The sequence below is a fragment of the Taurulus bubalis genome (assembly GCF_910589615.1).
Source record: "Taurulus bubalis genome assembly, chromosome: 10".
NCBI classification, from domain to species: domain Eukaryota; kingdom Metazoa; phylum Chordata; class Actinopteri; order Perciformes; family Cottidae; genus Taurulus; species Taurulus bubalis.
In genome coordinates this window covers 21,516,655-21,587,695 of record NC_136598.1, presented here as the reverse complement: position 1 = coordinate 21,587,695, position 71,041 = coordinate 21,516,655, and the positions used below count along the sequence as shown (strand labels likewise).

The 71,041-nt window shown below is 41.3% G+C and overlaps 7 protein-coding genes across 9 annotated transcripts in view; 5 read left to right on the top strand and 2 right to left on the bottom strand.

Moving 5' to 3' along the window:
* Positions 1–15,018, bottom strand: part of LOC306742735 (beta-galactosidase-1-like protein 2) — a gene marked incomplete at its 5' end in the record, with an annotated part of 20,763 nt that extends 5,745 nt beyond the window's left edge. Inside the window, 14 exons of the mRNA XM_079225146.1 lie at position 1; positions 378–524; positions 2,219–2,325; positions 4,183–4,263; positions 5,041–5,184; positions 8,692–8,776; positions 9,059–9,123; positions 11,754–11,835; positions 12,023–12,115; positions 12,498–12,606; positions 13,413–13,508; positions 13,929–13,997; positions 14,174–14,359; positions 14,915–15,018. The exon at position 1 is cut by the window's left edge and continues 71 nt beyond it. Of these exons, the coding sequence (XP_079081272.1) occupies position 1; positions 378–524; positions 2,219–2,325; positions 4,183–4,263; positions 5,041–5,184; positions 8,692–8,776; positions 9,059–9,123; positions 11,754–11,835; positions 12,023–12,115; positions 12,498–12,606; positions 13,413–13,508; positions 13,929–13,997; positions 14,174–14,359; positions 14,915–15,018 (1,369 nt within the window). The remainder of the gene's footprint in view (positions 2–377; positions 525–2,218; positions 2,326–4,182; positions 4,264–5,040; positions 5,185–8,691; positions 8,777–9,058; positions 9,124–11,753; positions 11,836–12,022; positions 12,116–12,497; positions 12,607–13,412; positions 13,509–13,928; positions 13,998–14,173; positions 14,360–14,914) is intronic.
* A 1,791-nt stretch (positions 15,019–16,809) lies between these two features.
* On the top strand, positions 16,810–22,317 carry LOC306742791 (beta-galactosidase-1-like protein 2; the record flags this gene model as incomplete). Its single annotated transcript, XM_079225222.1, has 18 exons — positions 16,810–16,973; positions 17,208–17,276; positions 17,386–17,481; positions 17,563–17,671; positions 17,749–17,841; positions 17,925–18,006; positions 18,195–18,259; positions 18,439–18,523; positions 18,779–18,916; positions 19,025–19,105; positions 19,264–19,370; positions 19,904–20,050; positions 20,174–20,245; positions 20,798–20,876; positions 21,144–21,231; positions 21,543–21,657; positions 21,972–22,088; positions 22,193–22,317. 18 exons carry the CDS (start codon positions 16,810–16,812, stop codon positions 22,301–22,303), a joined length of 1,818 nt encoding a protein of 605 aa, XP_079081348.1. The 3' UTR covers positions 22,304–22,317.
* Positions 22,318–23,644: 1,327 nt separating this feature from the next.
* Positions 23,645–29,597, top strand: ilvbl (ilvB (bacterial acetolactate synthase)-like; the record flags this gene model as incomplete). The annotated part of the gene is made up of 14 exons (XM_079224583.1): positions 23,645–23,758; positions 24,273–24,474; positions 24,624–24,751; positions 24,845–25,095; positions 25,481–25,580; positions 25,705–25,802; positions 25,992–26,128; positions 26,576–26,710; positions 26,959–27,073; positions 27,264–27,433; positions 27,695–27,765; positions 27,870–27,941; positions 28,073–28,178; positions 28,313–29,597. 14 exons carry the CDS (start codon positions 23,645–23,647, stop codon positions 28,489–28,491), a joined length of 1,878 nt encoding a protein of 625 aa, XP_079080709.1. The 3' UTR covers positions 28,492–29,597.
* Positions 29,598–31,282: 1,685 nt separating this feature from the next.
* fam118b (family with sequence similarity 118 member B) lies at positions 31,283–39,743 on the top strand. Its single transcript, XM_079225032.1, has 8 exons — positions 31,283–31,385; positions 31,881–31,970; positions 32,169–32,421; positions 37,169–37,396; positions 38,050–38,178; positions 38,306–38,603; positions 39,340–39,405; positions 39,700–39,743. The coding sequence occupies exons 2-8, from the start codon at positions 31,888–31,890 to the stop codon at positions 39,711–39,713; spliced, it is 1,071 nt and encodes a 356-aa protein (XP_079081158.1). The 5' UTR covers positions 31,283–31,385; positions 31,881–31,887; the 3' UTR covers positions 39,714–39,743.
* A 1,580-nt stretch (positions 39,744–41,323) lies between these two features.
* Positions 41,324–46,455, bottom strand: srpra (SRP receptor subunit alpha; the record flags this gene model as incomplete). The annotated part of the gene is made up of 14 exons (XM_079225492.1): positions 41,324–41,743; positions 41,835–41,933; positions 42,303–42,466; positions 42,610–42,823; positions 43,447–43,619; positions 43,965–44,051; positions 44,143–44,264; positions 44,400–44,521; positions 44,655–44,805; positions 45,088–45,241; positions 45,350–45,510; positions 45,664–45,827; positions 45,936–46,019; positions 46,333–46,455. 14 exons carry the CDS (start codon positions 46,453–46,455, stop codon positions 41,615–41,617), a joined length of 1,947 nt encoding a protein of 648 aa, XP_079081618.1. The 3' UTR covers positions 41,324–41,614.
* Positions 46,456–48,184: 1,729 nt separating this feature from the next.
* tirap (toll-interleukin 1 receptor (TIR) domain containing adaptor protein) lies at positions 48,185–49,276 on the top strand (the record flags this gene model as incomplete). Its single annotated transcript, XM_079224895.1, has 3 exons — positions 48,185–48,191; positions 48,372–48,980; positions 49,218–49,276. 3 exons carry the CDS (start codon positions 48,185–48,187, stop codon positions 49,274–49,276), a joined length of 675 nt encoding a protein of 224 aa, XP_079081021.1.
* Positions 49,277–61,300: 12,024 nt separating this feature from the next.
* st3gal4 (ST3 beta-galactoside alpha-2,3-sialyltransferase 4) overlaps positions 61,301–71,041 on the top strand; it is a 16,392-nt gene continuing 6,651 nt past the window's right edge. For 2 of the 3 annotated variants that reach the window (XM_079225232.1, XM_079225230.1), the window contains exons 1-7: positions 63,027–63,155; positions 66,168–66,249; positions 66,531–66,620; positions 68,154–68,251; positions 68,634–68,697; positions 69,137–69,232; positions 70,792–70,981. In XM_079225232.1, the coding sequence (XP_079081358.1) occupies positions 63,134–63,155; positions 66,168–66,249; positions 66,531–66,620; positions 68,154–68,251; positions 68,634–68,697; positions 69,137–69,232; positions 70,792–70,981 (642 nt within the window). In that variant the 5' untranslated portion in view covers positions 63,027–63,133. Of the gene's footprint in view, positions 61,327–63,026; positions 63,156–66,167; positions 66,250–66,530; positions 66,621–68,153; positions 68,252–68,633; positions 68,698–69,136; positions 69,233–70,791; positions 70,982–71,041 lie in introns of those variants that run through there. The other variant, XM_079225231.1, reaches the window with a different exon arrangement.

Genomic DNA, 71,041 nt, shown 5'->3' with positions numbered 1-71,041 from the left:
CCTACGAAGAAAAGGAAACATGAAACGGTAAGAAACTATTTAAAAGAAATTAAAATACACCAAATCAGCCACTGTTCTTACTATTTGTGTTGCTAATGTGATCATACAACAAGAAAAGGCTCGGCAGAGGCACCAAACCCTGCAGGGTCCCCAGTTTATGGATGCCACGCCTCAAGAGAAACCTTGAGAACTCGAGGCTCCAACGACCGTGTGACATCATTTAACACCAGAGCAACTGGTCGCAGCCTGAGCTTGTTAATTGTACTCCACAAGTACACTTATCAGGGGTGTAATATCAGATAACAAGTTGTTATATGCAAACGTTCTCACAGAGAAAAGTGTCAATGTGTGGTCGATGCCCGTCTTCCTGTGTTTACCAGTGCTCGGTCTCTGACGTTGTTCTTTGAGTTGAGGGTCCCCGCGCTGGTGATGGAGGTCTCATACAGCGTGTACCCGTAAGACTGACCATTGTTGTTGTTGACGGGGAGATTCTCCATGTTCACCGGCCTCTCGGACTTGAAAGGCTGAAAAAAAAAAAAAGATAAAAAAAAGGAAGCAAATTAAGAGTTTAAGACACACACACAAGGTTTGATACCTCTAAACCCCCGGGAGGTCTCAATGTGCTGCAGAAATTCATGTTTCTTTTCTTCTTCATTTTAAAAGGGAACTCACAATCTCAAAGCCACTCTCAATGCAGATGGGATCTTATGATTCCCGCTGCACAATTTCCCACTTGCAAGCTGGCTTCACCCAAAATGAGAATTTATCAAACCTAATGAAGCTTTCCTGTCTGCCTGTTCGGAGCAATTCTTTTATTCAGCGGCATTCTTTTGCATACCCTCGGGAGGTGCATTATGCACTCTTCACGAGACAATAAACACTTTCTGCTATGACACGATTAACCACGTACTTGCAGACACACAGATACAATATCAAACTCCGACATCCCACTCAGTCACTCCGAAGCCTCTGAAGAGAAAACGCTCTCTTTGAACAAGGGTGTGTGCGGCTGGTCAGGGGCAAAGTAATTGTCGTCTCCGAGGAGAAGCAAATTATTGCGACGGGGAGTGAATGATGAATGTTGTAAGCGGCTGCCAGACGTGCCACATCTGGTTTGAATTTAAATGCCCCTGAAGAGCATGGAGTAAATGGCTAAACTAGACCGGTGGTCATGAAAGCGAGCGGACACGGCGATACCCTCCAAACAGGTTTTTGAAACAATCTTTTAACAAAGTGGGAATGTTGTGCTGCATTCTTGTTTTATTTCCACAACAAGCTGCTTTACAGTCATAAAGCTGCACACCGTTGGTTACTGCCGGTCCCCGAGAAGGCCACTAGTGCAGTTAGGAGAGAGTGTCTTGCTCAGGGGCGCCGATTCAGCAGTTGTCCATTAAGGGAGGAGTGCTACTCATTTACTCCTCGTCCTTCCTCAATAGATCCTGGAGATACAGCTGCACGCTCACTTCTCTCAACAGCGGCCACGTCTGCACCTTACCGTGTCATTTTCAATCAGATTGTTCTATTTCTTTAAATCAAGAAGTAAAAATGATTCTGTAGGTGGTTTCTTTTATGTGTAAGAGGAACATTATACTGCTGTATATTGTATGATTTGCTTTGTTTGGATAGACCAAATAAAAGATGTGCAAAGAATATAAAAGTTACTTCACATGTTTTTATGAGAGCATACTATTTAAAAATCCGCTCAACTCAACAGAGATACGTTCCAACATGTTTGATGCAATGATTATCTATGTTATTGTAACCCAAACGTGGGGTTGTTTATGTTTGCTAATGTTGATTTAAGCCATACTTAAAATATGGCTAGCAAAGCCACTGTCAAATAATACAAAATAATAAATATGGGTGCGATAACAGGTGTGATGTGAAGCTCGGCTGCTGTAGCTGTCGGTGTGAATGCACCTGTCATGGGCCGAGGACAGTCTGAGGGAATCCCGCTTCTCATGTGCTATGCAAGGCTAAAATAAATCTTTTAAGACGTAAACAGACCACAGCAAGCTGCACAGCCACATAATTGACAGCAAATTCTCTTTGAGTTTATTGGATTGGCTTTTGTGTATTACTTATACACTAAATATTTCATGCATTACTGCAGTCTGACTGACAGCAACCTTCTGACTCTGTTTTGAGCAATGCTACATGGCTGTTGCTTATTATTTCTGTGCCTCCAATTTTGGCACTCTGTGCATGTGTAGCTTACCTTGTCAGTGAAGTGCAGACTGTCCCACAGAGACAGGTGTTGCTGGATGACAACAGGCTTGTACGCTCTCCTCTCCTGATGAGAGGGCAGTTCAGGGAGAGGCTGGGCTGGGAAAACAAAAAAGCATGGAAAATGAGGGTGGGGTATAGTTTGTCTGTACATTCATTCATTCATTCATTTATTAGCATTTCTTTTATCCTTTGTTTTCCCAGAGGATGCAAACTAGTCCACAATACATTATTACGACATGATACACACATTCAGCCAGAGAAGGGAGTAAAAGATGGATAATCCTGATCTTAAAAACAAATTTACCGAGGTAAACCCTTTGCATCCACTCATCTCTACATGTCATATCCCACCTGAGGAAAAGAAAGATGGAGCCAGGATTGAGTCATAAACCATGTTGCGTCCAAGCAACCTTTTGGGCACAGCTGGTACAAAGAAAAGGGGAGGATGATTTATTCGCTCTTGGCCAAGTTTAACCAGCAGAACAATTCACTAAAACACACAACCACTATTGGACCTTCTTCTAGGCTTGTAAAGCACTGCAGACCGTTCCATTCTGCCGTCTCTTGCAGGAGTCTTCATACTCTAAAGCCAATAAAGCAATCATAAAGGTGACCTTGGAAACTGCTTCTAGGGCTCCTTGGGTGAGCCATTTACCCTTCACAGCAGCATCCGGTTTGTGCTGCAAAACAGTCTCTTTACAACAATGAACACTGGTTTCCCCATGCCCACTCACCGCTTTTAAAAGTGTTCAGGCATGCAGGGACACCAGCGGTCCCTCCGGAAAAGGCTTGACAGCATTTCCTTATCACCAAGTGGTAACAGCTGGATCACTTAAGGAAACGGCAGGCACCTTTCTCCTAAATGGCTCTCAACAGCGCTCACACGTCAGGGCTTTTGTTAGTGTCGTGTATCATTTTTGAAATCTAAGAGGCGGAGACTTAGCTTTGAAAAGACATTTCTATGAAGCTACGTCCCAGATCTGGATATTTTTCAAATACAGTAGCGGCTGTGGAGGAGAAACATGCTGACGTTTGACCTTCCTCACAGAAGATGATTACAAGAATGAATACCTCAAATCATAAAAGTGGTGTCATCAATAGTGTTCAGACAGACGGTGGAGTGGAGCTGAATGTGCAGCTTGTGCAAGGTTATATACTGTATTACTGCAATTTTTTGACAGCATTGTGTAATAAGAAAGCCCCAAAGCATATGTGTCACAGGTCTATCTGAGGAGCCACATTGTTGTCAAAGATCAGTGTTAGACATTTGACAGATCAGCCTGAATCCATGCCAGGTTATGCAAAAACAAACCACAGGGCAAAGAGTAACTGACACATATGTACATGATTTGACAACCAAACAATAATAACATATCAAAATGATCTAATTAAAGAATTGGGTCATGTGTTTGTAGTTGCTGAGCAGAACAAAAAGCCTCCTCAGACTCACTCTCATATCCAGGCCACTGCTCATTGTTCAGCAAACAACAAAACATCAGGATGAATCATGCATAGGCAGTCTTTCAAACTATCTTCAATCACAACAAGTCTGGGCAAATTATTACTTTCTTTCGCAGGATTCGATCCCAGATGGCCAAACGCTACACTTTCGGTCTTGGTCACAAAACACTTGAGACGTTCAAACCCTTGTTCTTACAAATAGAGGAAACGGCATCAGCAATACACATGATACAAGACCTTGTGTGTCATTTCCCCAATGGGCAGTAATTGAGGGTGTTTGACTTGGGCAGAAATCTCACACACATGCACAAGTGCACACAAACACCCATATCTAATCCGTGCTTGTAATCACATGCAAAGTTATCCTAGTTTAGCCAACAGAGAGCAGGTTCTACAAGGAGAATTAACTTAAAGTGGGGAGATGAAAGCAGAGGGAGAGAAAAAGAAACAGAAGACATGGAGCCCGACTCAGCAACAACACACAGCACTCACCGTGGTAGCGGCTGAATACATTCCTCAGAAGATGGTACTTGGTGGTGTAATCCCCAGCCTCGGATAATGGAGCATCGTAATCTGAAAGATAATGCGCTATCAGAACAGCAGGCTCCGGCGCCGGAGAGAGGCAGGGATGCCTCTTACCGTGGCAGATGCTTTCAGTGTGCTCCCCTATCAAACATCTCGAGACAGCAGCGGGCCGAGACACATTTTAGGTTATCTTGACAGAAAATGGAGCCTTTTTTGAGGAGAAAAAAAAGGTAAAAGGCGTTCAGAGGAGTAAACACGGGGACGACGGCTGTTGAAGGTCAGAGGTGGTCCTCTTCAGAATTCTCCTCTTTTCTCAAGAACGAGGTCGTTACAATGTTAAGTACCCTAGAGGAGGATATAAAACCCATTGTACCAACCTTAATTTACATTTCACGTGCATTTTATTAGGTGATGAATTCATTAATGTGCACTGCATATTCAAATTTCAAACCAGCCGAAGGTCAGAGGCTCCGCCGTAGGGATAGCGCCATCTACAGACATTTCAAAAATGCCAATCATGTTTTTTTTTATTAAAAATGTGCTCAATCCAATCTGCTCAAAAGTACATACTGACTTTATTTCAAATAGAAAATTAGGGTTTGATGATCATGTGCAGTCTTTATACAGTAGATTTGTTTCAGCCTACATTGATGCAGAATCAGTGGCCTGAATCGGATAAAATTGGGTCTGGCTATTAAAATGCAGTTTTGTGTAGAACCATGAACCTAGTTCAACCCTGACCAATCAACCCTGTCTATGTATTTTCTTTTTTTCCCCATTCAAAAGTTACGAAATGCCGATCACAAACACATTCATCATACGTACCATAGCTTGTCACCATAGGTTTAGGTGCCGGCATCCCAACGGCAAACGCTCCGCTCATTAAGCCGAAATTTGTCCCTCCGTGGAACATGTAGAGGTTGATGGACATGTCTAGTTTAAGGATCTCCGTGACCACAGCTACCATGTCTGGCAAGAGAGTGAAATAAACAAAATCCCACTTAAAGTCTACAATTTAGCTTAATTCCTCTGAGTAAAATCTGAGAATAACAAAAGCTAAAAATTAAGATCCATGCCGAAAAAAAAAGGAGGAAATAAATCCATTTCATTTAACAAGGCACTGTTTCAATAATCCTATTGCCCTCAATTCCACTTAGATTGAAACACGAACAGACCTCAGCCTCACATCCAATTACAGGTTACTATAATTCATTGCGGGGCAATGCTCATGGCCATATCAAATTGCCCACCTCCCTGCACAAATTAGCTACCTGTATTTTGCAGCGAACATAGCAGGGCAGGTAATTAAGCATTCAAATTGGACTTCAGCAGTCAGATTGGACGGACGTTAATGATTTGAATCAAGGGCATGAGCCTCGGTGAATAACAATGGGGCAGGTTGAGTGACAAAGCATTTCGTGGTGGAGGCACTCGCTGTGACCAACTGCTGGGTGTGTTGCAGGCTGTAGAGTAGTGAACTGTCAAGGACATGAATCCCCTCCGAATGCCCCAGCGTTCATTTCACAGATGTGACACTTTCTGCATGGCAAGGGTCCCCCCCCCCACCGTATTGCCTTCTCACTAAGGAGAAAAAAAAAACCATAAGGAAGCCTTTAATTTTTTAGAACATGATTTGTTAAGATGTGGATGGCTGCTGAGAATGACAGAGTAAAATGGAAGCTCGAGGCTCTGCACTGTGTATTTTAAAGGATAGGTTTCTGAGAGCACTCAAGAGGATGAGAGCGTTAGTCTTTACAAATGTGAAATGTGTGTGTCACGCCTTTATATTACATCTAAGATCACTCTCCTGGCTACAGAGTATACTATACGACTTAGCTGCAGACTCTTTAACGTCAATATTGTCCTACTTTAAGGGACCATACAGACCGCCAGTGCATGGTAGTCAAACCTAAATAGCTCATGTCTTATGTGTTTGGTCTGTAAAAAAGTACAAGGGTTTGGTCCTTTTTCTGTTTTATATTATTCCAAATGAAATATGTTTGGATTATGGACTGTTAGTTGAAACAAAATCATCTGGAGTTCTGGGATATTGCGACTTTCTTATTATTGTTTGGGCAATTTAGAGCATAATTAATGAATCACACAATATTAATTGACAATATAAATAAGTAATAATTCAGCCCGAGTTTTTGACTACTAGCACTATGGAGAACATTTTTTCAGAGTTGGTCCACCTGTTGTTAGCACATCCACAATGATGCATTATGCATGTAAAAAGTTAGTACATTAACTTTCTAATTGTACACTACCATTGTATAGTACTATAATACTGGATACTTCTACTCCACTACATATCAGACATACATATTATACTTTTTACTACACTAAATATATTTAAAAGATGCATTGGTTTTCTGCTAAATCTCTTTCTCATCAAGTCTTTTTATGATTTAGTCCATATTCAGTCCTAGCCCCTTATTATCTCAAAACGTGATACAAATATTCCAGCCTGTTTTCAATGCAGATTGATTTGTATATTCTGCATTATTATTTTCAGTAAAATCTGAAATGAAGTTTGATATTTTCCTTTCACAGTATACACCACTATGAAATGGACCTTCAGTACTTTTGCTTTCGATACTTTTGCAGAAAACACTTCAGAAAAATGTCTCCATTGCTGTTCATCTCTTTCAGTTAATTAAAGGATATGAATCCTTCTACGACTTCACGAGTGAGATGACACACAGTCCTGCCAATGGTTTCACACTAATCCGCTAATCGACAGTTGGTGCAATTAGGAGCCAAGAAATGTAGCAACGCTCCAACAACAAGAGGAAGACTGATAGCGCGCAGTCATGAACGTAAACAAATTCTTCCAAAAATATGCTGCGCGAATGCTTTACGAGGACGAGCGTGTGTTCAACACCTTTGTTGGGCCACAATGATGAACACAATCCGTTTGGTGAGAAACGGTAGGCGTAAACATAAATGTATCCAAGAACGCACATATTTTGTCATGTCTTATGTATATTTGTCAGCCCAATGTCACACAAATCCCAAATGTGACTCAGAGAGCTTTATAATCTGAACAACATGCAACATCCATTAGAGGCTCGCATCGGATACGAAAAACAGAAAACAAAAAAAGAGGAAGAAACCTCATGGAGAGTCACTGGAGATGGATCAGACAGACATGCAGTAGATGTGCACGAAATAAAAAAGGAAAACATTGTTGTTACAACTACTAATAACTACTAATATTAACAGCAGCATAGTGGATGTGTGACGCCAGGAGCAGGCAGTTAAATATTGCAGCATATTTACAACCTGTGACTTTGGGCTTGGTGACACAGCATGGTTTCTGGAAATTCAATAAATGAAGAGTTGATATGAAATTATAGATTCAATATTTATTATAAAAAAATGATAGAGAAAATATATACATATTAAAGGTTGGAGAAGCTTGTGATCGCATTGAACTGAGTGGGAATGTAAAGTGTGATGTAAAAACAAAACCACAATCTTCAATTGATATATCAGATTTTTAGAAATTTGAGTTACTTTGTGTTTTTTTACTGTGAATTTAGACGTCATAAAAGTGTTTATCATTATATCTCAATGTATGATTCATTGAGAGAAGATACAGTATCATGTTGAATGATCATCCAGCCCTACTTATAGGACATTGCAGCATCCAATTAATAGGAAAGAATGGAACAATATGTCGCCATCATTCTGTGTAGCTCCAGCACATGTGGAAGCAGAGGAAGTGCAAGGACAGGAGATGAATGTGACTCCTACAAAGTGCAACACCTCCACCTGGGTTCAGTACAGTCACTGGGAGTCGGCGGAGCACATCTTTGAACAATCCTGTACAAAGAAGCGTTTGAAAAAATCTGGCCTCTGAACATCAAATATACGGCCCAGAGACAGAGTGGAGAGGGTGGGACACAGACTCTGGTTTGTGATACTTGGCTCACAACATACCATGCATGAAAAGTCTATAAATCTCTGACAAAGCCACAAAACAAGGAGGAAATGGCCATATGCTACGCTGTATATCCCAGCTGCACTGAGTGGGCTCTGTGCCTTTTGTGAAGGAACCAGCGCTTTAGAGGGACTTTCTTAGACTCAGTCTGGAGAATTTATCTTACACAGCCTCCAAAGCAGTGAGCTTGTCCACACCCGGTCCTATTTTCCCCTGGCACAGAGACCGTTTCATTCTCAGTGGGAGAAAAAAAAGGGTTGTCTTAAGCCTTTCTTACCCTAAGGCAGTGACACTCTGTCTTACCCTCAAGCCAGTCTGTTTTCTCCTCAGAGGTTCTATATTGGATTGCTACACAAAACCCGTCTCACCGCCGTCTCAAATTATCGACCTACTGTACAGAAAGAAACTGTTTCATCCTCAACAAAGAATCTCTCAGCAGGAATCCTGTCTTACTCTCACATAAACACTTGTTTTAGTCGTCTAGTTCTCCCGAAAGAAAACCTGTCGATCCACTGAGTCTGTCTTACCCTCAGCTGTGTACACATGATGAAGGTCCCCCCAAAGATCGAACCAGCCAGACCAGTACTCCATCACCATCTTAGGCTTGTGAGGCTAGTGGGAGAAAAGAAAAGAAAAAGTCAATCAAGCAAAAGATTCGTCTGAATGACTACCTATTTGCACTTGTACAAACCTTTAATAAATTGTCTTAAAGATTAAATGTATTCAGGTCTCTAACTATTCCTTGTAAGGTTAGTAAGAAGACAAGAAAGAGCTTGGGTTGCTAATGGTGCGTTTGTTTGCTCTTTGATTGGATCAGAAAACGAGCAAGGAGCCCAGAAAACATGGATTAAATGATAATGAACAATGAAAACCCAACGCACAAATAAGACTCACTTGTATTTCATCCAGATACTTGACGTCATTCAGGTTCAGTTTCTGGAAATTGATGGTTTCTAGTGCTTTAGACACAAAATGGGAAGAGCAATATTGTTAAAAAAATAAATATAAAAGATGAAGACCATCAATTCAAACTAATACCAAACATCCTTCAGAGAGAGCTCCATGGAAAGATTATTGATTTCAGTTGTACTTAAACCCTCACAGGCTTTGTTTCTTGTCTTTAAAGAAGTATTAGCAGTTCATCATGGCACCTCAAAGTGCATATAAAACAAAGATTATCTTCAAATCCTAAAATTAATGCAAGCTTCTGCATTAGAAATCAGTCAACGACGCATCAAACTTCAACTGTTCACCAATGAAGTCTAACTCACAGTGGAGAAATATGCACACTTTATACAAAATATCTAGAGGATGGTTTAATATCACAACACTCTCTAGAGCAGGGGTCTCAAACTCAATTTGGCTTGGGGCCACCGGTGGTATTGTGATCTCATCGGAGGGTCACACAGAAAGCGCAATATTTTTTTTTACATTCATAACATATTTTCGTCATAAAAAAGGCAACCAGCAGTTTCTATACATTTTTATAATAGTTTTTAACAGTGCAAATACATATATATACACATTTTTAATAACTTATTGAAACTGCACCGAACCAACAAATGCAAAACCTGAATACATTTGTACTTTATTCTATTTCTTGCCAGACACCTGGCAGCGCTTCTGCTCACACAGCTGAGCCACATTGACACTGATCCAGGTCACTAGAAACCCTGATCCAGGTCACTAGAAACCCTGATCCAGGTCATAGTATAGAAACCCTGATCCAGGTCATAGTATAGAAACCTTGATCCAGGTCATGGTATAGAAACCCTGATCCAGGTCACAGTGGAAACCCTGATCCAGGTCATAGTATAGAAACCTTGATCCAGGTCATAGTATAGAAACCCTGATCCAGGTCACAGTGGAAACCCTGATCCAGGTCATAGTATAGAAACCTTGATCCAGGTCATAGTATAGAAACCCTGATCCAGGTCACAGTGGAAACCCTGATCCAGGTCATAGTATAGAAACCCTGATCCAGGTCACAGTGGAAACCCTGATCCAGGTCATAGTATAGAAACCCTGATCCAGGTCACAGTGGAAACCCTGATCCAGGTCATAGTATAGAAACCCTGATCCAGGTCACAGTGGAAACCCTGATCCAGGTCATAGTATAGAAACCCTGATCCAGGTCACAGTGGAAACCCTGAGTACAGCTTCACGATAGGCATCACTAAGCCTGAATCTGTACTTGCATTTATTAAAGTTCATAGTGGAGAAAGGTTTCTCACACAGATATATGCTTCCAAAAAAGGTACATTACCCGACTGATCACTTTTGTCAGCTCGGGGAAGGATGGAGGCAATTCTCTCAGAAATGGTCCAGTCATGTCTGGTTTTCCTCGTGCCTCTGAATTTAGCTTTTAGATCACTGTTGCAAGTCAATAAGTTCCATTTGCAACAGACTCGGGACTGAGAAATGACGTCATACTACATATCAAGCTTCATGGGGTGTGTGCACATGAAACATTAATATTATAACAGTTTTTGTTTTCAAACAAAATATTTACTATATATACATATTTGAGTCAAAATATGTTCTATAGAAAAACAAACTATTTACAATGTTTACACAATGTGCATGTTTCAGTTTAGTTTTTTCAAGAACAACATATGTACTCTGTATGTATGTGTGTACTATGTGTTCTGTATGTGTGTACTCTTGACCAGCGCATGGTCGTGTGTGGAATAGCGCAGAGTACAACTGAACAGCTGAGCGGAGCAGAGTTGCGTCTCTCTGTGGACAGTGTTGATTTTTTAGTGCAAGGTTTTTTTTTCTCAGGTGGAAGTGTGTTGTCTGTCTGAATAAAAAACAGCGTATTTTTGCAGCGTATGTGGGTGGGTAGGTCCTCAGGGATTTCCTGAGTGTTCATTGGGTAGTTTCACACAAAATCTCGACTGACACCTGAATCAACAAATCAGGTGAAAGGTGGAGCTCGACACAGACACCTCTGGCTGTGAAGCTCCTATAAGAGGCACGTATGATCACACAGAGCGGAACCTCCAGACTTTGGCGCATCTGAATCTTTTTTCTACTCTGTTTTTTCACGGAGCTATTAATAGAAACGTCCAGTAAACGTTATCTTACGGGGCTACGCGTGCGGACCTCAGAAGAATGGGCCGCACTAACACTAAACTTTGATGTCAAGTAGGGGGCCACAAAATATCGGCTCGCGGGCCGCAATTGGAGTTTGAGACCCCTGCTCTAGAGTGTTCTCCTCCAATTATGATGATGATGAAGATGATAATGATGATGGTGACAATGCATGTTTGCAGTGATAATTAAAAACAAAAAAACTCTTCATTCACAGTGAAGGCTATTAACAATGATCGCTATTGCATGTGCATAAATACTTATATTGCAGCATCACAATGTTTATGCCAGTGTTTTTGCAAAAAGAACGACTTTTCAGTACAAGACAGAATCCTTTGTGTGTAGATCAGAACTGCAGCTGCCTGACACCCGGCCACCCTTTGGCTCAGACCCCTGGTTATTGTGTGAATACTGTGTGTGTGTGTGTGTGTGTGTGTGTGTGTGTGTGTGTGTGTGTGTGTAGTCTTGTTTGTCTGTCAGCGCCTGACAATACCTCCTTTCACTCCTCCACGCTTTAGTCCTTCCTTGTTGTCTGAAGTCAGCAGCAGCTCTGTGATGCCCCTGGACAATAGCGCCTAGAAAAGATGGAGTATTATGGAGGCAACTAAACAAAACAGTGGAGGCTCTTTCTGAAATATAAGTAATGATTTTTGTCATTTCGAATTGAGTGAAAAGGACAGCTGGGAGAACAAAGTCAATGAGTGCACTCTCATCTAGGAGCTAGCAATCATTGTTCAAATAATGTACAATTTGGTTTCTTACCTCCTTGATGAAAGGCATGTATTCTCCATCTTTAGCATAGGAGCCATACTCATTCTCCACTTGAACTGCGATAATTGGGCCACCCTCGGAGTACTGCGAATGGGTTATGTGAAAAGAGGATACGCAATAGGGGTCTGGCATCAGTTCTTGACCGTTCCTACGCTCATTAAAGCTGAATTTTAACAACACTGTGAAATGGAAATCAAAGGCTAGTTCAATGACGCGTGGAGCTGATGAAAATAAAATATGGCATTCATTTATTTTAAGTGTGTATTGCTATCTGTGGATTACATAACAGACAACAGCAGCTTTTTAATGCCCTTTTTTAAAAAGGTGGTAACTGTATTATTGCATGCAGGGGGGAAATATGACTGTGAATACAAGGATGTGTATGCAGGTAACCATCAAATCTTTAAAAATGGTATACTTGAGTGTACATCAACAAATATTTCTTTGTGCTAAAATGGAAAAGCACCTGATGTGGAACAACTTTCTTAATGAGGTGATTAAAGAAGGCGTTGACTGCATCAGTGAATCTTGGGTAGGTTGTTCTTAGTTTCATGTTTTGATCCCGCAGTAGCCAACTGAAAAGAAATCACAAAGAAACCTTTCAAACGTCCAAAGAGCAACGTATCACAGGAGTTCCTCAAAGTGCTGTGCTGTAAACGCTCTTTTTTTTTTTTAGCTCGCGAAGATAATCGCACCAACCTGAGCATGACTATCATAAAGTGCAGTGCAGAAGGAAGTCATGCTTCCCCCCGTGCCCCTAGAAACACTCTGTTTTGATGATTATCAAATAAATATTACCTCACGTTCCCTGAAGGCAAAACGACTCAAAAAATACCTCCTTCCAGTATTTTCCACCTCACATTCAACACAATATCTGCTCAAATCTATTTTGATTACAGAACTAAATGAATTCATCCTTTCAGGGAGCTATGCCTGTCATATGTAATTACTGTTCTCTCTAATACCTAAACTGAAAGTCTGGTAAATCACCAGGGACTTTCAGCTGAGTAACATTAGAGGTTACTTGCATAATGCATAATGTCTCTGTATCGTATGCACAACACTGGAAGGTGGACCATTCAAGGAACATTTTCTTGTTGCACAGTAGCAACACATGTGGTCAGACTGGCAAACAGATGACAGAAACAACATACTCGATATAATTCACAAAACTACATTATTTACACCAGTTTAATTGATTCAGCCTGCAGCGAAGATACCACTAACAAAACCAAAAAAGATTACCTGACGGAACAATTCATGTCCAAGCCAATTAAAGGGATTAATTTAGTACCCCACTGGCGATTCTAAAATAAAGCTTGACAATGTTACCATGGCTGACAACATATCTGCGAAGGCAACACTTGACTGTGATGTTTACCTGGGCAGTCCCCCTAAATCCCACTCGGCACAGATGTACGGCCCTGGACGCAGGATGACCCAGAGGCCCAAGCTGCCTGCAAGGCGCAGGTAGGCTCTAGGAGAAGGATGCAAAAAAAGGTGCCATCAATGAGGTCCATTTACAATCAACACAGTCAATTTTAAAATATTTACTACGGCGCATGTGAAATGGGGACTGAAAGAAAGTCTCAATTAACGCAAATGGTATGTCATTCATTGTAAAATATTCCATTTTCAGATCCAATGTTTCTGTTTTGAGGTGACATCGGCTTCCAGCGCTGGATTTAACGGCAAGCTGATGGATCAACGCCCCCTCATCAATAAATCAAGAAGCCAAGATACTGATTGAGTGCAGGGCTAATTAATCAAAAACCTTTCTTGAGGGTAAACGTGCACCCTCTCAGCAGCAGGCTGTGCATAGCTAGGTAAGCCCTTCTGCGATGCAACAGTGCCATCTGCAGGAAGCCTCAGAGCTCTTCACTTCATCGTTCCTTACTCTAAATCCAGCTGGTCCTCAAAGTGGAACGCCCCTCGCTCAGGCTCATGCAGGTTCCACGGCACATACCTGAAGAGAGAATATAAAAAATAAAAAGACGTTGCGTGTGCTATTAGTATGTTAATGGTGCTGAATTTCAGTGGATTTTAAGACAAAAGAACAGATTTTATTGTATCTTTGTTCTCCACTTCAACATCTTTTCGACACAGTTCCTTCTGGTGTTATAAGGTAAAGTGTATTCCTACGTGGTGAGAGTGTTGAGGCCACAGGCCTTCATCTTCAGCAGCCGGTCCTCCCAGTAGGCTCTGGGGACACGGAAGTAATGGATGGAGCCCCCCAGGATGCGGAAGGGTTCTCCCTCCAGGGTGAACTGAGAGGAGTTGGCCCTCAGACCCTCCACACGGCTCATTCTTCTCCCTTCAAGGCGATTCCTGAGGGGGAAGAAGTACAGTTCACAACTGAAAAATGACTCGCTGAACGAGTGCAACTGGATCGAATGCCTTGAAGACAAGGGAGACATATTTCTACAGTATTTTGGGAAGCTAGCTTGAGAACAAATATGCCCTTGAGCAAAACCTCTAAACCCAGTTTCACCTGTTCATGAAACTAAAAAGAGGCACAACATGGGGAATAAGAATGTGTTCTCGGTTATCAAGGTTCAGTTATGGCTGATTGCCTTCAAGTAATTGTACATATTCATATACATACATCAGCAATATAAAGAGCTGCTCTGACACTCACGGGGTGAACAGGACTAACAGCACAGTGACAGGTGACTCGTCACGTGGTGTCGCGTTCAATGTCCACTAGGCTGCAGGTGAGCCAGAGTTCACGGTCAACTTGGCACTTGTGAATGAATACAAGCAGTAAATAAAGAAGTGAAAACAGCTTCACCACCAACATGTATCTTTGCGGTTTTAGTGGGCGCGGTTTGCATTCAGCATAGTGTTTCTGGTTACTTGACATGACTTCCCTCTCGGACTTACCTCGTGAACTGATACGCGATTATCGCTCCGACAGCAACACACAGCAGCAGAAGATATCGTTGCTTTAGGGACAGACGAAGCCCAACCATCGATACGCTTTCCATCCGCAACAACAACAGTTGTTACAGTACTTGAGTTGAAGTTGCACCTTGTTCGCTTCTGGTGTTTACGCGAATTCATTAAAGTGCATGCATTTTGCCGACCGACCAGACTCCTGTTATACGATTATATCGCATGACGTCAGGCTAGCAGTTTCGCAAAGAATGTAAAAAAAATGATAGACGACAGTAAAGTGGAGCTACCCCATAATATTCACATAACGCCAGGTTGTTCGTAACGTTACTCCCAGCATTAATAATTCAACAAACTAAACATGCTCTATGAAAAAGTAAACTTAGTTAGAGCAGCCTATTGTAAGTATTTGATATCGAGGGAAGCTGCATGGCGTTCAGACTAGCAGTCAGAAGTAGGACGCAAACACCCGGGGCTACTGTTGTGTAAGGGACCGTCGCACAATTATGCTGCTGAGGAAACGCAGAGAATAAAAAAGAAACTCCTCAAACGTCCCTTGCTTTATTTTGTTTTCTGATTAAAAAAAAGATTGCTTGCTTCAACAACCAACCAAATACGTTCTCTTTATATCTAATTATTATATTGAATGTCATGAATACAAGAATATAAAACAAAGAAACACTTTTTTTTTCTATTACACTAACCACGTTGTTGTTGTTTTTTTTACAAATGTATCATTATTGTTCTCCAGGTCCTTTTTAGTGTCTGTCTTTGTCTTGCATATTTGTGCAACAATATTCCCAACAGTCTCCTTCTGCAGTCACAGTTCTCGAGGGGCTTTCTAATGAGGAACTAATTAAATGAAGTCTCAAATGTCTTGTTCTCACCTTCCTGATGAGTTCATTCCTCTTCATTATACGCCCCTTTAATCCTCCCTCCTCGCATTCATTTTAAAAATGTAATATGCCCTGCGTCTTTTTTCAACTCATGATCCCAACATCCCTGGTGCACAATTAGCTTAAACTGTACTTAATGATCAGGACAGAAGAATGTGCTGCATGCTTTGCCTTTTTTTAGTCTGCAATTTGTTGTGCTGCTTCTTGTTCTATGGTGTTGACTTTTCATCAATAACCACCAAATGTTGATGTGCTCTCAGTAGAGAGGAAACAATAAACACCCCTACCATACCCTAAATGGGGTCGAGAAGACAAATGACACACACACGCACACGCGCACACACACACACACACACACACACACACACACACACACACACACACACACACACACACACACACACAACCAGAGTGGAACAAGGCACCGTATTTGTAGGCTGTAATTACATTTAGAAACACTACAGGGCACCAGCACATTCTTTATGTAAACTATATCATGAGACTTGTGATGCCTCCCCTCTCTGACTCAAAGAGAGAGAGAGAGAGAGAGAGAGAGAGAGAGAGAGAGAGAAAGAGACGGTGCACAATTATATTTTTTGTTCTGAAACAACAATACTTTCCCTTATCCACAGTGTTTGAGGCCTCCCAGCATCATCCTCTCTTCAAAAGCTCCCAGGCAAGCTCAGCTTCACGGTACAGCAATATTATTGATGCAGTTGACATTTTTACTGTTATTCTGCATTTGGGAATTTCATGTTAAGTCTTGGTAAGTACATACATGTACTTTGTGTCATTCATGTTCATACAATGTACAATATATCACAGATGCTTCATTTGGCGTGGCTTACTGTTTGTAATGTTATATTACGGTGAAACCTTTGCATTCTATTATCTAACACGTATGACCTTCTACGGAAGATGGGCCTTTTCCATTATACTTCATCTTGGCATTTTTTCCCCACCAGACATCACCTTGACCTGAGAAGAATGAGCCGTGCGGAGGGTCTGAGGGCCAACTCCTCTCAGTTCACCCTGGAGGGAGAACCCTTCCGCATCCTCGGGGGCTCCATCCATTACTTCCGTGTCCCCAGAGCCTACTGGGAGGACCGGCTGCTGAAGATGAAGGCCTGTGGCCTCAACACTCTCACCACGTAAGCTCCCACTGCACCTTGACTCTGCCTCATGTCACAGGATTCTCACTATTATGTTTCTGAAGAAGGTCAATCACAGATCAAGTTAAATTAAATATGTTTCTTGTGAAATGGCTTACAAAACACTTCAGCTTAAAATGAAATAGAAACAAATCAAAAAGCCGGATTGCTACGAGCCACTGGGCCACACTATTGCTTCTGAACAAATAATTGTTTTCCTGCTTGCTTCTCCAGATATGTGCCATGGAATCTGCATGAGCCTGAGAGAGGAACATTCAACTTTCAGGATCAGTTGGACCTCAAGTAAGGCTTTTAAGTTCTGCTTCTTCCTCTCGGTAGATTTAAATATTCCCAAAAGAAAAGCAGGATAGTACTTTTTTGAAATGAAGCAGAAGGTGTCTGCATTTTTCAGGGCCTACATCAGTTTAGCAGCAGAGATGGGTCTGTGGGTGATCCTGCGTCCTGGACCGTACATCTGCGCTGAATGGGACTTGGGCGGGTTGCCTTGGTAACACCATTTGCCCATTGCTTTGAAATATTGCCATTAATTAAAATGATTGCCAAGAAGTTATTGCTGTGTTTCCTTCAGCTGGTTGTTACAAGACAAAGGCATGCAGCTGAGGACAACTTATCCTGGATTTGTAGATGCTGTCAACCTGTACTTTGACAAGCTTGTGCCAGTTATCAAACCTCTGATGGTCAGTCACACTCAAAGCTTTGTTATAACATTTCCTGGAAGACAAAACAACCATTTTTTCCTTGTTTGTTTTCTCAGTTTAAAGAGGGAGGCCCGATCATTGCAGTGCAGGTTGAGAACGAGTATGGTTCATATGCCAAGGATGAGAAATACATGCCATTTATACAGAATGTGAGTTTACTAATGCATTGCAACGTTTCCATTTCACTGACATTTCCATTATAATGGAATTAATTCAGAATATTTTCCTGCAGTGTCTCCGGTCCCGAGGGATCTCGGAGCTCCTGCTGACTTCAGACAACTGGGAGGGCCTGAGATATGCAGGGATGGAGGGAGGTGAAGAAGATAACTGTTCTGCCATTTATACCAAAAAGTGTATTATATTTTAGAATATTTTATATTATTATGATTGAATTCTTCTTCTTGTATGACAAAAAAATGGTATTTTCAAGATTACTGTTCATGATGTACTTTTTCTTTGCTTGACTTTGTCCTTCATCTGATCAAAATCTTGCGCATTTCAGTTCTAAAGACAATAAACCTTCAGAGACTGTCATTCGGAGCTATCCAGCACTTAGCGGACATGCAGGTAGGTGATTGTATTGGGTAGCTTTGGCAATGCTGCCTTCACTCACTATTGATTACTTTATTGATAATCTAGATCTTTCTTATTGGGTTTTCTACTTTACGTGACATACTGTTGTACTTTGTTCGAGCACTGAATAAAAGCTCAAAACAATAATTACAGACATGTGTTCTGTTATTTAGCCCCAGAAACCTTTAATGGTGACGGAGTATTGGTCGGGATGGTTTGACGTCTGGGGAGAACATCACCACGTTTTCCACGCTGAGGGTAAGGAAACACTTTTCAACATCATGTTTCAGTGAACCTTTTTCTTTTTCAGCATTACGTCCGTTGTATTGCACACTGACCAGCTTCACAAAGGACAATATCCAATATGTTTTCAGACATTCAGGTTGTCACTGTTGAGCTGTTGGGTTCAAGGTCACTGTAAACGTCGGAGAAGAGCACTTTCATTGCTGCATGTTGCTCTCTGGCTCACTTTGCGTGTGTTGTGACATCCTTTACTATTCTATGGTTTTACAGATATGCTAGCTGTTGTATCAGAGATCCTGAAGAGAGGTGTCTCCATTAATCTGTACATGTTTCATGGGGGAACCAGCTTTGACTTCATGAATGGAGCAATGGACATTGGCACCTACAAACCTCAGGTCACCAGTTATGGTATGTTAAAATGACCTTTGAGCTCAGAGACCAAAGTGACCTGTCTTTATGAGCATGATTCCCCTGAACGAATGCATTGCTTCTTACTGTTTTTATAAACCTTTGCAGATTACGACGCTCCGCTATCTGAGGCTGGAGATTGCACCCCAAAATATCAACTCTTGAGGAATTTACTCAGCCAGTACCACTGTAATGTCTTTTTAAGCATCCACAAGCATTGGTTCCATTACAGATTTGATGTGACACTATATAGACCCAACAATTCATTTGATGACTGTATTACCCAAAGATAATTGAGTCTTCCATTATCAGCATTAATGAAATGTTTTTGCCAACTCGTGTTCCAGCTGAGCCTCTTCCTGTAGAGCCCAGTCCTCAGGAGAGGAGAGCATACGGCCCTGTGGCCATCCAGCAGCACCTGTCACTGTGGGACAGCCTGCACTTCACCGCCAAGGTAAACTACAGGCCGTCAGCGCCTGTCTACTGTGACAGTTGATATATATAAGCAAACATGATGTATCCATCCTGTCAGGAATATAAAGGGGATGGGAGCAAACTGTAAGATATGGCGAGCTTCAGATGGACGGAGCGTCTCTGTTATACGTCTGAGTCTCTGCTTTGGTGTCTCCTCTCGTGTCGAGATGGAGCAAAATGCTGCTCATGCTCGAGACAGATGTCTCACACCTGGCAGTCTGGGTTTGCCCATGCATGAAGGTGTCAACACACCCGCTTTGTTTTTCCAGAAGTATCTCTCATGCGCTGTTCGGAGGACTCTTTTATTCCAAGTGCGTTGCAGTGTCATGCGTGCATACATATCTTGTGTGATTTCATTCAGCGACAATGACTTCCTAATCCCAGCAGCGGGGAAATCTTTCCCCGCCTGTAAAACTCTGCAGATACACATTTCAATTCATTGTCCCCAGAGATCTGATCTTTACTGTGTTCGTCTTGTATCTAATACGTCCGGATGTTTGACTATTCATCCAGCCGCACAGGTCAGAGAGGCCGGTGAACATGGAGAATCTCCCTGTCAACAACAACAGCGGTCAGTCGTATGGTTACACACTGTATGAAACCACCATCGCCAGAGGAGGAACCCTCAACTCCGGGAACAACATCAGAGATAGAGCATTGGTGAGAGTTAGGAGACTGAGCCACACACACACACACACAATAAATGCATAATATAGTTAAAAATTATATTTTTTTGAGGTTATACAAAAGAATCCTTTCATTGTGACTTTTCATGTTCTCTAGGTGTTTGTGGACAGACAATTTGTCGGCTGTTTGGACTACAAGACTCATGAGCTGGCACTGCCTGGTGGAGCGGTACTGACTGTTCTTGTGTCTGTTCTTCACTGCACATGCTATCTTAGCGGTTGATGTTAGCACCTGAAACTCATTTTACTCAGGCTTAGGGTTCGGGCTAATCAAGGGGCTATTATCTTTTAATCATTCCAGAAATAATTTTCTCTGACAAACCTTTAACTTTGTCTGTGGAGTGAAGACATATATCGTAGGATAGTCCAATATGCACTTGCCGGATTGCCAGATATATTATGCCCAGAATAAAAAGATTGCTTTAAAAAAATATATATAGCAAAATAGCCAGATGGATATATTTAAATAACTGAGGGCTTGATGAGTTATCCAGCGGATTCCAAGTTTGGAATATCTTAACGTCGCTCAAACTAGATTTAGAGGAATTTACAACAAAATGTGATTTTGTGAGAAGCTGTATTCATTACATGTGGATAATTATCTATTATTCACTATAGTTTACTTTGGCATTTTCACTGAAGCAGAGACATTTCAGAACATCTCATTGTGATCACTCGTTACTAAACTTTCCAAATGACGCTCATGTCTTGTGCATTGAAGGGAGAGAAGACCTTGAGCTTGCTTGTGGAGAACTGTGGAAGAGTGAACTACGGAAAAGCTCTTGATGAACAGCGCAAAGGTATTCTGTCTTCAATATTAGTGTCTGCCACACATTGGTGTATTTCTTTTATGAATACTCATTGTGCATTGCTCATGCATATTTCAGACCTGAACTGAATGACATGAATCAAATAATTCTCAACATTAAGTTTTAACATTGTTCAAGGCAAAGAAAGTATTAGAACAGTTCAGATAATGTTGAAAAATCTGTTCACTGCCACTGTGTACAAGTACTGACTTTTTCTATGTTTTGTGGCCCACCACAAAACCTCCTATTGTGTTACAGGTATTGTGGGAGACATTCTGTTGAATCACACCCCTCTGACAGGATTCACCATCTTCTGTTTAGATATGAAGCCGGGCTTTATGAAAAGGTGGGTTCACTGAATTTTTATTCCTGGAAAATGACGACAAGACCTCTTCATGGACACTAAAAGCAAAATAGTTAAAATATAGACACTGTATGCTGGGGAAAAGGAAGTGGTGAAAAAGTGGTGAAGAATCACAATGGCAGATCGAGTTAGTACATCAAACCCCAACACTTCATCACATCACCCATCATAGAATATATTCTTAAATAAATAACTGATCTGCAAACTCAGTTATGTTTTTGCCAAATCCTTCTTGGCTCATAATTTCCATGATTACAGTGAGTGTTTCATGTAAATGTTTCATCTTGTTTCAGATTAACGAGTTCAGGTCAGTGGAAGTCTGACTTCAAGTCGCCATCCATTCCAGGATTTTTCCAGGCCAGACTGTATGTAGATGGTCCTCCCAGAGACACCTTCATCAGACTCCACGTGTGTAATATTTTACGTTGATGTATTATAGCTAGGGAGTTTATTGTATTGATTTACTATTTCTTATATTTAAGAATTATCTGTAATTTGTAATAATGTAACTTGCAGTGCATGTTTAATACACTCATATACAGCATGTATGTATCTTAGTATTTGTGTTATATCTGTCAAACCTTTTGAAGCATTCTGAACATGTTAAACACATTCTGATGCCTTTAATTTGACTGCTCCACACCAAGGTTTTACGGTTGATAATAGGTATTTTATTACTGTTTTTACCCTTTTACTGATCATACCAGGGCTTCCATTCACAGGGTTGGGGTAAAGGAGTTGTGTTTGTCAATGGGCAGAACCTCGGACGCCATTGGTGCATTGGTCCCCAGCTTTTCCTTTATCTCCCAGGACCCTGGCTCAGAAGTGGAGAGAATCAGGTATACAATATGAATGATATACATACAATATGTGAAGTTATAGATAATTGGTGGCAGATTGTGTATTTTCAATATGTAGAATAAGCTTTGATGTTCTCCTTTAGATAATCGTTTTCGAGGAACAAAAAGTGGATGACAAAATACTGTTTGCCGAAAATCCCGATCATGGACGGACAATTGATGTTTACAAACTCCCCTTTTGCACACTGTTGTGAAGATAATATACAGCAACAACACAAACAGTTGTATACACACATTGGGGGACAGTTTATTGATACTAGCTATTAATTCACTAAACATATTTTCAATTGCTATTGTGTGGTTATTTTTTTCTTCAAATGTTTAGTGAAATGTTATGTTGCCATTGATTCGGTTGCCTTAAATTCAACATTGCACAACAACATTGTTTGAGTTGTCTTGTTTTCTCATTTCAGTTTTAGTATTCAGCATGCTCTGATTATAAATAATGGTTTTGATTCTCTCTTTTCAATGTATGTGTGTGCAACCTGCAGTCTCATGATGTTATGCTAGATTAATGTTTAGATTGTTAAATAAAGCCCCTTTGAAATTTCATAAATTAGTTTGGTTGCGACATTGTGGGCCTATATCTTTTATATAATAGTAAAATAATGTATATCTACTCTTTTTTGTCGAATTGAAAGAAGGCCCTTGTTTATTACGTATTAATAAGGCCGACCAGGGCCGGCATTGGCAAAGATCAGTAAAGGTAGTCTTAATTTTGTCCCTTACCCTGCGCCATACAAAAGACACCTATCCCTATCCACGCAGAGTCATATCAAGTTCCCAATTTTTCCAGAAACAAAGTCCAGTAACCGGAAACGTTGTTATCCTTCCTTCACAATAAAGAGTACATATTTGTCGTAATGGCCAGCGTGGACACGTGTAAACTCACACATAATAAATATATATCATTGCCTGTATGAATATATATAAATATGGGTATGCATGTAGTTGTTACGGAAGGGTTATACATTCACTTGAGGATAAATATTTGCCTTATGTTCCTGAATTGATATTACATTAGTTATTTCAGAAAATAAACTACTTTTTCCGATGAAAAATATTCTCAGAATAACTTCGATTTAGAACAACAGGCTGAACAAATTGTTTCAAGTGAAGGCATTACGCTTCTGTAATAAGGGCACGTTGTTTCAATTAGTTTATTTTGAAAATATTAACCGGAAATTCTAAATGTAGTTCTAGCTAGCTTGACATGTACATATAACCGTTGGGCTTCCTGCGTCGGCTCAGCAATTGCAGGAAGAGCACTCGGTCATTTCAACTTGCAGAAGAGCTAAATTCATTCTCTTAACAGTATTTTATCAGTAACGCAATATTAGCTCATTTCACAGTGAATGTACTGATAACATTAAAGACTTTCAAAATGCGGGTACAGCGGTTGTAAGAGCGGCTCCACTGTGCCTTAGCCTAGCCGAGCTGAGCTGCTGAACTGGACCCGTCTAGACTACATTAGATATTAATAAGTGAAGCTAAGTTGAGTTTTTATAAGTAAAGGTTTGCTTCCGCATCCAGACATGGAGTCCCTTGGAGACGTTGGCACCGTTCTCGGATGCTCTGCGGGCATTGCAATGGGGGTGCTTGTGTTTGCAGCCTACAAACTTGGCTTACTGTACCAGTTGTTTCACAAGGTAGGTTGTCACAGTTCAACATGGCAACAATGAACTCCATGCTTTTCCCATTCCTTTTCTTAACATGTATTATTGTTTTTATTCTTAAATCTTAAAACATCATTGCACAGACCAGTCATAGCAAATACACCTGCATGACCTGGCTTTTGAAAATCACTTGTATTTCTTGTATGTAGGCTGTCACACATGAAAGGTAAGACTGCCTCTGTTCGCGTAAACTTTGACCAGCCTTGTGGTTTTCTAGCACAAAGGCCACCACAACACCCTGATTGTTAGTGGGATTGCACAAAGATCAGAGGTCTTCACCTCGGTAAGCCAGAACAATGTGTGGCTGTTGTGAAAGACTTGGAGAGATCAGATAAACGATAGGTGACCTTCAGAGGGGTTATCAGTTGTCTTCCTTTATTATCTGATAGAGCTTTTCTTCTTCTTTAACTTTCTTTTTTTCTAGGTTTTTATTTGATCATTTTCCTCCCTGACTGAACTTTTATTTTATTCCTCTGACTCACTTCAGACCGAGACGCAGAGCCCGCGGCACGGTGGTGAGAGTGTGGCAGCGGTGCTCCGCGCCCACGGGGTCAAGTACGTTTTCACACTTGTCGGCGGACACATCTCGCCCATCCTGGTGGCATGCGAGAAGGTGGGCATCCGCATTGTGGACACTAGACATGAGGCCACTGCTGTCTTCGCTGCTGATGCTGTGGCGAGACTCTCAGGTGCAGCTTTATGTTACGAGACTAGATAAATGTATGATGCTGAGTCTTGTTTTGAGTCTTAGCTTTTATAGTTAGCTCTACCAGTCAGTAACGAGGTGTGTGTTTTTTTTGCGGCAGGTTGACAGCGATCTTGATTGTTTCCCCTCCAGGCACTGTTGGTGTAGCAGCAGTGACTGCTGGCCCGGGCCTCACGAACACAGTGACCGCAGTGAAGAATGCTCAGATGGCGGAATCTCCATTGCTGCTCATGGGAGGAGCTGCTGGCACACTACTTCAGGTATGATGGCGCTTTTAAACATGTCAGACTTCACCTTGGCCCGTTCTCAACCTCAGTGTGTTAACGTCTTCGTCGACTGCGTTTGTGGGATAGGGCAGAGGAGCGCTGCAAGATATCGATCAAATGTCTCTCTTCAAGCCGCTGTGCAAGTTCTGCGCCTCCATCAGGACTATCAGGGAGATCGTGCCTACCGTCAGGAAAGCCTTGGCCATCGCACAGTCGGGAACTCCTGGTCCTGTTTTCATCGAGTTCCCCATCGACACGCTCTATCCCTACCATCTTGTGTCCAAAGAGTTTGGAGTTAAGAACCCTCCCAAGGGCCTGATGGGAAAAGTTGTCTTGTGGTATGTTAGTATGTCTTCTATACACGGCACATGACTAGTTGGTGGATGTAAAATGCACAAACAAATTTAATAGAGAATAGAAGACCCGTTGACTAAAAGTACACCTGCATAAAAAATAAAGTTTGAAGAGTGCTGTATGCACAACTTAAATCAGCAACTTCATACATAAATTGAGATAATAATTGTTACCTTGTTCACATAAATGAGTAGCCTGTGGGGCGTAGAGGAGCAGGAACACACCTTATAATTGTATCATCTTTGGTCCGAGTCTGACCTGAAACTTTTGTGTTTTTCTCAATTCTTGTCACTCTCACCTGTCAAATAATGGCAACAGTTCAATATTGCATATACAATTATTTCACATGATGATCTGATTTCTTGTAAGGTACCTCAATAACCACCTCATGAACCTCTTTGCTGGAGCCTGGGAGACCCGAGATGTGTCTCCGCTTCCTGTTGACATCCCACAAGCCACAGACGATCAGGTGAGACCGCTTTTAGTAGTGCAGGCTTGATGTAGTAGTTTTTAGTGAGATACACTAATAAGATGACTTAAACGCAGAGTTTCACATTTTCTGTGTTTTTATTTTTTCATTAAATACAATTTAGGTACAAAAGTGCATAGAGCTGGTGAGTCGAGCCAAGAAACCTGTTATTCTGCTGGGTAGCCAAGCAACTCTACCTCCAACGCCGGCCGATGACATTAGGTAAAGAACTAATGTGTCACGCCCTCTCCTTTTGTATCCTGTGTCTTATATTGGTTCTGTCACTGTTTATTTCGTTGCTCACCATTGACATTAGAAAATGCTCAAATTATGTTGCTTTCAAAGCATTGAAGCATGCTTGATTTTACTTGGCAATGCACATCTGGGCAAAAATGTTTTCCTGCTTCATAGGAAGACATTGGAGGACTTAGGTATTCCCTGCTTTCTTGGGGGAATGTCCCGTGGCATGCTGGGTAAAGACAGCCCCATCCACATCAGACAGAACAGGCGAGATGCCCTGAAGGAGGCCGACGTGGTGATCTTAGCAGGTCTGGCATACATTTTCGCACCTTAAATCCTATATATTAACAGCAATAAGATAGCTTTTTGACTGGTCAACACAGTGGTTCTCAAACTGTGGGGTGCGCCCCTCTAGTGGGGTGCGGTGGTATTACAGGTGGGGCGCGGGCGGATTTTATTTTATTTATTTGTTATTTATTATTTTCTTCCTCCAAAGTGGGGCGTGACAAAAAAAGGTTGTAAAGTTTGAAATTCATATACATTTATTAATTCTGAAATTATTTTGGTTCCTCAAGGTTTCACAGAATGACAGCCGTTCTTTGCTAAAGTGAACTTAAACCAACTCTGGAAGTTACTCACTGTTTTGTTGAAATACTGTTGGAGGTTGAACGGCACTAGAAGCCAGTAAAGCTTCAGGCTTTCCAGAATTCCTCGAGAAATGTACATGAAAGGAACATTGTGTGTTGCGTTTGCAGGTACTGTGTGTGACTTCCGGCTGAGTTATGGCAGAGTTCTTAACAGACGCAGTAAGATCATCGCGATCAACAGAGATAAGACGCAGCTGCTGAAAAACTCAGATATGTTCTGGAAACCAACAATAGCAATTCAGGGTATGTTCACGAGTTCATGTGTCATCAAAGCTCTCTGGTGATTAGAATATGTCATTAAAAAAGACAAATGCTTTGTTACTTCCTCCATTTTCTCCACTGAAATTAAGTTTCTGGCACTGTTTACTATATATATGTATTGTTCCAGAATACTGGCAAACACGTTTTGTTATTGATTCATACACAAGGGTTGGACCATGTGGAAAATACGGTACATCCGAGTCTATAATGTAAATATTGCTTTATTCTAGGCGATGCTGGTTCATTCTTAGTACGGCTTTCCAAAGGCCTGAAGGGCCATCGCTGTCCAGAGGAATGGCCTCAGATGCTCAAAGCAGGAGATATCACCAAAGAAAATGTAAACAGGTAAGCAGAGAGGATACATTGTAAAAAAATCTGTTAAACCTCTGATCATATGATTTTTTGATCATAGAGAACAGATTATATCTTAAATATCGAGAAAGCTAGCACAATTTGATCAGTTATTGCAATGTGAATGTAACTACGAAATTGTGTCTCCATCACACAACCTACAGTATTTTTTTATTTATTTCAGGGCCAAAGCTGATGAGAAGACCGATCAGCACTTAAATCCCTTGAAAGTCCTCCACTGTGTGGATGAGCTGATGGCAGAGGACAGCATCATTGTTGCTGATGGGGGAGATTTTGTTGGGAGTGCTGCTTACATAATGAGACCAAGAGGACCAATGCGATGGCTAGATCCAGGTTAGAACTCGTAGACCAAACAACAATGTGTTCGCTAAAGAACTGTTGGGATTGAAGCAATGGATATTTGGTTATTTAAATGTGAGAGGAGAGGGCTTGCAATTTGATTTGTTGACTTCAGTTGTTTGTCGATTTGTTGGCTCACAAAGAGGTTACAGAAGTCGAAAATCACAAGACTATCGCAGCAATGTATCCTGAGGTCATTGTTGTGCTTTCTTAGCCGTCACAGTGACAGTACTCTACTGTTTGTTGTCCCTTCAGGAGCCTTTGGGACGTTGGGTGTGGGAGGAGGATTTGCCCTGGGGGCAAAACTGTGTCGGCCTGAATCTGAGGTATAGTATCGATTCAAGCATTTCTGACTGAGTGTTTTGTCTGATCATCTATCGATCAATGTTCACCCTTTTTGAATGAAATTCTACATTTCTGTGCTCTTCAGGTGTGGATAGTGTATGGTGACGGCTCCTCAGGATACAGTGTGGCAGAGTTTGACACATTCACTAGACACAAGGTAAAGTCACTTTCATACATTATCTGTACGCACACATTTACAAATATGGAATTAATACTGCAAATACATGAAAGTCATGCTGGTATTAATGTACAAATATTTTTTTTATTTTTATTATTCCCCCCCCCCAGACACCAGTTATAGCTGTGGTGGGAAATGACGCGTGTTGGAGTCAGATATCCAGAGAGCAGGTTCCCATACTCGGCAGCAACGTGGCGTGCGGCCTTGCGTTTACAGGTGTGCATTTTTGACATAGGAGGTTGAGCAACTTCTCTGATAGCTTGTAGGAATATGGATTTTAAATTCCATTCATGTATAATTAACTGGGCTGCTACTAACTGGCACATCATATTTTCTTCTCCTTTTTGCAGATTATCATATAGTGGCGGATGGTTACGGGGGTAAGGGCTACCTCGTAGGGCGTGAGGACGAGGACAGGCTTAGCGACATCATCAGACAAGCTCAAAGGGAAACCCAGGAGGGCAAGGCTACACTTCTCAATGTCCTGATAGGGAAGACCAACTTCAGAGAGGGTTCCATCTCTGTATAAGGCAGCTGTGGTTTCTATCAACTTCCCCTCTTCCCTTTGGCCCTTCATAGACTTTACTAGGCATAAGGCTCTGTGTGGGGTTTCAGAGAGTAGGGAGGTAGTGGTGGATACAGCCCTGCCCTCACCAGACCTATGCTAATCCTTTGTGCCCTTAAAGCCATATTTCCTCTTCTGTAAGAGGAAATTACTTTACAGTTTGCTGATCTCCTTTAAGAGTTAATGAACCATCTGTTGCAATATCACTTACTTCCCTCTTCAGAATTGTCAAAAATTAAACCAGTAAGACATCTGCAAACACCGGAGTCACGACTCTAATATTTCAATGTCAAAAAGGTGACTGTTTATAAACCTGCAGGTTCAGTTATTTACTCTTACGTTCTACTTAAGGGAAATACTACAGCTCCAGATCTGCCAGCCTAGAAACAAAGTCTTTTGTTGTGCATCATTCAACTTTCAGGTTAATGTTGTGTTGTGTAAGATAATCGATGCATTTTAAGAAGGGAAAGAGGGAAACGTATAAGCATCGTGCTTTAAGGGATTGTACCTCTTCAGGAGCTTTTAACCTTTAAACAGCCTATTATAACCATCTTGCAAATAAACCAGTGAGTGAAAATCCTTTGTGCAAGAGCATTGGTTTAAGTTATCTAATACGACCAGTATGCCTTTTTCTCCTGTTATCAAATGAACATGGAGTCTTTTTATGAGGAGACATGAAACCGTACAGCTGTAATATTCTGTATCGCTTGATGATTATAGAAATGTTAAATGGAAAATATTTTTTGAATGTTGAAATTTGACAAATGGTATGCCTTTATTTGTTTGATTGTGTCTTTGAATACATTGATATGTGTCGATTGAAAATGTGTCTGCTGAATCAGATATGTATTTGAATTTTTAATACTAACTTGCATTGATGTGGGTTATCGTTTCAAGTACGCCTATAAACAATATGTATGCACTATAATTCTATCTTATTTACTCACCAGGTGAACATGTGTGAATCATCTCACTCTAATATATATTGCTGTTTTATTTGGTACTTCGAGAGGGGTTATGTCAAATTGTTAATCCTACAATGTTAATTTGGGTTCATTCTCAAATAAATTTAAAAAAAGGAAGTGGGTGATGAGTGTGCTTTAAATACTTTTGTTATGTATGAAGTAGGATTTCTGCTTTGTGGCATCTCTAATAAGACACATGCCCTGAATTCTTTGGAAACACTATTATTAGGCTACCTGTACCCATGGTACACTTTCTGGGTAAATATTTAATGTACTAATTAACTACTAGTGTAATTCGTGGGGTCCATAACAATTTATTCACCTGGATTTGTTCTGATCAGGGAGCAAGCTGTAGCACTAGCAGAGTGGTTCAAATTGGTTTCATATGTCATATATTTTGGTATCGATTATAAACTTTACACAAGAGCATTGGCATATTTGTATGTCATTTTAAATATAAAAAAACGCAACCTGGTTTACACCAGACAAAACACTAAAGGATTTAAATAGCACATACTTTGATTGTATTAAGGGGCTGTGACTTTAACCCTGAATACTTAAAATGCAGTTTCCATTTGAAACAGGGGATGGCAGGCTAGTAGTAGTTATCCTGAAGTAGTCTACGTATACTGACGTGCTACTGTTTGGCATACCTTATGGGAAACAAAAACAACAACAACAAAAACACGTATGTATTCCGGGGAAAAAGGCCATCTGGGAAGTTGCATGCTGCGAAGTGTATCGATAAATGCCAGTTCAATTGTATTTTTGTATTTCAAAATCTAAATATTGCATTATGTATATTGCTTGCTTTCAAACACATGAGTAAACACAAGCACGTGGTAGACCTAGCTGAATGATCTATTTCTTTGTTGTACTTGTATAAATTGTCCACTCAACGCCTTGCACACAACGTCTTAAATAAGCCTATATTGATTCCACAGCTTTCTGAATAATGCCTCCATAGATTAGAAATAGAGAAGCGTTGTCTCTGAACGGCTGCAATCTGCAAAACAATTTAATAGAGGAAGCAACAGTTTGTGATGTACATAACATCTTATACTGCATATACAGCTCATTGTACTTAAGGTTGTCATAGCTGTCTTTCCCTTGCCTGACGTCTCTTTGCTGCTTTCAAGTGCTCTTTGTTAATATCCCCTTCCTAGCTTTAAAATGCCAAATGCGTGTTTTGTAGTAAATACTATTCATTCAAAACAAAAACTAGATGCACATGAATAAATTACTACACATATTACGGTATTTATAAACCCTATCCCTATTGCCATTCATCAAGACAAATTCCACACGCGGCACCGGGAGGAACTATTCGTAATGCACTTGAACGCATCACAGAGCTACAGGCGGTGACTTCAACAGATCCGCAAAACTTAAACAGTTTGTCGGGGCAGCCAGGAAAGTCGAGAGCATTTCTGGCGTATACCGGCACTTTGGGGTAGTGGCGAAATCTTTTTAGCTAAAAAGATCGGTTGACAACAAATAGATGCTGATTTAATCACTCTTTTCTTCAGAATGACGACTAAAACGGAGGCAGTGTCGGGCTCTTGACAACGTCGGAGATAGTTAGCGTTAGCTAACTTAACGTAGCTTAAAGCAACAAAAAACACGTTAGCTTTACGCTCGTTGTTGGTTATTGTTTGTCGGGGTTTCTTTGTTCGTTATTCTTTTGGCGATACAGCACCCGTTACGTATCACCAGGATAGCATTACCGCCATCTGAAGGTAAAAAAAGTCGCAACTAAAGTCGATGTCCGAGCTCGTTAACGTGGCTCACGACTCGACTTTAGCTGACTGAGTCTCGTTTTAACCAAAAGAAATACTCTTTGGACGGGAAATAAAACACCGGGGACATTAGCTTAGCGTCACATATACCAAGGTAAGTAACGTTGATGGTCACGTTTGAACAGAATTTGTATTTATTGTGTGACCTGTAACTGGCAGTTGTCTGCTCAGAGATGAATACGACTTTTCATGAAAGTTGACTAACTTTCCGCACATGCTTGCTGTTTGGACTGTGATTTAATGTTAAGAGTTAAGAAATACAAACCTTAAGGAAACACCAGCTACTCAGCAGTTTCCAGCAACAATATCATCTCAGTAACTGCTGTTTAAATGGATAACAGCATGTGACATCATTAAGGCAAGGTGTGTTGCAAGGAAGGACATTTATGAATTGCTTCCTGTTGGCAAACATGATGATGGCTTAAAGTAGGACACGTGGATACACCGTTTTCATTTGCCACGACCCTTTAACCTGGCTGGAATAGATAAGATGACAGCCAACACAACATATACACGCCACACTTAACTTTGCATATTTTGTGTGTGGTTATCAGAAGATGGCATGTGGTTAATCCTGTTTCTGTTATAGGTATTGAATGGCCTCCATTGTTACAGTGAAAACTGAGAAGCGACCTACAGATGATTCTCAGGATGCGGACACTAATGCCAAAAAGCCCAGGTAAGCTCAGGGAGCCAGCTGCAAACTCCTAGCCATGACTCATGCATCAGTTTTGACTACAGGGCTGATTCAAATCTAGGTTTTAGTTTAACGTTACATGTTATTCTGCTTGCAAATGCATTGTGTAATGCTGTGTGGAAGGATTTGATAAGCACCGTCTTTGAAATTGTCACTGTTTACTCTCTGCATGACCCAAAGGAAACTGCTACCCAGCCTGAAGACCAAGCGAGCCCCTGAGCTCGTCCTGGTGATTGGCACGGGGGTAAGCTCGGCAGTGGCCCCTCAAGTCCCTGCACTCCGCTCCTGGAAAGGCCTCATCCAGGCCTTGCTTGATGCAGCCAATGACTTTGACCTGCTAGAGGAGGAGGAGAGTCGACGTTTCCAAAAACACATGCAGGAAGATAAGAATTTGGTTCATGTGGCCCATGACCTCATTCAAAAACTTTCCCCGGTAAGTCTGCCGGAGCCTTTTTTCCTTGCATTTCCTCTCTCCACCACCCTGTTGCACATGTACAAACACATGGCAGCCAGGCTGTCAGCCCACCGTCCTTTCCCTCAGCCAGGGACATTTTGTCTTTAACTTTCATGGATTGAGATGAGACATCTTAGCCTTATCTCATTTAAAAGACCTGGAGCTAATAACCACATGACTTGTTTGTGAGACTTTGTGTTGAAAAATAATTTTGGTCAATACAAAGGTTTTAATCAGTTGCTTTGAAATTGATCACACATGCAAGCAGACCTGTTTACTGTTTCTCAGTCATTGTTATTGAAAACAAAACGCTCTGAAGGCACACAAGCTGAACACATTAGTGTTTACCTTAGTCAATAAGGGTGACAGCAAATATACAGCATACAAACCTGTATTGAACTGATTTTCTTTGCATATTTTTCAAATTCGTATATATATTTTTTTACTTTAAACTGAATGTTTTTACAGATTAAACCTTCACTGCTGCGTAATGGGTAGTAATGCAGAAAGCTACAATTACTGTATAGTTTGGCTGGTCAGGCCACTGATGCTTCAGTTTTATCCAAAGTCCACATTGAAAAGAACTTCCCCAAACTGTGTTTAGAGAAGCAGTGCCAACATTTAAATGTTCCTATTATTCAGTCTGGTTTTCACTTTGTTCATGTCCTGTTCTTGGTGTCGGTAATAACTTACGCAGCCAAATTCAGTCTGGTTTAAGAACAGAAACTATATATATATATATATATTATCTATCTTTTACAGAACCTTGCAGCTCTCAATCAACACAATTGCTACAAATTAATTGACAACAATGCAGACGATAAGGACATTTCTGTATTTCCATATTACTCTGTTTTCTTGCTATCTTTGACCGGTCTGGTCTGGAGCACGGCTGGCAGATGGGAGCCTTAATACAGTTTGCCTCCTGTGTTAGTCATGTCTCATCGCACTTTTGACATTGATAAAACGCTTTGTTTCTCCCCTCAGCCTGTTGTCACAAAGGGAACAACCAAGCAGCGCTTTTATGGCTTTATCCAACATGTTTATTTCGATCCGCAGTCGCGCAGACACCAGTCATTGCTGTTGGCTACAGACACAGCAGGCTCAGCATGCTGAGGGGGAAAAAACAAGCATAGAATAATGTGAGCCACTCAGCCCCCTCACCCAGATTTTCCATTCAGACCGTTAAAGCACCACCCAAACAGTAAAATACAGTAGAGGAGTTTAAAGTAAATCCATTCACAAAACCCATCTGCAAGTGTGTGAATCAAAGTGTTTCCCAAGGCATATAATATAGACATTATGTCCTAATATCAAAATACCATAAGAAAATCAAAGCATATGAAGGTGTGAGAGACCTGCCGTCGGTCCCTTTTAATTCCAGTAAAAGCTGTAAGAGTTGAACCCACTTTTCAAGGAATTGTGTGTCAAGTGGATTATGGTGGTTTGCAGGCTCACAGTTTCAAGTAATGAGGGTCATCTGAAGTAATAAAAAAAATAAAGAGAATGTTTTTGCTGTAAATCCTCTTACAGCCTTGACCGTGGCAAAACAAAAACTAGGCTAATAACAACTTTGCAGACTAGTTTATGTGCCCAATTCAGGCAAGAATTATAAACAATGTTTTCCGCAGGGTCATTGAGGTTTTGCCGGTGTCTGTATGAGCCTTTCTGGAAAACGGAGCTCCCTTGGGTCCTCAGCAATACACCTGCCATGACATAGTCATATATTGCAGATTCAGATGTTACACACACTATTTATTATAGGTAAAATACAATGATTTATTATTTATGAAACTATCGAGCATTATATATAACCGAAGCATAGGCGAGATGCTTCCATGGGTCGTGACTGCGTCATCAGCGGTAACTTAATGGCAGTATGAATACAGCGCAGAGCAGAAGCCATTAGTATCTAAACCCTGGACCTACAACCGATGGATAATTGAGAATTATCAAATTTGGACGGAGCGCTTCCATTTTAACCGGCGCAGCCTTTACAGCACTCACTCAACGGTCCCGGAAACACACCAACCAATTACATGCGTTGTAGATTACATCACATGATGCTACTCAGCCAATTAAATATGTGTATTGTGATTAGCATTGCAGCTTGAGTGAGATATAAACAGACGTGGTGAGAGGCCGAACACGGCGAGTAGTACGCAATCAAGTTATTTCACCTGGCGTTCTCCAAGCAGAGAAAAACGTTCAAACCAGCTCTTTTAACCAAGAATGGACAGACTATTTTGGGTTCATTCTTCCAATGGACTGTTTCAAACCAGTGTCTCATATGTTCCGAAACGGTGACCATTACTAAAAGCGGTAATGTGAAGCGCCACTACGAGAACGAGCACAACTCTTTTGGGCAAACGTACCCACTTAAATCTGAAATGAAGGCACATCAAAATAAACTATCTAAGAGACCAACATGCTCAGAATCCTAATGCGTTAATTCACTGTCCAACAATGAAGTTAACAAAGAGGATCATTTATTATCCAGTTAAATTTGAAAACTAACGCTAAATATTGTCGGGATATTATTCAATTTAACTTTATTTATTTGATTTCAAAGTTGACTAGATAAATATGTTAATATGCTAGGCTACTTCAATATACGGGACTAAATCAAGTTAGACATTATTCTGATGTTCGGCACCTTTGCATGAGGACATTTTCTCGAACTGGACCTCGTTAAACATTAATGGTATACACCTGCTGTAGGCTACCCCCACAGTGAAGAAAAAGAAGTGAAGAAAAGTTTGGTTGTAAACAATGTTCATATCCAGCATCCATGTAATTCAGCTTTAGCGCGCTACATTCGGCATCCAGTAGGAGAAGGTAAATAAATTAATTTATATTTATATACATTTATTTATTGTAATTTTCCAGTAGCAACAGCCCTGTGAAAAGTCAACATGTGTTACTGAATGCATGTCCACAGTAGGGCAGTCCAGAGCTAGCATGTGTTGAATAAATAATCTAGTTCAGAACGAATCTTGAGTTGTTTACTTGCACGTCATTTTGTGAGACAGCCCACGGATCAGGTCGGGTGCTGTAGACAGTAGATGTGGATAATGAGCTTCTTCCTGTGGCAAGGACTCCCGCTGTTGAGCCCATTAGAGCTGTAATCTCTGGAAGTCAGCATAACATTTCCGTGCTAGGATCAGCGTGGTCACTACCTGCCTCTACACAACCATTGGCTATTCTTAGCCGCCCAACACTGTCTCTTCTTTTACAACGTGCTCTGCCAGGTAAAGTAAGATTTAGACTGCCCATAATCTCTCAACAGACTCAGGTGGTGTGTGAGATGATGCTTGAAGAGCTGTGGACGGGATTAGCCAGGGTGATGGTGGGTTCGCTACAGAACCACGTCACCCTGGAGTAGACATGTTGGGAAAACTGGCACACACCTGAAACACCCCTGAAGTCTCACTTCAAGTTGAGGCTAGTTGGGATTTCTGCCGAGGGCAGCGAGAACAGGAAGTCTTCTTGAAACAAAATAAAGCCTGGAGCACATGACTATATATGAGTCAGTACTCAAGTTTGGGCCTGAGCTCCTGATAACAGTAAAGATAGGATAAATAAGCAAGTTAGTTATTATCTTTTAACTTACTTCTTTAGGATACTAGTTGCACTATCCCGTTTGTCACTGTTACACTGCAGATTTCCCCACTGTGGGACAAATACATTATTTACATTTTTATCATAAGCTGATGCTTTTATGAGCGCTGATTGAATATACAGCTTCATACTCTTATTTTGATAAAATGATTTAAGAAAAACATTTTAATTAACCTTTCTGTATGTTCATACGGGGAAATTACACAACACTGTTGGTCATTTTCTCCAGTATTTGTGGGAGCAAATATTCTCTGGTTCCGCAGGTTCCATTGTGCTTCTAATCTTGAACGATAACTCATACTCAAACTGGACTCAAATGTACGCTTATTTTAAGACACACATTGTCAGGTCACAAGGTATGATAAGTAAAACTGTGTACTCAAGAGTTCAATGCTATGAAAAGACAGCTTGTTTTGTGAACGTGTACTTGATATCATGGTTTCAGTCATTTGACTATGGCCATGTATTTCAATATTTTACCATGAAGAAAAAAAAAAAAAGTTCCCCTAAAGGTAATTCTTCTCATGTTCAAACAATTGAAACATGCCCTTTCCAGTGAATGTGTGAGTGCCAAACACTAACAGGGTCAGGGGTTAATTTCCTTGTGAGGCCACACTAAGAATACACTCGGGGTACAGTAACGTTTTGACCAAGTTGTACCTCACAATGAGACTTTAATCTCTTAATTGTTTCCGCTCAAGGTTATTTTTATGAATCAGTTTTCAGTTGGTACACAAAGCATTTTTAGGATAGAAAGAAAACTCTGGAGAGTGCAGATTATGTTGTCCATTCTTGTGTCGGCATACTCTGATGTGAGACAGAAGCTGTCTTACTTTGCAGCAACAGTGAAAGACTACTTCAGAAAATAGGTGTGATACCATTTGACCTCAGGATCTAAGCTTCAGTGATCAATATTTATGTATTTCTCATTGCACGGGTCACAGTGGATCAAGGTTCAGCTGCTGCACTTCCCTTTTCAGATGTTATCATATTATGATCGAAGTATAAGTAGGTAGATGCAGTCCATCATTGTATGTTGCCAATGTACGCTGTATGTCAATAAGTGCTGTGAAACTGACATTTTGTATTTATTTATTTTTAACAGAGGACCGGCAACGTGCGATCCACGTTCTTCAAGGACTGCCTGTATGAGGTGTTTGACGATTTGGAGTGTAAGATGGAGCATGCTGGGAAACATCTCCTGCGCTCAGTGCTGCAGCTGATGGAGAGCGGTGCCCTGGTTCTCACCACTAACTTTGACAACCTGCTGGAGATCTATGCAGCTCACCAGGGCACCAAGCTGGAGTCTTTGGACCTGACGGACGAGAAGAAGGTAAACACTGCGTGGATTGCGTTTATGGCATTGATCAGACGAGTGCAAAGGTCACCAAAGCAAGCTATTTATGTTCGGACAGGCTCAGATTGTAGGAGTTTTAAAAGTCAGTTATATTTTCACTTTTTTTTTTTTTTTAAATCACAAACACTAGTCTGGAGAGCAAACATGATCGAAGGTAAATCTTCCTCAATAGTATGTTGCCCTCTGAGCATATGGGTCACAGTCTGTTACATTGACCAGTTTTAGATAACGCTTTGACCTGAAAGAGCATATTGTCCCTGAGCAGTGGAGGAAGGTTAAAGTTCTAACCATTACTCAGCTGCTGTCTATTTTTATAGATTGAACAATATTTGCTTTATGTCAAGAAGTGTTTGTTTTCCTACTATACAGGTTTGTTTCATGTTGATTAATCATCTAATTTATCTCCCAGTTTAAAGCAAGGTTGATTATTTGTTAAGTAGAACATAAATTTGCAAGACGTGGTCAGAGTTTTCTGGGAGACCTGTTGCTTTGCCTCTCAGTCCTGGTATTTATGCCTCGACTCCATCAGGGCTAATATCCTCTAACTGCTGTTCAGTGATTTACCTCCCTGCCCAGCCAGAACAGGATTGAGTGCAATGAACTGTGTGCTGATGTGTGTGTGTGTGTAGGTGTTGGAGTGGGCTCAGGAGAAACGGAGGTTAAGTGTCCTGCATATCCATGGTGTTTACACCAACCCAAGTGGCATTGTACTGCACCCTGCAGGCTACCAGAATGTACTGAGGAACACTGAAGTCATGGTGAGCCCTGTGGTTGTTTCTGATCAAAGGAGTGTATTCTGCAAGAGTGTCTCCTTTACACTCTAAATTTTAAATGGTAGGTTTTGCGTAAGTATAATAATATATATATTACCGTTGCTTTCAACAGCGTGAGATCCAGAAGCTGTACGAGACCAAATCGTTTGTGTTTCTCGGCTGCGGACGCACGGTCGACGACACGACCTTCCAGGCGCTTTTCTTGGAGGCGGTCAAACACAAGTCGGACCTGGAGCACTTCATGCTCGTGCGGCGGGAGGACGTGGGCGAGTTCAAGAAGCTGCGCGAAAACATGCTGGACAAGGGCATCAAGGTCATCTCCTATGGAGACGAGTACGGCGACCTGCCCGAGTACTTCGAGAGGCTGGCCAATGAGATCTGCAACCGCGACGTGTCCACCAACGGCTGGGGTGAGGAGGATTAAAGAAGTTTTTTGTAGAAGATGACATGTTTTACAGTTAAACTTTGGGTTTTAACGCGTCTTGGGGAGACTTCATATCGTCCGTAAACTCAGAGCGCCGATTCTGGCCCCCACCCCACCTGTTGCTGCTTTACAAAAGCATCATTCAACCCATCCCGCTGGACCAACACGTCACACCCATCTGGTCGGAAAAGCAGAACACTGAAAAAGGAGAAGAGCTTCTTTTTACAGCTGCCCGTAACAATCTGCCTCGTTGACACTGTTGCTAACGGGAATGAGTGCATAGATGAAGACTTTCTATATGTATAATCTATCTGCATGTTTTTGTGTACTGGCTGTGAAAACAAATGTCCTTCTGGGATAAATATGAATCTATACAGCCCGTAAAAATAGCTATATCACGTCTGTGGCTCTGAAGGTGCTTTCCCAAGGAAAAAATAACTCCGGATGAAGTGCAAATGACTTGATCAGGGTTATTTTGTTCTCCATTTGGGTTTGACAGTCTTTTATTTTTATTTTTTTTACCGCAAAACCTGCATTTCAAACTAGAGGTGTGGGGTATGAAAGAAGTGGGCATTTACAACCTATACTAAGACCTAAAAATCAAGAAAGAGGGGACTCTGCTGCTTGATTTTGACCATTGTGCTCTCGGAAAAGAAAATGTAGAATTCATTACTTGCCTGCATGTTATTATAACGGTCTTTTTTCTTCATCTTTATCTACAGGGTCTCCTTCACAAACTGAGGAAGAACAGCAAAACGGCTTTAACACACAGAAAAGCCTCCTTCAAGGTTAGGACTGAATGCTTCTTTGACTTCAGGCAGAGGCCACTTGCAAGAGACATTTCCAGAATAATACAATAAACGCACTGTCAAAGGCTCTTGTTTTCTGACTGCATGCTGCTAGATAGAAAATTCAAGTCTGTTCTGGATTTTCAGTATCAAACGACCTGCTGGCATTCCTTGACACGTATACATACAACTGAATTCGCAGTATTGCATGCATGGCTGTCAGTCAACATTGCAGTTGATGCTCTTTGTTTCTCAACTTTACACTCAAGCCCCTTCCTTCTCTTTTTGCCCCAGACCATCATTCTTGACAGGCACAGTCGGGATCAGTATCAGTCATTTTCCTTCACAGCGCCGCCATGAGATCGGTCTACTTTGAGTAGTACTCAAGTCTGATTTCAATCAATGGATTTAGGTATCAAGGAAAACTACGGACTACGAGGGACAGAAAAGCCATTTCAGTGTTCCGCAGGTGTCTGATTGTCTTATTAGTTCTTGTGTAAAAGGGAAAAGGAGAAGTTTAAAGTAAATCGTCAAGGCCAAAAACCAACTGTATTTAAATGTTTTCAACATTTGGGAAGCGACAGTTAAAGTATGCCAATTATGGATTAGTTCTAACTTTAGCTTCACAAAGTATAGATCAGAGTCCACTGACTGTTGCATTGATTCATTGTTTGGATTACAATAAATACAATCAAATGCACTGCATCACCTTGACCTACCGCCTTGTGAGAGAAGCTGTAACACACATCACGTGTTTAACTGAACGCAATCTTGGGGGGTCGACATGTATGAGGACCGTCTCCGTCACACTCGGCCCTGAAACCAGTAAAACTTGATTTGCACACTACTGGGCAGGGAATTGGGACGGATGGTTACTTGGTTTGCAAACACATTAAGAATCTGTCCTCAGAGTATGTTTTCATAGCAGACATCTCCCAGCCAGTAGCCACTCCTCTGCTGAAAATGATCTTTGTAAGCCTTTTTATTTTTTTTTATTTGTAATACTTGCCTGTGTTTTCTGACAGTATTTATTAAGTACTATTTTCAAAATAAAGATTTCCGTATCCCATTTGTCCGGTCATGTTTGCGTGTGTAATGAGGGTCACGGTAACACATGACAGAACAAGTTCCACTTTACAGGCTGCATATAGCAGCTTTATTTAGAAATGTTTACATTCTCATAAATTAGCTCAAATCGCCTGTATAACTTGATTCTTTCATATTGCACTACCACAAATTAAAGGGGGCTGGTGACATTTAAGACTTCTATTTCTTCTTACAAATGAAGAGTAAATTAGAGCGGGGAAAGCATAAATAAAAGGCCCACAGAACTTAAGTCTGGACAACCTGTAGGAACTAAAAATATTTACAAAATATCTTTCCGCTTCTCATCAACTATAAACCGAGGAATCAGTCTCAATTTCGTAATGAAAATGTGTTAGGTAGGCAGGGCGCTCTGGGCGATGACGCCCGTAGATCAATTAATCCAGAACTAGTGTACCACCGTTGTTAGAGATCCTTTTCATTTGACGCAGTACATTCACTTCAGCGCCGATATCCATGCCCACTATGTTGTAAACGGATTTAGACTCTTGTGTTTTTTACCTGAACTGCCATGATACTCTTGATGGATAACTACCCATGTAGTGAACACGTTAACTAAGAAGACGGGAGACAAATAGGCACTATGGTCACTAAGCTTTCCTCAGAGGCAGACAGCTGCTGAAATGTCACATCCAGCAAGCCTTCACCACCTGACCTCATTTACATGAAGAGGGGAAAACTAACTGACAAAATGCCAGGCCGGGAGTTTTGTTTAAGTCTTTACTGTGTACACCAATAAACTGATGTTTTCAGCCTAGGTCCATTTAGTCAGCTAAAATGTCATCTGGATGTGACTGGTCTGAGGTACTTTCAATGCAGGCCTAGAAGTTTAGACATGATTCAAGGGGAGGCCCCTCTGGCTTTTTTTTTTTTTGTTGCAAAAATGTTTCGTCTTTCAAGGTACACGCTTGTCCTTTACCGGGAGAATAAAGTCCTGTGCATGGCACGCGTTATTTTCTTCATTTGACGCAAAGTAGAGAGGGGCGGGGCAAGATGAGGAGGAAAAGGCAGGTTAGCGGGGCCGGACCATCGCGCAGCGGTGTGGCAGAAAGGTATCGTTGGCTTTGTTGCGACGATGAATGAAAACGGCAGAACATGCAGTCACTCAAGCCTTCATCAGGGCGCTGACCACGGCGCGGGCGTTGAGGCTTTTCAGGTCGTTGTAGGTCTGCCCGGTGCCCACGAACACGATGGGCTGTCCTGTGATGTAAGTCATGGAGATGGCAGCGCCGACCTGTGGAGGAAGACGGATAACACATGAGTGCTCCCGACTCAATGAAAGTCAATGAAAGATTAAAGGCTGGGTAGGAATGTACGCAAGATACCTTGTCGTCGATGGTGTCAAACTTAGTGAGAACAATTCCATCAATGAGGCGAGGCTTCTCAGACATGGAGTGGTCTGCCAGAGCCTGATTGAACTTTACCTGAGGAGACGAGGACATAAAAGTCATTCATGGGAAAAAAAACTGATGACACTAGTTAATATGTATGGCACTCTGCTTTCCATCTCACTGAGTGCAGAAGAACTTGCATCTGTTCACAATGACTTAAATGCAACAGTAGAACACTGACCTCTGCTGGAGAGTTTAAGAATAACAAATCCATTTTAGAGCGTTTTCTTTTTCAGTATCATTGTCTAGCAGGTGGTCACATCATTATATATACTGTGGGTTAAGGGATTTGAAGCACTCCTTGATTTTCAAATGAAAATACAATGACACTGACTTCCCAGACTTCTTCTCAGTACATATTGTGTTTGAACAGCTAAAGTATGATTTTGTGATCCGTCTTACCAGCTGGTCAACGGCCTCGTTGCCCACCAGAGCCTCTCCAACAAACAGAACTAGATCGGGCATGTTGACCGCTATAAGTTTGGCCAGGGCCGTCATAAGGGGAGCGTTGTCCTGCATACGCCCAGCAGTGTCCACCAGCACCACGTCGAAGGCCTGGTTGCGAGCTGTGTGGATGAAACGCAGATGGTGTCCGTGTGATTTTTACCATATGGGTGATATTAATCATTAATGGAAATGGCAAGTGGATTCTGCAAAGAACCACAGCTTCACACATAAGAATTACTCAACGGGAAAGAAAGTATTGTACCGTAGGCAATGGCCTCCATGGCAATTCCAGCAGCATCCTTCCCGTAGCCCTTCTCATAGAGCTGGACTACCGGGCGCCCTTCGTGGTGCTCTGGGGGATGCAGAGAGTTCAGGCGACGCTGATGAGTGCGGAGCTGCTCCACGGCTCCGGCACGGAACGTGTCACAGGCAGCGATCAGCACCGTGAAACCGTTCTCTATCAGCCAGAAAGAGATCTGGAGCAAGACAGATATGTCTCCATTAAATACACACAAAAGATGGAGCTATGCACAAAATTATGAAAAAAATAGCATGTTTAGAAACACAATTTGTTTGTTTTCACTCAAATGAATTCTAAATCAACCAGGACTGAAAGCTTAAAAATTACTACTTTAATTGGACATTTTAATAAACTCCTCCCTCAAATCCTTAACCAGGAGGATTTGGTAAATGAAGACTTTTTTCACCAACATTTAGGTCAAGTGCTGAACTGAAGGATCCATCTTATAAACGCTGTACAGGTGCGCTGGTTTAACTATATATGCGTAGTAGTCAAACAATTAAGTTTCAAATAGGGATTTATTTACTAAAGGATTAGAATGTCAGTTTGAGTACACTTTACTCTGAAGAGCCTCTCTGTGCCTTCAGTGCACGTCCTTTAAACCCACTCTGAATCCATGTGCTACTGACGGAGCCAAAACGAAAACACTAGCTATACACGACCACAAACTCTCACAAAACGAGGCCAAACACAGAGAAATTCCCGCATGGGTAAATGGTGAGCAAACCACAGGAACACTGGAGGCACATGCATCTGTTTAGAGCACATGTTGTTACCCTTTTAACAATGACGGCTCACCTTGGCCAGGTTGGTGGACTTTCCAACCCCGTTGACGCCGCAAAAAGTAATGACGAAAGGCTGTCGTTGCTTCTGGGCCTCCATGACATCTCTCAGAATATCCACCCTACGCTTGGGCTGCAGGATCTGCACCAGGGAGTCCTGCAGGGCCAGCTTTACCGTTGAGGCCACAGCTACACACAGACACACAACATGTTAAGTTCTCCCTGAATCGTGCAGTCATACTGCTATTCACTGACACAAATCATCTCATATAGTTACAAAGACATCATTATAGTTACTACATTGTGCTTTTGGACGAGGGCAAGAGCACCAGAAAGGGGAAAGACCCAAATATATCTATCAATATGATCATTACATTCTTGAATCATCTACAACGTAAAACATTCACTTGGTCTTCCAACAAGTACAAAATATTGGTCTGAGCAACATTGTAAATTGCATCCTCAATTTACTTCGACGTTACAACGTATTGAAGAAAGTGGGCGGGGCTTGTGGGTATGGATAAGCGTACTTACTGGTGAATGTGCCCATGACTTTGCCCTCCAGTTTTTTGGCTACAGAGTCACAGAGCTGGTAGGCGATTTCGGCTGCTACATTCTTTGCTGTGGGACACAAAGAAGGAGAAGAAGGAATAGCAGAGAGTGCATTGCGGAAAAACCAGAGAGTGAGTGAGAGTGTACGGTGCCATCGTACCGATGAGGTGGTCCTTCATCTTCTCCAGTACTGACTCCATGTCCTCCCGGCTCAGGCTCTTGGAGCCCACCAGGCCCTTCAGCATCCCAAACATACCCCCAAAACCGCCACCTTTTTTGGAGCTGAAATCGTGAAACAAAAGGTCAATGGGCAAATTAAATTTGACACGTAAAGCAAAATCTGTCCACTTTCTGTCAAGTTTAAATATATAATAATATACCCAGAAACAACAGTGTACCATTTGAGTACTCTCTTACCTTATCTTGCTTTTTTCACTAACAACCACTCTCTCCTCTTCCTCCTCCATCTCCATCTCCTCATCACTGGGCTCGTAGTCCACAGACTGCAGCTCACCCTTCATGGAGTTTAGCTGCATCCCCTGAAACACAACCAGGACATTGAGGGCTTTTATATATTTTTTCTCCTTTTATTAATGTATTTTAACGTTATTGTTGTACCGAATACATGTCTTTTTAACTAGAAAACATTCTTTGGGTGGAGCGGGTACATACCGGGTCAAATTGTGCTTCCTGGTTCTGTCTGCTACCATTTAGGGAATCATCTCCATTCCTATCGCTGAAGTCCAGCACCTTGGTGCTTTTACCGCCCATGTCCCAAACACGCATTTGCTTCTCCCTTGGCTTCTGAGGTTTCGGGGACTTACTGCGAGTAGGATGACAGAAAAGCAGAATGAAACAATCAGAAATAAGCAATTAGACATGTTTTACACTGGGCAACTATCATTTTAATGCTTATTGATGGTATTTATTTATTTAGACATAAATTAATTGCATATCGCTGAAATGAGACTCTCTGACTGGATACAAATCGCTCCATGCATGCCCATTCTCCTCTGCTGCTAGAAAGTCAGCTAAGTTAACCCAAATCCACCAGTACAAATATAAACAGAACTTGCTTGACATTCAAGAATGCGTTTTCTCTTACGTGGCTTTTTCAGTGGCTACCGCCGTGTGCTTGCGAAAGAATTCCTCTCGATTCTTCTGTATGTCTGTAAAGCCCGGGGTGCCGTTCTCAACCACCTTTTGCCCAGAGGATGGGGCCTTGCCTTGATCCACTTTGACTGGCTCAGCTGCAGGAGCTGGAAAAAATTGGAACATCAAATCAAGTCGGGATTGAAACAAAAATAATGTCACAGGGGCCATTTCGTAGGAGATATTTGAGAAGAGCATCTACCAACAGCACCTACCCTCCTTTTTGGTATTTTTATTCTTCTTGCCACCTTGTTCCTTGACCTTTTCCCCACCCTTGGTCTCAATCATTGACTTCACAGTTTTTTGGGATTTCTCGGACTCCTTAAAGGTCCGCATGGAAGCAGGGCTCCGAGCTTTGCTGCCGTCCTCCGCCTCCCTTCATGTAAACATTTAGGGCAGGACACAAATCGTTCTGGTTAACGAAGCATCCTTAACATCTTGTTAAAGTAATTATATATGATACATGTAGAAGGGGCACCATGACCCCTTGAGTTGAAGTTCTTCATTGCAGGAAATCTTTTCTCTTTACCTGAGAAGTATCTGGAAGTCATCTCCAAATGCAAAGCTGTTGTTGATTAGCTTCAAAGCCCCCTTTTGCTCCAGCTCATTCTTATAACGATCCCTAAAATGGAGCTGCACGTCATCTATGAACTTGTCCACGTAGGTCAGCGTCAGGATCTTTTGAAAACCCACCTGGACGGAGACAAGGGGTAAGGCAACAGTGGTCAACCTTTAAAGCATCAGAACACAACTCTGTTATGCTTGATTGTAAGCGAACGACTTTGCAGTTGAGGGACTTACCACAAAAATCAACTCAAACTCATTGTCGAGTTTGTATTTCAGACTCAGGGCCTCGTGAGTATATGAATTGTTCCCACTCCGCTCCTGTAAAAGCACACACACACACAGTTGACCTGTCAACAGCAGCTACACACACACACACACACATTGCGTGGCCGCTAACACTTTACAGCTGGCCCAAAATGAGTCTCCATAGCAAGATGAAAGAAGTCACTATAGCAAAAAACTGTCAAAATGCTCATGTTGAGGATATTCACAGCGGTTTACAACGCTGCCGTTACGCAATAAGCTAACGATTACCTTTTAGCGTTAGCATTAGCTTCCAGAGCTACAGAGAGAATTAGTCAAACACAGGACTGTCTGTTCAAAGGCTTTTGTTTCGGTCACTATGTCCCACCTGAAGGATTACGGAGCGGATCAAGGCGTTGACAGGCCCGGCGAAGGATTCAGTGACCCCGGCTCCCTGAAAACACCACAACACGATCCCTCCTTTGCTGAAGATGGTGAAGAAATCTAGCATCTTGACACCGAGGATCTAGAGAGAAATAAACGTACACGGAGAGAGACAAACGGATGAAGCGGAAGCCCTGCGACACACGAAGGGGTCTGCGAACATTTAGAGCCGTCGTACATACTCGTCAGACTATTTAATCTCACCAAAATATTAGTCGAATTGATGTTAAATCCCCCACGGGTAAAATCCGCCACCAGAGCAAAACTGTTTTAGACACGTCAGACGCGAAACCCGGAAATGACGAGTCGCTACTTCGTCTTCTTCTCTTGATTTAAACGGCGGCTCGCAGGCAGCTTGAGGTGCACACCGCCACCTACAGACCAGGAGGGTGTAACGACACATCGTTGTGTATAAAAAGGAAAAAAAAGTACATTTCATACTCCTTCTGTTCCCAGAATTTTAACCAGATCCCATTATCCCATTCCTGTCCAGCCTCTCTTATTGTATCATGCAAAATGTGTCTTTCTGCTTCACACAGGTTGCAGTACAATTCAATATGTTAAACATGTTCTTTTCACTACACAGTTACCACACTGTTCATTTTTTCTCCAGCACAATCTTAGTTCAGCCCCTCCTGTCTGTTACTTTCTAGTGCTTAATGGTAATGTTTACTTTATTGCTTAGTTTGTTTTCATCGTATCGATTGGTTTTATCGTTTTATCTATTGTACTATTTTATCAGGGTTTAACTTTTGTTTTTTTTTCTGTTGTTTTCTTGCCTTACTTCTCCTGCTTTGTCTGTCAAAGCACTTTGTAAACTCTATTTTAAAAGTGATGTACTGCTGTTTTGCTATACGGATTTCTGTATTTTGTGATACCTCCTTCCGTTTTTGTCTTCATCCCACTTTGTCTGCCACCTCTCTATTCCTTTCTTTATAATCCCTGCTTTTCCCTCTGCCAAGTGGTCTTGGTACAGCCATTTAATTGTGTAAGGCCATTTATGCAAGATGACCAACCCATTCCTTTTCAGCCCTTCTTGTGCTGGGACCCAGAATAACTGGACTTATACACCACCTCTGTGTAGCTCCAGCAAACATATAAACAGTTCAATGAGTACTTCACTTATTATTATGTTTTGACTGTTTGCTCTTAATGGCAGCTTCAAATGTCTTAAGTTGTGTTTGTATTTCTACACAACTGAACGGAATAACCTGGTCAAGATAATGAGAAGTGCAACACAGACACAATACAGACGATACTTCAATTGTGTGTAAAACAGACACAATAACTGTGACCTTGAATGGCCGCATGATTTGACATTAACATATTGGTGGTTGTGGATTTCAACGGTTCATATTGTCCTTCCTCTTGTTTCTTCTCAATAAAATAATGCAACCATCCAGATGAGAGTAGTCTCATTCCTGCCTATGCAATGTTGTTTTTCGTTACAAATCTAGTGTACTAAATGAGTATTTTGTCTTGTCCATACACACACGTTTAACAAATGTTTAATTGCCGGCTCGCTGAAGCATAACGTTTTAAATGTTGAGGCGTCTTTTTTGGCAGTTACCAACTTCCTCTTTTTTTCTAGTGACACCAGTGACACTCAACAATATTTTCACTTCTTAGTTAGATTCTGTTGCAGTTGTCGGATGGTGTCACACTGTTGAACCAGTTGTTTGTTCAGCTACCTTCTTTAAATATCTATGAATGGTGCAGAGAAGCTCAAGATTATTCAACATTTTTTTACAGAAAGGATTTTGGCGGTGTTGAACAGACAAGATGATGTTAACAACATGTCTGGTAGGTTAATTTCTGAAACCTTATCTTCATCCATCTGAATATTTGCTATGTTATATGTATTATTGTTCATGCTTTCATATCCTTTCGAATTCATTAGTGGACAAAGGAAGTGTTCATAGATATCAATATGTCGGCTACAATCAAGTCAGAAGTATCCACAGTTTGTCTTTCTCCCTTCAGGTTGGATCCACAAACTCTGGAAATCAAAAGTATCTTCATCAGCGCAACGTGAACAAGAGGCAAAGGGGACAAACATTTCTTCTGTCAGCAGCATGTCCCCATCACCCTCATCTACATTGCCACGCTCTGCTTCGTCATCATCGTCACTGGGGATAACCCCTCCAAAACCTCCACAGTCAGCTATGAGCTCGCTGCTGCGATGGAGCCGAAAGTACGACGTGCTCGTGTGCCACAGCTCTGTGCACGGTGACATTCAAGAGGCTGTACGCCTGGTCTCCTTCTTGGAGGCATCGCCCCGGAGCCTGAGGTGCTTTCTGATGCAGAGGGACTCCTGTCCAGGGGGTGCCATTTCCACAGAGTTATGCCAGGCGGTGCAGGACAGCCATTTAAGGGCTCTGCTTATCACCCCTGACTTCCTGCAGGATGATTGGTGCACGTACATGATGCACCAGGTTCTGGCAGAGGGGCCAATGTCCAATCGGATTATCCCCCTGATTCAGAACCTGTCTCACTCTGAGTATCCTCAGGAGCTGAAGTTCTACTTCTACATTGACCTGGGCAGGAACCCCGACCGGGGTTATAATCGCGTCAGCACGGCGGTGCTCAAGTGTGAGTATTGGAAAGAATGTTGTTCTTTGGACCAATTTCATCGACATTTATTGAACCTGGTCTCAGCCCCAAGTTGGAAGTAGTATATATGTGGATATCAGTTTCCAGCCAACAGATTTTTCCTCTCCTAAATGTCAAATTAGCATTATGTTTCTTGTAAACTCCACCTGCAAATGATTCCACCGTTTTTTGGAGGGCAAGCCATCCTTAATAATCTCTTTGTGTTGTATTTTCCAGATCTGAAAGAGCTGGCTAAAAATGAGAAGACACTTGATGGACAACATGGACATCTCTAGCAATGGACTAAGTGGAGAAGACAGCTCACAAAAAGACTAGCTGGTTTCAAAGTATGACCCCACTGAGACTTCCACACGAAAGTAATAGAGAAGAGAGACGAAAGCTTCAGTGGTGATCATGATCATCGGTATTTAAAGACAGTGATGAAGGGCTGGATGTTGGGTTTTAAAGGAACTGCAGCTTTTCCTTTTTTTTATGTGCCTGACCAACACCGTGTGCGTGTGTGGTACGGATGTTCATGCAGTGAACAGGACACAGTTGAACCCAAGCAGCACTGAGGCTTATATCCTGGATCAGATCCGGAGAAGTACAGTGTGTGCTGCACCTAACTAAACAGCAGTTTGCAATAACTGCTGTGAATGGGAACATGTTGTGAGAATTTCTCTTCATAGTCTCAGCTTGTCACACAGAATTCAGGTCAATTACAGCCCATCATTTAAGTTTACAATAGGGCAATAAATAAATCGCTATAAATACATGTGTTGCTCCTTTTAATACAGTTTTAAAAAAAGGACAGATTGCTTTTAAACGATGGTAATATTGTGATGCATGTAGTTTACCACTAGGTGGTGTATTTTCCACTTTTATCGGGGGTGCAAGTGAGGAGATTCAAGCTTTTATCAGAAACAACAATAACCACAGTGAGATAGTGGGTCTTGAGTGTGTGAAAAAGAGAGAGCGAAAGTAAAAGGGAAGGACACACCCAGAACTAACCGACAGTGGCATGACCTTTTCTTCCGGAGGAAGTGGGATTCCTATTAAAAACTTTAAAAAAAAGTTAGTTTATGTTTCCTTCTACATTCTGTGAATCATCTCTTTTGCATGGCTCTGCTTTTCACAATATGCCTGACTGGCTGGCTGTAGCTCAGCTAGTTGGAACAAAGTGAAACGTGTTGAAGAATTGGAAGGCCTTCTTTCCTCCATCCACACAGCACCGTCTCTCTGATAGATTAACTGTCCTTGGCCATCCCTTGTTAATCAAGTTTACTGGAATCGCTTCATTTGGTTGGTGTTTGGACCATTAGATGTAGGAAATTATTCATCCATTGAGTCAACATGGCATTTGGAGTTCTTGATCATTGTTTTATTTGGCTTTATTTTTCTATATTCCTTTCTCTTTTAAATGGAGACAACATCTGCTTCCAAGAAGTGCTATATGTTCTTTTTCTTTCTTTTTTTAAATTAATGCTGTATTCTCCTCCGACTTCCCTACCTCCCAAAATAACAACAGATGTTTAGCACCACATTAAAAGAGCCTTGCTAATCGCCTCTTTGGTGGCAAGTCAACGTTGGACCATAAAAAATGTGATTCATCTCTGAAATTTCTGTAATTTCCCCACTGAGGGACGAATAAAGGATTATCTTATTTTATCTTATCTTATTTTATGTTATATGAGGCCTTTGTTGTTGTTGCCGTTGTTATAACAACTCCCCTACCGGATGACACATGATGAAGGCTCTGGAGAGGAATCCTGTGACTGAATGATAGCTGACAAGAATAAAAAAGAATTGGAGAGACACCTCATGCTAAATGCCAAATTGTCGTTTTCAAACTTCCGGATTAAACACATGCCGTGTAACGTGTTAATTAGTGAGCTTCAGCGGTGCAGGGAGGCTGATTGTGTTACCGTTGGTCAGAGCTTATCTCCATATTACTTTCAGCAAGTAAAAACAAATAAGTGTGTTTCCCAAAATGTTAAAATGCTCTTTTAAGTTAGCTGTCTCCAAAACACACTGCGTTAATGTCTTATAATGTGACATCGCTTGCATGTGGAGGTATAGCCAAACTGAAAAATATTTTCCCAGCGAACTATATTTACTTGCTTCTTGTCCCTCTGTTACCTTTAAGTGTACTGACATCTTTTACTAAAGGGTGAAATATGCAGATCACTATAAAATCTCGCTGATTGACCTAAAATTAAAAAAAAAGAGATATATTTTTGTTTTTTTAAAGGCGTTATATTATTTCTAAGTACATATTTTTGTCTATCTATAACATGTGTAATAAAAACATATTTCTGTTATCAAGAATAGTAACGTGTATTATGTTCGGGGTCAATTTGACCCCAGGAAAACCAAACACAATTTCAAAAATTTAGAAGGATTTTATAGGTAATTTTCGGGTAATCGCTGAACCCGCTTGTCCCATACATGACGTATCGCTGTGAGTTTGTCACGCTCTCGTCGGCCCTGCCTTGTTTCTGTCATCAAAGCGTATGAAACGCTGAGAAAACATGGAATGTGTTTAGAGACATGGTGGCTGGAAATATTGCCCCTCCAGTGTCAGCGGCCCAAAGGTTGCTGCTGCTTCGCCTTTGGACTTGAACACTCCGGCCAGAATGAGCAACCCAATGTAGGCTTGCAACATCCAAGTCTTTCCAATTGTCCCCCCATACACGCACCTCCTCTCTAAATGTGTCATCTCAAGTATATCCCTTTTAATTGAGGGTGTTATGAAGAGCTCAAATGCTGATTTTATGTCTTGGACACGGCTGACGGCGTCTCTGGTGGGGCCGGGAAGCATTTTAATGACATTAGCAGCACTAAGTCGACCCTGTTGTTCAAGTGGGGAGACGGACAATTCTAACTTTACATTTTTAGAAGGTAATACGCTTGCTGGTCGAGAGACAACAGGAGGGTAAACACTGATGGTCTCATTCTCACCAAGAGGAGGATGCCTCATATTCAGGGACCTCATCCTCTCAGAGGCCTTCTCCTCAATGTCACTTTCAGAGTTGTGGTAACACCTCATTGACAGAAAAACTTTCCTTCGAAGTCATTTTCAGTTGACAGAGTGAGAGAGAGCAGAAAGAAAGAGCACACAGAGCACCAATGAAAATGGGTTAGAAGACTGCTGTGCTAACTTTTACATATGTTGTGTGAACTATCAATATCTTTACAGGAACCATATTTTCCCCTCCTCCATGTCAGGTGAACTATAAATGGTTCTTGCACTACTACAGCTATGGTTATGTTAGGTAAGGGCCCTGAAGCTTTTTAAAGATTATACAATTGCATGTTATAGTGACCTCAATATCATCCAAAACAAGCAAAACAAATATGTGTAAAATGTTGATATTTCTTACATGTTTTATACAGCTAAAGCCGCCTGGGGTCAAATTGACAAAGAATTCCCGAAAAGTACAAGGACATTGTAAACATATCATCATGTTAATTGTATGTGCAGTTGTCCCCATTAAATTAGGAAAGGTCATGAAATATGAAGCAAAAAAAGTATGTATTTAGACACGTTAAACATTGAATGCGATCAAATTGACCGGCGGGTTCATTAAGATATACGCTTGTTTTATTGGGTGTGCTAAACTTGGTATCTATACGAAAACAAGCACGATACAGTCATCGGGCTGGTCCTGGTGAATATAAATGTCTGATTGTTATTTGGTTAATGCTTACCCAGCATATCATACCTGTCTTTATGATCCGATTCTGGATAGCAGCTGTCTTCGCTTACGTGGCATGCAAGATGCTGAAATATTTTCTTTCCAGATTTATGTAAATGGTAGCCTAAAATCACTTTGGAGGGGACATGTCAAGTGCCCTCTCTGACCCAAATCTGTTCCGTGGCTGAGACAAGTCTAACATGTGTGTAAAGTAGGCTCAAAAACAAACTAAAAGAAGGACAAAGTTGACTAAATGTGACTAATACCTCCATGGACTTTTGATCTCAGGACTGTGTGTGAGCATCAGCACTTTCAGCACAAAGCAAGAAATGAAACAGAGGAGAGAGTTCAGGCCGCAGGATGGCAGGCTGATGTGCTTTGGACCACCAACAGCATGGGAAAGCACTCAGCTGTTAGTCACCACGGTGGTCTCCACTGGGCGCGGCGGCACTGACCTGGACAGTTCTATCTGTGGTGAGTAAATGAAGCTCGCCGTGCTACGTTGAAACCCTGGCTGGGTTAATTAAAGGAAGGCAGGAGATCCAAACGTTCCATTAGGGGTGGAGTGAATTGTAGGCCATGAACATCGCAATGAGACACGAGGATTCTGCAAGTGAAATGCAACCGCACAATGGTCACACACGAAATGTAAGATGGGGTTTAAACAATGTTTTCTACCACAGCAGCCCCGTTTGTTAGATGCAGTCAAGTCATACATTGATGAACACCTATACTTTCCCACAAAACAAAAAACTCTTCAAAACAAATTCCGCAAAAACGGCTTCTATATTGTCCAAATGTGTGTTTTTTTAAGTAATGGTTTGATCTGAAATAAACTGAACACAGAGTTATGTTAGAAATAAGACCCAGAGGTATGTATTGTATGTATTCTTGGGATTTCATGGCAAATTATGTGAAAATCCTACCCAAAGAACACAAAACCACACCATCTGTAATGCAAAGAAGTCCATCTGGCACGTCTGTTTGAGACGTTTTTTCTTTACTATCTTCTGCGTTTGGTGCAGACAGAATGAACAGCAGCCAGCGTATGCTGAGTCAGACATGATTTATGGACACCATAACCTTATGCGAATGAAATGCTGCAAGGAAAATAAGTAGGCTAGTAAAAGAGAGATGCACGCAAGCTCTTCCCCACTAGTTACAGAACCCTGACATCGTCTCTGGAGCCAGAGAACATTTACTTTGCATAATCTTTAAGTTTACTTTTGTGCAAAACTATTTTGTTGCCAGCAGATACATTAGAGGAGACAGTGGTTATTCACAGTCTAATTAAAGATTTATGTTCTAAAATAAAAAAAAAACATCAGTTTGGAAAGAAAATGAATAGTCCTATAAGTACATGGAAAGAAACAAACTTCATCATCAAACGTTTAAACTCCTTAAAATATAAACATGGTTCATTATAGGAATGCATGGTTATGGTAAATAAATGAATGTATCCTCTATAAACAGCGTGAGACGCTCACTCAAGTAGTCCCTGAGTTTCAGTGTGTTACCTCCTTTACAAAGTGAGATTTCTAATATCACGGCCAACACCAACAAGCCTCTCCAGATGTCAGGGCCTCTGGGACAAATATTGAGGAGAGAAGATAAGATAATCATATATTAGTCCCCCAGTGGAACAATTTGGATTACAGCAGCGAAGGGGTAAAGTGCACACAAAAGACATCGTAAAAAAAAACAGTACATAATCTACACTAACTGAATGTTATATATACAGGCAGAATATAACCGTATGAAGACAAAAACAAAAAAAACAAAAATTGCAGGAGTTGAGGGTAAACATTGATAATGATGATAAAGAGGGCCCAACTGGCTGCGGGGGAATCTGGTTTAATGATTAAAAAAAACATCAAACCTGTTTGTTCAAAGTTCACTCTTACTCAACATAAGCAAAATGTATGCAACAAAGGTGGACAATCAAAATCAATTCCTATTAATACTTAACAGAGGTTCCCCGAAACAGAGACTTGGCTGAAGTCAAACAAAAACATAATATTATTATTTCAAACAGTAGAAGGTGAAGTTGATCTCTCCCCCGGTGATGGGGACTATACTCAACTGGCTACTGCAATTAACTTCAGTAGAGGTACTTGTGCTGTTCTTGAGTAATTCCACTCCCATTTTTTATTGGACGGTTTTACATTATTTTGCAGATTGAGATTAAGAATACAAAATATCACCAACAAATATGTGATGATGTTTTTTCTTCTTCTTCTTTTCTTTTTATAAATGAAGTTGCAACATTAAAGTGATGTTGACATGAATGCATCAATAATTCTAATACAACAACACAATATGCATTATTCCCGAAATGAGTATATCTTGATGCCTCCATTTGGAGCAACATTTGGAATGCAGGCCTCTCACTTGTAAACTACTTCTTCCACCGCATGCTTGTCTGTGTTTTCACTCTATTATCTGTTACATTCAGAGGTTTAAAAGAAGGAAAAAAACAAACAGCGAAGTCTTTCCAGATGTTGTGCCCTCTGGGATAAAAGTTCAGTCTGAAGCGGATGAGGAGGCATGTGGCAAATAATCACAATAACCTGGAACGTTTTGATTACCTGTGAGCTTCAAGTTCAACGCCAGCGCCGTCAGGTTTCAGCTTGTACATTTCTTCTTCTTTTTTCAAAGGCATGGTATTTGGATCTGTTCTCTCCAGTGCGCGTGACCACATGCGCATGCGTCGCTGCGTGGAGAGAGAGGACGAGAGAGAGAGCGAAGGGAACGCGCTGTAACAGTAAGCTGTATGCCCGCGGACGCACCAACGGAACAGTGCCCCGCGGCCGGCGTGCACGCGCCTTGTTTCCGCTACACACCGTTCCGAGAGATGAACTTTGATGCTCGCATCACATCAGCGCTTCTACCGCCCCAGCGTGCGCGCGCTACAGGCGGACGTGTATTCATCGTTTCCCCCGCGCAGCGCGTGTCACCAAACAGCAACGTGAACTTGGTTGCAACATCATTGTACAGTTACAAGAGGCTCGGCCCGCGGATTAAAGCTCATCTGTCCGGCAGCGCTGCTGGTAAGTAAGACCCTTTCGAGCTAACGTGGGGCAGCCTGTGTGTGTGTGTGTGTGTGTGTGTGTGTGTGTGTGTGTGTGTGTGTGTGTGTGTGTGTGTGTGTGTGTGTGTGTGTGTGTGTGTGTGTCTGGGGTCTTTTCTTTTTCTTTTTTTCTTTTACATGCTGGAGGCATGAAACACCACTGATCTGCTGTAACTGGCCTCACAAGATATCAAATGTAATTTGGCAGTCACGAGCTTTGATTTGTACATTTGTTTTTATTTGGATGGAGAGATAAATGACTTGGAAATGACTTGGCTGCATCATATTTTAAGAAGTAAGAAGGGATGCAGCTAGCATATGTTCCTGCATTTATTCAATCACATGTTCTTATGATCCCTGTGATCATGTTGCATTGCATTCTGTCTTGAAGTGGAATTTAAGTCAAAACCGAGAGCTTCCTGGTTTCATTTCCATGCTCTCCTTCTAATAATTAGGCTACAGGCTACTATTGTGACACTATTTGAAATAGTGTTGCCCAATGCTGACAGTTCGGAAAATATGAGGAGCTGCATTGACATTGTTTCATTAATAACATATGAACAGATTCACCAAGATATATGAATTGTTTTTGATGCATCAGTCCTGTGTGTTGCTTATGTGTTTATATACCTGCCTACTGAATTTGACTGAGAAGTACAGATGTTTATCTTGTCTCCAATCTTTTACTTGAATAGTTAATTTTTTGTTGTTGTATTTTCCTTTATCTGTAACTATGGTGTTGGATGTCATGGCGCTTTGCAGTATTAGTACACATGGTAACTCAGAAGCAGGCTGAAAGACCACGTCTTCTGCAACAGTGACTCTGCTGGAAAACACTCGTCCTTGAAGCAGTCGCAGCCGTCTGCCTTTAAACATGTATTTGAGGAAAATGCATTTAAACGCTTGCATAGTTTCCGCTGTAATTACAAAAAAAGAACCACTGTAATTTAGTTTCGCAGCAACAAGAACAATATATGACAACTTGGATATTATGAAGAGTTTCTTCATTTGACAGTTGCGTCTCTCAACCTCACTGTATATGATAAGTGATGCAACAACATCTTTATGTGGTGATACCTGAGACATTAAAAATAGTTCCTTGAAGAGCTTTCACTCTACAGAATAACTGCATTACAAAGACAGTATAAAGTGATTGGAAGAGTCCTATAATTCAGCCTTCCAGTGTAGTCCTCTTATGTGATGAGATCCTTGTTCCTGTCTGGCTCTGGGCCACTGATCTTCATGCACCAGGACAATGCACGGCACACTGCAAAACACGCGAATCTTGATTGGACCTGTTCATGGGAGGCTCGAGGTCTGAGGGTGCAGAAATGTGACTGTAAAAACCCTTTTTCAAAAAGTATATATATAGGATCAATTATAAATCATATCAAAAACATCATAAAGCATGTACTATAAAGTAAATATAAGAATTTAAATAAGTCAATATGTGATTTCACAAACCTTTATTCTGAAGTTGAAGTTTGACCTGCTCAGCCTCTTTTTGTGCTGTGAAAAAGAAAAGATGAAAAGAAAAAAGAAAAAACTTTTCCGTCCTAATCATAAAAGACAATCTTTTATACACATTAGAAATTTGCAAGTGTGTTTTTTTGTGTCCATTTCAGCAGCAGCCTAATATTACCTTGAATCGATAAAACACACATTTATTTATTATTTATTTCCATTAAATACTTTATTTAAATGCATTTATTTAAAAGGCTATCTCCTTCTTTTCACGTCCTCCCATCAGTTAAATATACATTGAGGCAGTGGTAACAGGCTCTTTCTTCTTCTTCTCATGAGTAAAAGAAACAACAACTATCAGCAAACATAGTATGCATGTTAGCTTTTCATAATGGATTTATGATTAGAAGTCGGCAGTTATCATAAAAAATAAGAATATTCAGTCTCCCTCATGTGGCTCAAAGTGTACTGCATATTTAAATGTTAGATAACAGACATGGAAGGAACTCCGCAATTCTATTGGACCACTTGGTGAATTGGAAATGATTGATATAGTTTATCTTCATGGTGCTTTATGCTGATGTTAAATCTATATCACCCATTGTTCATTGTGCTACAAACTTACATAACATGCCGTCTTTCATAACTGATATATAGATAGATAGATAGATAGATAGATGGAATTTAGACTATTGCTCTTTTTTGTTGTTTTTGTATTTAGTCCCTGTTGCAGCGGCTACATAAGAGATCTTTTTTTTTTGGACAGATGTCACATTTAATGTGGCTTTGAGATATGTAGCTCATGGCAGCTTGCTGCAAATCAGCTGAACCACCATGATATGCCCTTCTGCAGTAATGACTCATTCCTGCTTGAATCAATCAATCTAGCTTATAGAATCTGATGAACACACATATGCCCTCAAAACATGAATCTCAGTCAAACTTCATCACACTCTGGTGCACTGGTCACGTCAGTGATGAGTCCTTGATGAGTCCTTGATGCCCACTTTTGATGAAACTTGCAGGGTGTGGCATGGGCCAAGGAAGAACTCCTTGCATTTTGGAGTGGATCCGAATCACTGGAGTGGATACACACATTATTTTTCACTCATGGAAGCAGCCTTGGCCGAGGTCTGCGCTCGCTGAATGCTTTTCTAGTCAGTTGAGTTAAGTCAGATTTAGCCGATTAAAGAGAATACATGTAAAGTGGGATTACCAGCATTATTTAAAATGTTTGAAAACACACACACACACACACACACACACACACACACACACACACACACACACACACACACACACACACACACACACACACACACACACACACGGCCTTTAACCCAAACCTGCATTACCACTTACTCTTGAGTCCTGTTGGAGGATCCTGTTGTAAAACCTTTATTGCTTAAGATACGTGATGTGATAAATGCATTTGTTGATTTATTTACTTGAAAAGCACAGGCGACATACATAATGTGGAGATGGGGGGTGTTCATAGCACCAACAGCTCTTCTTTTGCCTCCAGGCCCCCAAATGGGTTAATCCGGCCTTAACTATATGGCAAAGAATGGCTATTCTAAGTCTCATACTGGTAACCTCTGCTTACAAGCATTAGTTGAATGAAAAGGACAATTATGAGGGAATTGAGGCATTGGATATAAAATGTATGATTTTGTTGTGTTCTTTTCTCTTTTTTTTTGCAGAGACTAAAAACAAAAAAAACTACATGACAATAAATACACTACATAATGCAACACAATACATAGTCCAGTGTGACATAACAAGTATAATCAGCAGGATAAATAACATGTAAAGTGTACAAGGTCATTGATTTTAGTATCAGTTTGTTCACTTTTACTTCTCATGTTTTGGACCCTGTGTCCAGATTAGACCTCCCAAACACTGCGCTCCATCCCAAGGTCGACACAAAATACACACATGCTGGTCGTCAGAGCTCCCACTGCATCAAACAGCCTCTGCAGTCTGTTTAGTCTCTGGCTTCCATGCAGAGAAAGTTACATTGTGTCTTATCACAGTGCAGCACACAGACATCAGTTGTTTCACAGACGAGATGCCGTCGTCTGTCAGCTCAAAGCAATGTGACCTTGTTCAATGTCAGAGATGGGAACAGTCCACGGCGACCTGACTTTATTGATTTATTGATTTTTTATTGATGAAAGACGAGTCAGCAAAGATATGATAATACAACTAATCTCATTGGCTGGTTGAGCAACAGGAGGCCGCATCACATGTGATGCAATAAAACCACAAACTGAGCACGACGATGAGAATTCGTTTTTTTATCTGTCCTGCCAGATGAGCACAATTTCCTCCACTCATCATGTTACAATTGTGTTCATCAGATCTTATTTCAAACTGGATGCTATTGATTTTTATAAAAGTTGGTTTGGTCAAGTCTGCATTTTCATCAGCAGTTTTACTTTTGGCTAACTATTTCAATTATAGCTAAATATTATATTATACATATACATTTGCCTAACTATTTTAAAAGCTTATTCACTATTTTTAGCTAACTGCTTCACCATTTATCCATATTAGCGTTTAACTGTTTTGACTTCCCTGCTCGCTTATTACTAAGTAGTTTTTACTGCAGTCTTTCTATGTTCCCTGTGGTACCTGCAGAAGTACCCCTGTGATTGCAGATGCCTCTGGCTGTACATTATTTGGCTCCGTGAGGATGGCCTTTTAAGAGGAAAAAAAAGGATTTATTATAACCTGCAATTTTTTAAAAGCTTTTCTTCAAAAAAGTGTGACAAACGGACCCTATATTTAGCTCTTCCAACTGGATTAAATTCCAGGATTATGTGTTTTAGAGGTGATTTTCTATTGTGAGCAGAACACACATGTGCTTTTCTCTGGAGAGTGTCATCCTTTATCCGCGTCACAGACTTTACCCATTTAGAATCGAGCCATTTAATCTCACAGTAAATCTGTTCTGGTTTTGGCTCTGGTGGATCTGATCTGAGGTTGTGGGTGGGAGCATAAAGGAGGTCCATAAAGTATGAAAGGGGCTTTGTATGTAACAGGATCATTTTAACTGTATTCTTTGCTGTATGGGAAGCATAGATTACCAATTAATTTAAATTGGTGATAATGATACATTTGAAGGTAGTAATGATTAACAGCTTGCAAAACACAGAAATACAGAGCTCATGATTGTTAATTAATACGTTAATCTGTAATAATTATCTCGGTTAATGTACATTAGCACGTGTTTGATAAGTACACGTAGTTTTAGTCTCGTCAGCCCTCACCTTCCTTACGAGTTTGGGAGGAAGGAACCAATAAACCCCTGAGAACATTTTCCCATGCAGTGCCTTCGCCGGAATAACTTCCTCATTGCTTCCTGACTCATCTTTAATCACTACAGTGTGTGACTAAGCTCTTTAAGTGCTCCGCCTGCATCGCTCTGTGGTGGAGGGCCTTTCTGACGGGACTGAATCTCGCTCTGTTGGTCCCTTTACATCTTCAGGACATTTGCCAGCGTCAGTCAGACGCTCTGCGTGCCACGAGGCATCGCACGGCACAGAGCTCGAACCCCCTCACACACACATTAATTAAAAACAAATTATTTTACCGCAGTGATTCATGTGTCAGTTAATTGTGCCATTTGTCTCTAAAAAGTCAGAAAATTACAATAAAATGCCCAAACTGGCATCGTGACATGACTTATTTTGTCCGACTAACTGTCCAAATCGCAGCGAATCCACACATTCTATACGCAATCTCTTTTATTGAATAATAATAATGTCAAAATGAGCTGCATGCTGTAAAATACAGACAAGAAGAAGACATTTGTGTGTTTCAGCGTATATTATTCAGCATTGCGTGTGTAGTCAGTCCCAGAACTTTGGTTACAAACGACTTCTCTGCCATGCAAAAACAGACAACATGAAGTTTCCTGTTTCTGAGTTATTTTAAGTTCACCAGTGCAATCAAGTAGACAAGTTGAAAACAAAGAATAACAAGTAGGTTGTGCAGATATTCTGGTGTTGTTACATTTGTCAGATTAATGATTTTATACTTTTACTTTACAGGCTCATCACATCTGCACCATTGAGGATATACTAATTGGAAATGAAAGAGGGAAAAGGTAAGATGTTCTGTTTTAATATTGTCTTGTTTTTGTTGGTCTGTAATTGGTGGATACACACACAGCTCCCTGAGAAGGCGTCATGTTGCAATATTTAGGCACTCGATGATCATGAAGTGTGTTCGGAGAATCTGTACGAATTGGAACAACTGTTAAACTGCATCAGCTACATTAGCATCTGTTGTATAATCTGTCTTTTAGTCTGTAAAAAAAACACTTTAAAATATGCCAATTTGGAATTAGACAAGCCCCATATCCTCATATCGGAGAAGCCTAGGTCTGCCATTTCTTCTTAGATTATTAGCTCAATCGACCTGATTTTATTTTCATAAATCAATGCATGTACAATCGAGAATAGATCATTCCCTAGTTAGATACACTGTTTTTCTTTTTGTTCTCTGTTTAATTTTTGTTGTTTATTCTCTGTTTTTCACCCCTTATTCTATATGTGTATAACTAAAATGAGCATCATCTAAAAATGTGCACATGCAATGTAATTTGTCAACCTCTGTAAATGTCTAATTGATGCCTACGACCAATACAAAAAAGAATGAAAAAAAAGAAAGAATATTAGCTCAATAAATGACCAAAACAATTAATCAGTTATTAGATTATTGTTGATTAGATTTACGTAAATTGATTTATGGTTAATAAACTAATGAGCACCACAGCTATAACATGCAGGCACATAATAGTTGGATCCTGAGCTACTTCATCGAAGATAACAGAGAAGAAGGGAAAAAAACAAAAACCCATCTTTGTTGTTTGAAGTTAGCTCCTCTTCACATTCTTAAGCGTTGTCGTCAGTCCCGAAACAATAACTTAGGATACAAACACAGCCCAGTCTCATATTGGACACACAACCACTCCCATTGTAACTCTGAACCATCTACACACTCATTCAGGAGGCAGCAGTTTCGTATGTTGTGAAATATGGGGTTTTTCAGGGCGGGGCTTGAGTGGTTGCATATTGGGGATTCAAATCTGCAGAGCATCCCCGCGGTGGTGTTAATCGATCATGTGGTTTCCGCTCTCTGGCTGTCTCCAAGTTGGGCGTGGATGTTTGGTCGATTTACAGCGGTATTACGTTACTATGTTGCAATGTAGCAAGTGCTGATGCACGCACATACACATCTCAAAATAGATATTCAGCTGTGCACTCCTTCAGTTCACTATTGATTTTCAGTGATGGGCCGGCCCCGAAACCGTGTCCGTCATAACTTCTGTACAACTATTTGGCTGTGGGGATGCCAATGGTCTCCCTCTGAATATCATGAATCAGGAAAACCGGGGTTAAGATGTGCATTAAGTAGTCAGATATTTGTAACATTATATGCCTTTTAATCTGGCTTTAACTCTCCAAAGCAACCGAGCACACGGTGCTGCTGTGGGATTTCACATAACCCTCAGTTCAGGGAACAAGTGTCTATCAGTCAAGCATGATCCTCTTAAACTGACCAGCCTTCATCTGCTGCCCTTCCCTCTCTCTCTACCTCACTCTCTCTGTCATTTTCTCTCCCTCGCTTTTCTGTGGCAGCTCCGTTTACTCCATCCTCATCTGAGCCTTGTCAAGGCATCTAATTTGTATGTGGGTGAGGGTGTGGGTGTGAGATGATTACAAATGACTCTATTAACAGCTGTGCATTTCATGTTACGGCAGTCTCACATTCAAATGAAAGAGAGGATCTATTCATATGATGTTTGACAGGAGGAATTATTATAAAACATTCTTCTTCCTGTCTGTACCCATCACCCAGGATAACAACATGCACCGTGTAGACATGAGAGGACCAAGGAGCACGTGAAGATGTCCCAGAAGGCAGCTAAAAGTAAGCTCTTCCACTGTGGGCATTTGATTATTTATTTATTTATTTTTTATTACATGTTGCTTTGTTCTGATTGCTTGAATGGGACTTTCCCTCTCTTGATATTTGGTAAAGCAGTAATCTGATCTGTTATTTCTTATGCAATGGTGAGAGGATTATTGACCAAAATGCACTTTCACACAGATAAATGATCCGATCACAAACGCTATTGTTTATTTTATAGTCATTGGGTTACCTGTGCTCAGTGCCACAAGTTACTTTTGCTTTTTTGGCCTTTTAAAATCAGCAGAATGTTAAGACTATTGACCGTGATGTCACAGGTTTGAACTAATCCCAATCCATCCGTCACGGGGTGGTTCAAGGAGTGGACCCAAATGCACAGGCAACGGTTAAAAAAGTAAATTTATTCCAACAAAAAATTACTATATATAAACACTAAATTTAAACAGTAAATTTATTCCAACAAAAAAATACTATATATCAACAGAAAGGTTGACAAGCTTACTCACGGGGAACACACGGAGGAACACGGAGTAGCACAGAGGAACAGACAGTACAATCCCACACGGAGGCAGGAGACAAACAGGGTTTAAATACACGGGGCAGGGGCAGGTGATTTCACACAGCAGGGAGCAATCAGGGACAATCAATAGACAATTACAGGAGCAGGAAGTCCAGGGAACACAGAGGACACACAAGACAAGGACTACAAAATAAAACAGGAAACAGACAAACTCACATCATGACACCATCAGTGTGGCACTGCACATCAACATACTGTATTGCACAATGATTACAGTCCCCACTACAGTTTGCACCAACAGTGATGTTGCTGGGCCTCTAGCAACACAATATGTAGGCACTTCTCAAAAATTGCACGTCTTGTTTACTCCAGATGTTGCCTAAATTATTGTGGGAAAACCCAAAGCTGTCTGTTTGTTCCCCTTTGATTCAAAGGGGGGCCCTTGCCTTCATTCCATAGACAAAGACCCTTTGCAGTGATTCATTTTCAACAAAAGAGCTGCAGTGGCATTGAGGGTTGCTTTATTTTGTTGTGCCATAGACTGTTTGAAATATGGTCTGTCTCAGTCTTAGTTACAGTGAATCTCTTGGTACTCGCTTATATAGACTGTTTAATTGTCTCCTTGGAGGAATAGTTTGATCACCGTGAGGTTTCTCGGCAACCAGCAGAGACTCCAGGAAGTCCCAAAAACTGTGACGCATCGATGAACAGGTTGAATCAGAACAGTTTTTTGCCAAGTGGCTATGCAAATGGTGCATAACAATAAACACAGTGCAATAGTATGATACATCATTTATAAATATGAAAATATACAATCAAATATGTGTCTAGTGCAGTGGTTCTCAAATGGGGGTACATGAAGGCACTCCAGGGGGTACAAGAGATTGAAAAAAAAAAATATATATAAAAATTAGCATCCATTCAAAAATACTTTAAAAATAGTTATTTCATAAATATTCAATAAAATATAAGTCTAAGTTCATGAAGAGAATTGTATATATTATGTATTAAATCAGATACTGATGGCACAGTGCTGTGTATTACATATTTTTTTCAACCAAAAATGATTTTGCACTAGTTAGGGGGCTGAAAACATATTTCACAGAGGGTACATCACTGATAAAAGGTTGAGAACCACTGGTCTAGTGTATATTAACAGAGAAAAGATGTGTAAGGTTGTGTAACGGTAAGAAATGGAGTCAGTGGGGGTCCCGGGGCTTTATTGATGAACCCGACTGCAGACGGAAAGAAACGTTTTTTGTGGCGTGCGGTCTTGGTCCTGATGAAACGCAGCCTCCTGCCAGAGGGAAGGGACTTGACCAGTTTTGGGTGAGAGCGGTCGGCTACAATCTTTCTTGCCCGCCTCAGGGGCCGGGTGGCAAACAAGTCGTGGAGGGAAGGCAGATTGCAGCTAATCACCGCTGATAAGCGTACCAGACGGTAATGGAGTCAGAGAGGATGGACTCAATCACGGCGCTGTAGAAGTGCACCATCATTGTCTTTGGCAGGTCGAACTTCTTCAGCTGCCTCAGGAAGAACATCCTCTGAACATCCTCTTCTTTGTGATGGAGCTGATGTTCAGCTCCCACTCGAGGTCCTGTGGAATGATGGAGCCCAGGAAGGTGTACTGGGAGACAAGAAGAGGGGAAAGAACGCAGCCTTGGGGGGAACCGGTGCTGATGGTCCGAGAGCCTGAGACGTGTTTCCCCAGCCTCGTGCTGCTTCCTGTCAGACAGGAAGTCTGTGACCCACTCGCAGGTGGAGTCGGGCATGTGCAGCTGGTAGAGCTTGTCCTGCAGCAGAGGCGGGATGATGGTATTGAAGGCAGAGCAGAAGTCTACAAACAGTCCAGATGTTGGAGGATGAAGTGGAGGGCCATGTTGATTGCTTTGTCTACAGATATGTTGGCTCTGCAGGCGGACCTCAGGGGGTCCAGGAGTGGGTCGGTGAGGGCTTTGAGGTGGGACATGACAAGGCTCTCAAAAGACTTCATAACCACAGAGGTCAGGCCGACGGGCCTGAAGTAATTCAGTCCTGTGATCCTTGTTTTTTTGGGGGACAGGGGTGATGGTGGAGGCCTTAAAGCAAGCTGGAACGTGGCATAGTCCTTTAAAGATAGTTTTACTCTCTGGTATCAAATTGAAACCATACTGGGTGGAGTGCTTCCTGTAGACCTGGTGCAGTTATCTCTAAATAGCAAGTAGCACATTCATTAATATTTGTTTCAGTTTCAGCTTTCAATACCCAGATTGATACTGAGAGCACCTGCGTTAAAGGGGATGCCAACTTATGAGCAGCACCTTTTTTCACTGTACATTTTTTTTATTTACAATATAATTATATGGTATATTTTTTCATCTAAATATTTATAAAGAAGTATTACTTTGATTTGTCAAAACCTTGAAGCCAGTATGTGTTGTATGTGAAATTGGGTAGTCCATTTCTTTTAATCCGTGTCTGTTTGCCTCTGTTTCTTATTCTTTGATTTCCAGCATGGTGCCTTAGGCTTCTCCCAATCCTCCTCTTCTTCATCTCCTTTGTCACATACTACTGCTCCAATGCCATACTTCAGAGGTAAACACACACAACCATTTATTTATTTCTCCATTCCACGTGGTGTTGAGGTCACACGATTGCAGAAATGTCCATTTCTGGTAAAAAGAATTGAGCTCACAAGGCCTGTGTTGCGCTGAGCCACTAAAAGTTAAGAGAAAAACCCACATTCTGAGCTGCTGGTCAATTTTAGGGCCCTCACACATGCTCATTCCTGTTCTGGACCCAGTTACTGGCCCGCTGGGTTTTTATGGATTCAGCAGCAACTTTCACGCCAGTTGTGGTGATTGTCTGTCTTTCAGCTACGGCGGCACCATCAAGTTTCCGAACAGTAGCAAGTCGCTGTGTGGTGGCTGGCTAACCCAGAAGAAGTGGGAGAGCCTTAACTTTAAGTGAGTAAATGGCACGTCTGTGTGGCACGTCTGCATTTTTTTTTTTTTTTACAAACTGGAGGGAGTGCATGGCTTATTAAGGGAGGAAGGTATGCCAGTATTTTTTATTTGAACATGAGGTGCCAGGCTTCTTGGAAGTGTTAGGTTCTTTACCAGTCATGAAGGAGAAGCATATTTCAGTGAGAAAGAACAGGACGTATAATGAAAAAACAATTTTCCATCTAAATCATGCAAGTTTTAGCAACTCAAGTGGAATGTGTTGATGAAAAGGTTGAGAGGGGGAGTTCAGATGAAACCAATGTTGGCTAAGAATGACCTCTCCATGAAGTTGCATTGTTTGAAGCCATCCAATAGCTGTGTTCTGCTATGTTAAGTAATCACTGTCCCACTTCCCTTAGCCCCTTTCATGTATTGTATCTTGCTCTACTATCAGTTTATTCAGCTGTATATTTACTGTTGGTCTTCAATCAGGCTCGGTTCAGTTACAAAACAGTGATATGGTCTCCATCTGTTTGTCCGAAACTCCTCCAAGGCCACTGTTTATTTCTTTAGCTCAGAAGACCTTCCACTGCCCGCCCTTCGACCTTTCAAACAGTCAACATTCCTAATCCCTGTGTTTACCTCTGTTAAAGAAGATGATTTGCATTCTTACACAAAGTTGCAGGCTGGTTGTTCGCCACATCAGTCACTACAGTCACATCAGTCACATCAGTCACATCAGCCACATCAGTCACTACAGTCACATCAGTCACATCAGTCACTTCAGTCACTACAGTCACATCAGTCACTACAGTCACATCAGTCACTACAGTCACATCAGCCACATCAGTCACTACAGTCACATCAGTCACTACAGTCCCAGGGAGGCCTTCCAGGCAATCCAAGTGACATTTCTCTAATTAGACCCCTCCCCGGAGATTCATCCTGATCTCCTACGAAGAGCTAGCTGGCACACAAGGGTAGTAAATGTCTGAGGGCCTCACTGTCAAAGAGAGTAGGTCATAAACAGCTGGAGGCTGAAGCCAGCGAACACAGAAAAGCGACTGTTTCGTAAACTGTACTACAACCTGCCACAACTGTCTCACTCCACAGGCACGGTGGACGTTAGTGTTTTATTTCCCTTTCCTCAGCAGATAAATGCCAAACAGGGGATCTTAATGAGGGGAATTGCTATTGAATGACATCATGTAAATGGCTGGTCTACTTATAATGGCCTGGTTTACCTGCTTAATAGATACCAGAACATTTGGGAAAGTTAAGACAAGCTTTTCCATGAGCCAATATGAACACTGTGCTGTTTGGCAGCACATTTGGTGCTGTCCATTGTGTGGTTTTGATAGTTTTTATAGCCCCAAAAAAGTTTAGAAAGCAGTTTTCTCCATCCTCGCTGTCTGACGCCTCATTCATATCCTCCCCTCCCTCTCTCTCTTAGCCACAAAACCCTCCTGTAACATAAGTCATCTATACAGTGAAGCCCTGTGTACTGCAGTGTTGTGTTGTGTTGTAACTCCTGCTCTGACATTTTTCATGCAGCATTACCAGACAGACGCAGCTCTTTCTGAAACTGGAGGATTTCTTCTGGCGGGATCATCTGTCAAAGCTGGCATTACCTTATGGCATTAAGGGCAGTGGTATGCTGACTCTACATAATCCTCTTGCTCTTTCTGCTCAGTTTATTCGGCACATGTCTCACATCTTGGTGTTACTGGTTGTTGTACGAAGGGGTTTGATACTTTATTTTCTCCATATATACATTTATTTTTACATCAGGTCAGGTTCACATAACTAAATGATACTTCTGTGTCTGAATTCATGACCCTATCCGGCAGTGATGCTTCATTGCCATTTAGTCACAGGGCTTTGATAAAAGAGGACATATTTGACTATGTGTTTGGTTCATAACACAGCTGAAGCATGAACAAGCAGTCTTCTATGCATTTTGCATATCTGTATTCAAAGTTTTGAAACAATAACACCATTTCAACCTCTCATTTTTTTCACTTTCCCTCCCAGAGCTGCTGCTACTGAAAGTTCTTGCTTTAATTGCAAATTATCAGGTGCCAGCCAACATTGAAAAGTAAGTGTAGCCGCACTTCAGCCAACCTGGCTCATGATGCTAAAGCTCAACGTTTTATTAACCCAGCTTTCTTCTGTTTTAAGTCCATAGTGCTGTACAGTAATAAATTAAAGTCTGGGATTGACAACAGAATATATCTAATAAGTGACACTACTACAGGAATATTTTTCAAAACATTGTGATTGGTTGACAATGTTTTCCAGCTGTTGTACACGTCCTGTTATGTATGAAGTTTCCTTTTCTGCATGACATCATCACTGTGATTATGGGCACTTATGGCCACATGACTGTCCCTCATTATGGTCAAGAAAGCGACCTCGGTGCTGTTGCTCGAGTGATGAATGTGGTTGTCAGTCATGTCTCTCTCAGGGGACATTTTGATTGTCATTGTAATACACTTGAAAACGCTCACGTTTGCATGTGGTGTTTTTCTCCACAGCCTTGAATGCAGAACCTGCGTGGTCATAGGCAATGGCTTTGCCATTAAAAATAGCTCCTTGGGAAGCATCATCAACAAATATGACGTGGTCATTCGGTAAGCACCAAGCAGAAGACCTCGTGAAAGTATTGTTGTTTGAGCGATGACATTCAGTTTCTTGTATTTCTGTTAACTGTGTGTTCATGCTGCTGTTCACGGAGAAGAGGAATTAATTAGGGTCAAAAAAGTTGTTGTAAACTTGCTTTGCTGCTTTTTGATTCCACTCCAAGCTCTGCATTTTTAGGAGCTGACTGTACTACATTTTCAATTCTTGCAAAATTGTGACCCGTCAGCAACGATAATAACATTTTTAAACCCGAGACCTCTTCATAACTAATATCATGTTTAAGAACCTTTAGGACTGATTAATCAGAACCAGATGGATATTTGCTCAATGACCTAAAAAAAAGGGAATTTGATAAATTCTCCCCGCTACTGAAAGCAGGTTATAAATCCACTTGGCTGTTAACGATTGATGGACAGTATCCGACCGTGTGACCGCCTGACCCTGATATAGAGCCGTCCTCTCGGCAATTAGCACACTTTTCTTTCGTGCCTTTAAAGGAGAAAAGAAAGCATTTCGTTTACACAGGGACAAAGGCACTCTGCAAATCTGACTTTACAGCCTTGGAATGAACACATGCATTCTGAGTTTTTATAAGCCTCTTTCAAATAGCCAGAATTTGGCCTGGTCACAATGCTTTCCCCACCACCCCCCCTCCTCCTTCCCTCTCTCACATCTCTCCCTCTCTTAAGGCTAATCGTTCCATGGCAAAAGTAGAGGAAGGTTATTGACACTCAGAACTCAATGCATGTCTGAGAGTTTGACGTCACCGGGCCGGTTCTGCCATAGAAACAATATATATATATATTTTTACTGTATCAATTTGCGGCATTTTTTCGATCGAAAGTTGACTCTGAAAAGGGAGAATAGAAGAACCTGAAAAACATCCTGGCTCGAGTTAATGGTACACGATCTACATCAACAGGCAAATTTGCAACTCTGCGATAACATTATGCTATTGTCAAGGCCTCGCCAATTTTCCAGTAGCTCCTGTAACTCATCTGCTCTCTGTTATTGAGCATTGCTTTGATTAGACTCTCTGAAAAATGAAGCACGTTCTGGGGATTCACACTATATATTCAAAGGCAACAATGACTTTGTGAGCAAAAAACTAGAGCTCCCATGAAAATGAAAATGATTAAATCATATAGAGTCAACCACTCTATTGATATTTGTATGAATGAGGTTTTCTTACTTCAGAAACCAAAAGTTGTGGGTTCACTCAAGCTCCCTATTTATATATACTTTTGGTCGGACTTTATTATTTTCATAAAATCGAAGTTTATTCAATTGAAGAAGCTCACATTGCTTACACATTGTTAAACCGGAGTCAGGCCCACTCAGAGAAATGGATGAGCTCCCAAAAATGGTCCAGGGACTGGGCCCTCCCCAAATCTGTTTTACAAATTAGCTAAAAGTTAGAGCAGTACATTTTGCCAGGTCATGTGGCTGGCAACCAATTTTTTGTTTTCATTGAGCGACTGCAAAAATAGAAATGAAAAAAAACCTTCAAATTCCTGTCACTGAATATAGTGTTGTGTCCCTGCTTTAGATTGAACGACGCCCCAGTGAGGGGCTACGAGGACGACGTGGGAAACAAGACCACCATGAGGTTCTTCTACCCCGAGTCGGCCTCTTACAACCCTGGACTGCACAACGAGCCCGGCACGCTTATGGTGCTGGTGCCTTTCAAGCTGCAAGATCTTCGCTGGCTCAAAGAGATCCTCTATAATGAGAAGAGGGTACAGGATATGTGTGAGAATGCACTCACACACACACACACACACACACACACACACACA

Bases quoted from the DNA above. Each gene is read 5' to 3' on its own strand.
- fam118b (XM_079225032.1), top strand. From the start codon at position 31,888: ATGGCCTCCATTGTTACAGTGAAAACTGAGAAGCGACCTACAGATGAT. The intron at 31,971-32,168 runs GTAAGCTCAGGG...CATGACCCAAAG, and splicing joins ACTAATGCCAAAAAGCCCAG to GAAACTGCTACCCAGCCTGA. The intron at 37,397-38,049 runs GTAAACACTGCG...GTGTGTGTGTAG, and splicing joins ACCTGACGGACGAGAAGAAG to GTGTTGGAGTGGGCTCAGGA.